Source organism: Triticum dicoccoides, chromosome 4A, assembly GCF_002162155.2.
Source record: "Triticum dicoccoides isolate Atlit2015 ecotype Zavitan chromosome 4A, WEW_v2.0, whole genome shotgun sequence".
NCBI lineage: Eukaryota > Viridiplantae > Streptophyta > Magnoliopsida > Poales > Poaceae > Triticum > Triticum dicoccoides.
The window spans coordinates 336,042,110-336,114,198 of NC_041386.1; positions in this window are offsets into that span (position 1 = coordinate 336,042,110).

Sequence of the window (72,089 nt, forward strand, 5' to 3'; positions counted from 1 at the left end):
TTGAATTTCCTGGTTCGTTCTCTTGTTCGAGTTTTACCTGTGCATTAGATGAGTACTTATTGTATGCTTGTTGTTTGTCTGTGATAGATCACCCGGATTGCGCCGCTTGTTACTTCGAAACCCTAGGTCTCGCGGATCATCACCAAGGCAAGTAACACTTTGATCATACCTTTTTCTACAACCCATGTTTTATTGCATTAGGTCAATCCTCTCACATTGCATGATTAGGACCTAATTAAACTGTGGGATGGGAAGTAGATGAGGTAGTGCCTATCACCTGTATTATTATGAAACCTTTGGGAGTTACTTCTACGTTTGCTTATTATGCCATGCTATGCTAGTAGACGTAGATTGGGTGAGTGATATCCATGACAGATGTGAGTATTATTAATTTTAATGGTTTATCTAAGGTGGCAACTTAAACACACATCTGGGTGGATTGAGGCACCTGATGTCTATCAGGACTTGCCTGTTTTTTTTGGTCCGCCACCCAGGCTCAAAGGGATCATAAGATCTTTCATGCTAGAAACTTCCGTGTGCAGCCACATGCTACTATGGGCTCTGGCATAGTTGACTAAGTTGTGCGAACTCTTACGGGGTGGACTAGCAGATGTAGGGGTTGTAGGTGGTAGGTCTACCCCACATGTAAGGTGCTAGTGCTTCTGAAAGACTATGTCTCGGTCATCCGTTTCTCAAACACCATGTAGTGCGAGAAAACAAACGGAGGCGATTGAGTCATGTGGGGAAAAGTGCGCAAACCTCTGCAGAGTGTACAAACTAATCATGATTAGCCGTGTCCCCGGTTATGGACAACTTGAGTATCTAGTACTTGAATATCATGTGAATCTCAACATGTTACTTCTAATTAATGTTGTTGGGTTTTAATTGTTCACTTAATTGGGATCGGAATGATGTCAACCATTCTCGATGTTTAACAACCACCATGATAGTTAAACAAATTTATTCCTTTGCAGTAGGGAAAAACTGGCTTTACGCAAAATTGTAACCATAGAGCTTTCCACCAGCCATATATGCATATAGTATAGTTGTTTTCATTCCATTACTCTCTATGTGTTACATTGCCAGCATATTCCATGTGCTGACCCATTTTCGGGCTGCAACTTCTCATGTTGTAGACTTTTCAGACGACGAGTAAGGTGCTTTTAGGTCGTGGCCCTATACTCAGTGATGCCGTTGGAGTTGATGGACCCATTTATCTTCCAAGTCTTCCGTTGTTATCGTCACTAGATGGCCTTAAGCCATATTTATTGTAATAAGTTCTCTTTGAGACAACGATGTAATAAGTGTGTGATTGCCACTCTACTATAAATCCTTCGATGTACTGTGTGGTGTCAGCATTACTGATCCAGGGATGACACCTGAGCACAAAGCACTTGATCCATTCGGGTCGGGTCGCTACAATACTTGAGCGTTTCATCATCGGTATGAATGATAAACTCATGAGGGCGAAGATAGTGTTCCCATTCATGCAAAACGCGGACTAAAGCATATAGCTCTTTGTCATAGATGGGGTAATTGAGTTGCGCGCCGGAGAGTTTCTCACTAAAGTAAGCTATGGGGCGCTTCTCTTGCGTTAACACACCTCCTATGCCATTACCACTAGCATCACAATGAATCTCAAAGGGTTTGTCAAAGTTGGGTAATTCAAGCACGGGAGCATGAGTAAGTAAATTCTTAAACTCATTGAAAGCGGTATCTTGGGATGGTCCCCAAGCAAAAGGCGCATTCTTCTTGCTCAAAGCAAGAAAAGGCGAAGCAATGGTGCTAAAATCTTTCGCAAAGCGACGATAGAAACCCGCAAGGCTAAGAAAGCTATGCACTTGTTGCAAATTGGTTGGTTATGGCCATGTCTTAATAGCATTGATCTTGGACTCATCAACATGAACACCCTTAGAAGAAACAACAAAACCCAAGAAAACAAGCTTGCCAATGCCAAAAAGGCATTTCACCATATTAGCATAGAGATGCTCTTTTCAAAGAGTTTGCAAAACGGTCCGGACATGGGTGACATGCTCTTTGAGAGACTTGCTAAAAACAAGGATATCATCGAAGTAGACGACAACAAACACACCAATGTAAGGGCGAAGGACATGATTCATAAGATGCATAAAAGTACTCGGTGCTTCCTATAGACCCATAGGCATGACCAACCACTCGTACAAGCCAAACTTGGTTCTGAAAGTGGTTTTCCATTCATCACCCTCTTGTATGCGAATTTGATAGTAAGCACTCTTAAGATCAATTTTGGAAAATATAGTGGCACCACTAAGTTCATCAAGCATATCGTCAAGGCGAGGAATGGGATACCTGTAACGAATGGTGATAGCATTGATAGGTCTACAATCGGAGCACATGCGAAAGCTACCGTCTCGTTTTGGCATAAGAATGACCGGGATGGCACAAGGGCTCAAACTTTCACGCACATGCCCATGGTCTATGAGATGCTTTACTTGCCTTTGTATTTCTTTGGTTTCTTTGGGGTTGACGTGGTAGGGAGCTTTGTTCGGAAGCGGTGCTCTGGGGATGAGGTCAATGCGGTGCTCAGTGCCTCGTGGGGGAGGTAGTCTCGGAGGTAGCTCGTCAGGGAAAACATCGTGAAATTCCTGCAAAAGAGAAGACAACACTAGAGGAAGGGTGTGAGAAGTGTTAGTTTGTGGTGCATTGTCCTTACACGCGAGGATGTAGTGTAGGACACTAGATGGGTTCTCACACACTCCTCTGATCTCACTTTTGGTGGAAAATAGGACTAAGTTCTTCTTTTAGCTCATCATGGAGGTGTTCGATTTGGGCTTGTAGCTCTCGCTCTCTTTTTGGTGGCTCGCTTTCTCACTATTATCTCCATGATGGGTGGCTTGCTCATCGGCGATCACTTGGCTTGCCAACATTGGACGAAGGACGTACTCCTTGCCCTTCATCTTGAAGATGTAGTGGTTCGTTCGGCCATTGTGGATGACTCCTCTATCAAATTGCCATGAGCGTCCAAGGAGAAGGTGGCAAACGGTCATTGGAACGACGATCTAAGGTGTCTTCGTAGGCACCAATTTTGAAGGATACTTGTACTCGATGCTCGACTTGGATAGTGCCAGAGACACTAAGCCATTGCACTTTGTATGGATGTGGGTGCTTCGTCTTGGGCAATTGGAGCTTGGAGAGAAGTTCTTCACTTGAGAGATTATGACAACTCCCTCCATCGATGATGACCTTGACGGATTGTCCATTGATGCCGGCCTTGGTGTGGAATATGTGGCATCTTTGGTCTTCTTCTTGGTGATGTTGGAGAGTCAAGACTTTGGAGACAACAAGAGCAGTAGTTGAATCCTCATCGCAAAAGACTTGTTCCTCTTCATCGTTCACTTACCGGTGCATGGCGACTTGCTAAAGAGCATCCATTTATCCTTCACTCATCGAGTCGTAGGTACCATCGTTGTTGAGGATCATGGTCCGCTTGTTGGTGCACTCATAGGACTTGTGGCCTCGGCCTCCGCATGTGAGACATTTGAAGGAACTCATCTTGACGGTCTCATCGGTGGGGGTTGTGGATGATGAAGCTCTTGGCTTGAAGTTGCCCGTAGTAGGAGGATGACTTGAAGTTGATGAAGCTTTCTTGAAACTTGACTTGTCGATGTTGCTTGTAGAAGGCTTGGTATACGGTGTTGGAGTCGTTGAAGCTTGTGTGTTGGAGAAGCCGTATGACTTGGATGAGAACTTGGCATACTTGTAATCATCTTGCACTTGGCGCTCCGCTTTGGTAGCTTGATGCACTAGCTCGATGAGGTTCGAGTATGGTTGGAAGTCGGTGATATTCTTGATAGGATGGTTGAGTCCATTCAAGAAACGTGCCATAGTTTGCTCATCATCTTCCGTGACATTGGCTCTTATGATGGCAATCTCCATCTCCTTATAGTACTTCTCCACGCTCTTGGTTACTTGCTTGAGTAGTTGAAGTTTCTTGAAGAGGTCGCGGTGTAGTAGGTAGGCACAAAGCCTGCTCTCATGACATCCATCATTTATGCCCAAGTAGTGATGGGTGGTTCACCTCTTGCCTCTCGGTGCTCGATGACTTGTTCCCACCAAATGAGGACATAGTTTTGGAACTCAAGGGATGCCATCGCGGTCTTCTTCTCTTCTTCATAGTTGTGCAAATGAAAGATTTTCTCGACCTTCAATGCCCATGATAGGTACTCTTCGGGATCGTTGCTTCCGCTGAACTTGGGCATGGTGAACTTGATCTTTTCCGTAGCATTGCTCTTCATTATGTTGGGGTCGAGGATGATGACGTCCATGTTGTTGATGATTGTCAAGCTTGTGTCGCTCTTGGTGAGGAGGGTTGTCAACCTCATGTTGCTCTTGTCGTGGAGGATTTCCATTGTCATCATGCTCTTGATGAACTTGATGTTCTTGGCGAGCTTGTGGAGGAGCTTGTCGATCTTGAGGAGGAACTTGAGGAACTTGACGATGCATGCGATCTTGAAATATTCGTTCATGAATTTCTTCGCAAAGTGCTTCTTCTTGTTCACGAGCTTGTCGGCCTCAGTTGGCTACGGCTCGACTTGAATCTTGGAGGGCTTGTTGCGCCTCAAGTGCTTGAGCTTCACGGAGTTGTTGTTCTTGGCGTTGTGCCTCGGCATCTTGTGCAACTTGGTGTAGACGCGCTCGCTCTTCCTCTTCATGTTGGCGTTGTCGTTGCCGTTCTCGTGCTAGCGTAAAAGCCTCTTCGGTTTGACATCGTCGGTGCTCTTGAGAGTCGGAGTCGCGTAGAGGATTGAGGCTTGCTTGACGATCATTATGCGCGGCACAGCGTATAGTGTTTGATGTCGGTGTACTTGAGCCGGAGAGGGTGAAGTCGGAGTGGCGGCTTGAACGGCTCCTTCTTGAAGTGGAAGACGAGCGGTTGAGCAACAAAGCGTGAATCTCGTCCATCCTTGCGTCATTCTCTTGCGTGTGATCGTCGAGCTTGTGGTCTAAGTAGTCCCTTGTACGTTGCTCGGAGAGTCTCAAGTCGGTGGCGAGGTTGTCGATGCGTTCACTCATTGCTTGTTGCTCTTGATGCAAAGCACGTTGTGCACCAAAGAGGTGACTCTTGGTGGCGTAGGAGTTCATGTCGTCGTCATGCTCAATGAAGAGTCGGTTGGTAGAGGTACTTGGCATATCCATCATTCCAAGATACACAATGTGAATGGTAGAAAGAGAAGAACGAATACCAAATGTACCTTGACCGAAGTTGAAAGTGGATCGATGATCACTCCAATGTAGGACAAGGAAATAGCACAATACTAGCTCTTGTCGGTTTCTCACACCTACACAAGTAAAAGCTTATGGTGGAGCTTGGTTAGGATGGTGGCACAAAATTTGATGCAATTGTTAGTGAGCCTCAATAATATTGGTAAAAATTCACAAGATTGCAATGCAACAAGTAGACCATGCAATATAAGGTACAAGGAAACACACACGCAAAAAGATAAGTGGGATCGTGCAACCAAGGATGAGCCAAAATGTGGAATCCACAAAAATGCTCTTGTTGCACAACACTAGAGAGACGCTAGCAGGATTGCACAATAGGCGGATACAAAGAACTTGTGCACAACCTACTTAGCAAAAATGCAACGGCTCCTATCCCAAGTATGCTCTATGCAAGGTGTTTCTATGCGATGATCCAAGATGATCGAGTATTACAATCTTAATGTTGTATGATGCTATGGTTCTTGCTTAAAAGCTCTTTGATTATCTTTCCCTTTTGCTTAAAAGCTTGTTTGGCTCTTTGATGTTTGAGGTCTTTTCTCATGCAATGCTTGACGAACCAAGATAGCAATTGTGTATGCGATGACAACTTTGTGACACAAGAGATGATACCAATATATGCAACAATGATGTATGTATGCTATGGGAAGTATGATCACTAATGTGCACAAGTCTCGTTGCCGGCATCAATGGCTAGTCTCGATGGGTAAGAAACGCAAAGGTGTAAGGCTATAATGGCTATCAATGTAATGGCAAGAATGATGTATCACTATACCAAGACAAGGTTACCGTTTTTGCGGACGGAATGGTGTCAAAATGGTGGCACGAATACCAAGATGTAGTCGAGGTGGTCGTTGTTGATGACGCGCCCGTGGCAAAGATGAGCGGCGGTGATGTTGATGTCGAACCGTACCTAGATATCTGAAACACAAAAGGATACGGAACCACAACTCAAATTCTCAAAGCTCGAAGTGGCAACACGTGTCGTAGTGCGAAACGAGTAAGCAATGGTGGTGGTATGCGGAAGTGGTGATGGGGTATAGGTGGTAGGAGTGCGTATGCGGCAAAGTGGGGCGGCGGTGGTGACTAAAACTGAAAAAATTCAGTTTCGTCAGTGTGGGTCGGACGTCCGGGCTGGGCCGGTCATCCGGTCGTCGGACGTCCGGTAAGGGTTGGACGTCCGGTGCCTGGGGGCCACTCGGGCACGGGAAGAACTGCTAGGGTTCGTGATGGAGATGTGGGAAATCGTCGAATCCGGAGGATTTTGTGGATGGAGAGGGTGGAGACAAGGGGGAAAAGCTAGATCCACTCAAAACAAAGCAAATCCACGGATCCAAACCAACAAAATTTCAACACACCAACAAATCACAAAAAAATTGGGGGGTATTTTTGTGGGGAATTTTTGAATTTGGGACAAATACAACAAAACTAGGCTAGCAACACAACGGACAGGCTCCGAAATCATGATCAACATGGCTCTATATACCAAGATGAAATAGGGTAGAACCCTAATCGGCCGATCTTTCACGAAAGGAGAGGATCCCGGGATGAACACGAAGAACACGAGGAGGGAAACGAGGGAAAATCACAAGGGGAACACAAGAGAACACTCAAACCAACAAGAATAAGTCACACATGTGCTAGATCCTCGAGTACATAAGAGAAGATACACGATCCACTGACAACTAAGGACGGTACAAGGGTAGCCGGTCTTCTTCGTGAGGAGGTCTTGATGTTCTTCTTCGTGAGGAGGTCTTGAATCCAAAGGGATATTCTGCGAAGAGGTCGCGGTCTCTCACGAGGAGTAGATCCGATGTGGATGAGCAATGATCTATCTCTCAAATGAGCTAAACCAATGCTAACCCTAGCTAGAAGGAATATGAGGTCTATATATAGTCTTAGTGTAAAAGGGGGCGAAAAGGGGGTACATGGGCCGCGACCCAACACATGGCAGCACACAGGTGTCGGACGTCCGGGAGTCACCGGTCGTCCGGAGGCTCGCGAGGGTCCGGACGTCCGGTGCCTATCGGACGTCCGTAGATTCGGCTCGGGTGGACTTCGGTCGGACGTCCGGTCGGGGTCGGACGTCCGGAGCCTGGAGGTCGTCGGTCGTCCGTAGCTCTTCAGAAATCCGTAGTTTTGGCTCGGGTATGGAAGTGTCGGTCGTCCGGAGAGAGCCGGACATCCGGAGCCTGGAGGTCGTCGGACGTCCGGGATTCGTTGATCGTCCGGAGCCTGGGGACTTCGAGCAGTTCTTCTTCTTGTCCCGTGAACTTGGCGTCCTCACCGTCTTGTCCGTTGAATGTAGTTGGTCTGTGGCCTTCCTCCAAGCACCTGATCACACATAGGGTTTCCGCTTGAGGTAGTAGCCAATTCTCATGCATGCTAAGTGGTAGTTCGGAGAGGAGTGAGTTCACCTTAGCTTCGAGAGCTCTTGCACGTGCTCATCTCATTGGTCCGCTAGTCACTCGGTGAGGTGATGGTAGGTCCATGGGGATGACCTTGGGATGCTCCACATCATAGTTATTGTGTATAACACGATGGGGACACAAATTGAGAATCCAAGTATATGGCACATCAGTAGCATGTTTATTCATGGGAAGCATATTGTGCACACAAGTACTAGAATCATGCAATGGATAGGATGAATCAAAATCTCCTAACATGTATGAGGAAACTATGCAGGTCTCCTCATGAGCAATAGCGGGAATATCATATGGAGAAAATGGACAACATCCAAAACAATGCATATCCGAAGCTAGGTAGTCATGGCATGTCATATGAGATAAATGATGCAAAGGGAGCATATTAATATCATCGCAAGAAAAAAAAATGCCAATAACCATGGGCTTGTCATCTATGCCATAAGTGCAAATTGGGTTTATTTTAATGGCATGTGCATAGGTACTATGAAGAGATTGCAAATATGACATATGATTGATCTCATGCATAGCATATGACAAGTCAAGAGGATTCTCAAACATGATGTGACCTAAAGAATTATCACAAGAAATCCCATGTAACATGGCATCACAACTAATAGACTCCACATGAGAATCATCATACTCATCGTAAATGGACAAGAAATCATCACATGAGGAAGTCGCACTAGCATGAATCATGGTACTAGGTGGATCAACATCATGCAAGCAATCAATGTCAAGAATGTCCACTAGTGGGACTAGAGCATCACCTTCACCTATGTTACCTTTTCCATTCCACTCAAGTGGTGTAGGTGAGGTGGGAAATTCCAAATGGTGGTCATCATCATCAACTTGACGGAACCATGTGGGGGTGCATCATATTACACCATGGCCATCGTCTTGTCCAAAGGAAGGACAAAGTCATCATGTGTCGGCGTGTCATCATATATGGGACCTAGAACCAAATGAGAAGACACACTAGAGGTAGAGGTCAAGTTGTTAGAAATGCAAATGGCCTCATGAGACCTATCGACTATCTCACTCTCTATATGTGGTGGTTCACTCACTCCCTCAAGGTAGGTCCACTCAAAGTCACATATGGTGGAGTCACTCATCTCACTCAAGTGGTGGGGGTTGTGGCTCTCCTCACATGGGAATTGTGGCAACACATCATATATGGGTCTCAATATGGTGGCAAAAGTCACTCAAGTCATCATACATCGCCGTGGTCGAAGAGAAAATCCCATGCTCAACCATCTTGTTATCGTCGCCGTGGATGAAGGCCGAAGATGGCACATCATCACTCTTGCCTCCTAAGATGGAAGCATCATACTTGCTCATCACCATGTCGCTCGCCTCCAAAGCATGTTCCTTGATTGACTCCATAGTCGTAGTCATCGCCGCACCGTCTTGAAAAAGAGTAGAAGTAGACTCAGCACCATCAATGCCACAAAGAAGGATGGCGGTGAAGTTGAACTTGGGAGCATCGTCTTGGAGCTCGTCAGGCCTGTACATCTTGGTGATACTATCCTCATGCTCGCTGTCATAGATCTTGGTCACCGTGAAGTGTGCTTGGGGTGGAGAAGCCTTGGCCTTCATGAGTTCTTGTTCCGCCTTGAGATCACCAATGTAGTTGTCGCCGAGGGACTTGTAGTTCTCGAGGAAGATAGTCTTGGAGATGTCATTGTTCAATCCCATCATGAAGTAGAACTTCATCGAAATGGGGTCGTCCATGCCGGCTCGTCGCAAGGCAATCTTCATATCCTTGAAGTCTCGTTGATGGACTTGGATCCTTGGGTGGTGTTCTCCAATTGGCATAGAAGTTGTTCCCTGTAGGTTGGAGGCACAAACTCTCGCCGCAAAGCTCTCTTCGTCTTGGGCCAACTCATGTCGTAGCTCTCCGAAGGTGTGTGAAGCCACCATGTGGACGCATAGTCATGGAAGTTCGTTGTGGCACGCTTCACTTGATCTTCGGGGGGGGGGGGGCTTGATGTAGCTTGAGGTAGTCGTCCATTAGGCGCTCCCACTCGAGATACTCCTCGAGTTCTTGAGTCCCATAGAAAGGAATCTTATGGTCGGTGTCGAGGTCGTAGTAGCTCGTGGAAGTCGCGGACTTGAGCTTGGGGAGATTCTCTTGAGCTTAGTCTTGAGGTGCTTGTTGGCGAAGATGTTGTATGTCCGTAAGCGAAGATGCATTGAATTCATGTGGCAAAGATGCCAAGGGAGATGGTGAAGTCGTTGAGTGGTTGTTGGTGTTGAGCTCTTGACCTTCACGTTCTTGTTGGTGATGGTGTCGATGCCGATGTGACCTTGTCGGAGATGGTAGCTCAGAAGCATGTGTACTTGAGCGTCTTCTCGAAGATGATGAAGATCTCTTGTAAGACTTGATGAGGGCTTTCATCTCATCCATTTGAGCTTGCATCTTGGCGTCAGTAGAGTTATTCGTGGCATCGAACTCGTCGTTGTTGTTGTAGATCGAAGGTGAAATGCCTTGCCTATCCATCACAAGTCTCGAGTACAGGTGAGTAGGAAATGAGATAAACAATACCAAGTTACCTTTTCCCAAAGTTGAGGATGTATCCCGTTTCACTCAATGTGAGATGAAAGAATAGTGGAATTGGTACCGGACTTGTTCACTCACACCTACAAACTAAAGGTTATGGAGTAGCTCGGTGAGGATAGTGGCACAAAAATTTAATGTGAAATGTTAGCAGGAGTCAATGATGTTGAAAGAGATTCACAAATTCGCAAGTGAAACAAGTAGACCAATAGCAATGAATGGCACACGGAAACACACACACGGATAGATAAATGGGCTCGTGCAACCAAGAAATGAGCTCAAACTGTGGAATCCACGGAAAATGCTCTTGTTGCACAACTCTAGAGAGACGCTAGCACGTTTGCTCAATAGGCGGATATGACACTTGTGCACAACCTATAAGGTGCAAAATGTATCAACTTTCTATCCTAAGTATGCTATGTATGATGTTCCGGTGGTATGATCCAAGATGATCGGATATGAAAATATTATATGTGACGAGGTATGATGCTATGGCTATTGCTTACAAGCTTCTTTGCTCTTTCTCTTTTTATTTGCTTAAAAGCTTATTCTTTTTTTCTATATGGCCACAATGTGAAATGCACAAACCTAGATAGCAATTGGGTATATACGGGAACAATCTTGTGACACAAGGGATGATATGATACCAATATGATATGGTATGTATGCAATGGATGGTGTAGATCACTAATGTGCACAAGTAATGTGGCCCGACAATAGTCAAATGGCTAGTCTCGATAGGTAAGTAACGCAAAATGGGCTAGGGGTTATCAATGCAATTGCAAGGGAATATACAATGGAGGGATACCACGATACCAAGATGACATGGAGGTTACCGTCCGTGGTGGTGATGAGTGGCCGTGATCTTGATGAGATACCAAGATGATGGAGACTCATCCCTAAGTAGCCGAAGCACCTTAGGAAACGAAAAACCGTGAACTCAAAATATCAAATGTCAAATGTCAAATGGTGGTAGCGGGAATGCGGTGGTGGTTGCGGAAGCTCAATGGGATTGCGGAAATACAATGATGGGTTTTGAGACGCAATGCAGAAGTGTAGGGTAAGGTGGTGGACTATACACGGTGTCGAAGTTGGAAGCACGGTCCCTAAGTATCTGAAACACCTTAGGAGACACAACTCATAACACAAACAAAATTGGGTTAAGTTGCGGTGGCAGAAGTGTATGGTTGGCAAGCCTTTGTAGAAGTTATGGTGGTGGTGGTGGTTGATGAAGAAGCAACCATCCCTAAGTAGCCTAAACACCTTAGGAGACTCAAATCACAACTCAAACAACCACTAATGCTAAGGGGAACAAAATTGGCTAGGTTGCGGAAGTCGGTGGTGGTTATGCGGATGATATGGTGGAAGCCCTAGGCAAAGATCCCAAGTTCCAAACATTTTATGGAGTCAAATGGTGATGGTAGTATTTTTGGGGGATGGTTGATGTCAAGAGCTTCAAAACGAGCTAAAGAACGTCAAAATCGGACTCCAGATGAATTAGTTATGGACAAAATGGTGAATGACCAAAGGCTGAAGTTACAGGGGCCGGACATCCAGGGCTCGGGCCGGATTTCCGGGACCTGATGTCCAGAACCGCGTGCAAAAATGCGCTCTAGGAGCTGGATGTCCGGCCCGACGATTCCAGATCTCGTTTGGGGCGGAAATTTTCGAATTGGGGCGGAAATTGATGATTCCAAGGACAAAATTGATAAGATTTCATGGATGAAAGGTGGGGAAACTTGGGGAGACGCTAGATTCACTCGAAACCGAGCAAATCCATGGATCAAAATCAACAAAACTTCATCAAACTAACAAATCACAAAAAAATTGGGGCTATTTTTGGTGGGGATTTTTGAAATTGGGGCGAAATCAACAAAATTATGCTAGAAAACAAAGAGGGGAGGCTCCAAAATCGTGATCAACCTGGCTCTGATACCAAGATGATGTAGGGTGGAACCCTACATGGCCGATATTTCACGAAAGGAGTGGATCCCAACTAAGAACACAGGGAACAACGGAGAGAAATCACAAGGGGAAACACTCAAGAACAAGTCCAATCACATATCCACTAGACAAGCAAACACACAAGATCCACAAAGTACATGAACAACAAAGGGAAAGATACAAGGTAAGATTCATCTCCATCAGGAGGTCTTGAAGGGGGCCACCCAAGAGGGGGTCTTGAATCCAAGGTGGATCTTCTCCGTAGAGGCCGCGGTCTTTCTCGTGGAGTAGATCCGTATGGATGAGCAAAGCTCTATCTCTAAATGAGCTAATCCTTTGCTAACTGATGAACCACAAGTATAGGGGGTCTATCGTAGTCCTTACGATAAGTAAGAGTGTCGAACCCAACGAGGAGCAGAAGGAAATGATAAGCGGTTTTCAGCAAGGTATTCTCTGCAAGCACTGAAATTGTAGGTGACAGATAGTTTTGTGATAAGATAATTTTTAACGAGCAATAAGTAACAAAAGTAAATAAAGTGCAGCAAGGTGGCCCAATCCTTTTTGTAGCAAAGGACAAGCCTGGACAAATTCTTATATAATGTAAAGCGCTTCCAAGGACACATGGGAATATTGTCAAGCTAGGTTTCATCACGATCATATGATTCACGTTCGGTACTTTGATAATTTGGTATGTGGGTGGACCGGTGCTTGGGTACTGCCCGTACTTGGACAAGCATCCCACTTATGATTAACCTCCATTGCAAGCATCCGCCACTACAACAAAAGTATTGAGGCAAACCTAACCATAGCATGAAACATATGGATCCAAATCAACCCCTTACGAAGCAACACATAAACTAGAGTTTAAGCTTCTGTCACTCTAGCAACCCATCATCTACTTATTACTTCCCAATGCCTTCCTCTAGGTCCAAATAATGGTGAAGTGTCATGTAGTCGACGTTCACATAACACCACTAGAGGAGAGACAACATACATCTCATCAAAATATCGAACAAATACCAAATTCACATGACTACTAATAGCAAGACTTCTCCCACGTCCTCAGGAACAAACGTAACTACTCACAAAGCATATTCATTAATATGCATATAGGATCTGAACATATGATCTTCCAGCAAATAAACCAACTAGCATCAACTACAAGGAGTAATTAACACTACTAGCAACCCACATGTACCAATCCCGGACTTGGAGGCAAGAATTGGATACAAGAGATGAACTAGGGTTTGAGAGGAGATGGTGTTGGTGAAGATGTTGATAGAGATTGAACCCCTCCCGATGAGAGGATCGTTGGTGATGACGATGGCGATGATTTCCCCCTCCCAGAGGGAAGTTTCCCCGGCAGAATAGCTCCGCCGGAGCCCTAGATTGATTCCGCCAAGGTTCCGCCTCGTGGCGGCGGAGTCTCGTCCCGAAAGCTGCCTTATGATTTTTTTTCCTCATTGAAAAACTCCATACTGCAGAAGATAGGCATCGGAAGGCCACCAGGGGCCCACGAGGTAGTGGGCACGCCCAGGGGGTAGGGCGCGCTCCCACCCTCGTGGGCAAGGTGTGGCCCCCCTGGTGAACTTCTTGCGCTCAGTATTTTTTATATATTCTGAAAATAACTTCCGTGAAGTTTCAGGACTTTTGGAGCTATGCAGAATAGGTCTCTAATATTTGCTCCTTTTCCAGCCCAGAATCCCAAATGCCGGCATTCTCCCTCTTTATGTAATCCTTGTAAAATAAGAGAGAATAGGCATACATATTGTGACATAATGTGTAATAACAGCCCATAATGCAATAAATATCGATATAAAAGCATGATGCAAAATGGACGTATCAACTCCCCCAAGCTTAGACCTCGGTTGTCCTCAAGCGAAAGCCGAAATCGAAAAATATGTCCACATGTTTAGAGATAGAGGTGTCGATAAAAATAAAATATGGGCATGAGGGCATCATGATCATTCTAAGAACAACAACTTGTATAATTCTTGTCATATGATCTCTTATGCTAGAGTAATAATTCGATCACAATTTCAAGTATGAATCATAAACTTCATTGAAAACTAACAAACTATAATCTCAGTCATTGGAGAAATTGTAATTTATCATAACATAGGAAAGAGTCAATATAAGAGCTTTTCAGCAAGTCCACATACTCAAATATCATATAGTCTTTCACAATTGCTAATACTCACGCAATACGTATGGGTATGGAGTTTTAGTCGGACACAGAGAAAGATAGGGGCTTATAGTTTTGCCTCCCAACGTTTTACCTCAAGGGTAATGTCAACAATAATAGTTCATGAAAACTCACATCCAATTAGCCATATATACCAAGATCTTTCCAACATGTTGTACTTGCCAAACGATAAATGTAAAAAGGAAGGGTGAACATCACCATGACTCTTATGTAAGGTAGGAGATAAAAGTAAAAGATAGGCCCTTCGCAGAGGGAAGCAGAGGTTGTCATGCGCTTTTATGGTTGGATGCACAAAATCTTAATGCGAAAGAACGTCACTTTATATTGCCACTTGTGATATGCTTTATTATGAAGTCCGTCGCTTTTATTTCTTCCATATCACACGTCGTATAAAGCTTATTTTCTCCCACACTAATAATTCATACATATTTAGATAGCAATTTTTATTGCTTTCACCAATGACAACTTACTTGGGGGATCTTACTCAATGCATAGGTAGGTATGGTGGACTCTCATGGCAAAACTGGTTTAAGGGTGTTTGGAAGCACAAGTAGTATCTCTACTTGGTGCGATGAATTTGGCTAGCATTAGGGGAAAGGCAAGCTCAATCGTGTTGGATGATCCAAGACAATATAATTTATCTCAGATGCAATAAAACATAACCCGTTATGTTGTCTTCCTTGTCTAGTGTCAACTCTTTAGCATGTCATATTTTAATGAGTGCTCACAATCATAAAAGATGTCCAAGATAGTATATTTATATGTGAAGACCTCTCTTTCTTTATTACTTCCTATTAATTGCAACGATGACCAAAACTATGTTTGTCAACTCTCAACAACTTTATTCATCATACTCTTTCTATGTGAGCTCATTACTCTCCATAAGATCCATATGATCTCTTTTATTCTTTTTATTCTTTCTCTTTTCTTTTATTCACTCAAGATCATGGAAAAATAATCAAGCCCTTGACTCAACACTAATCTTTATTATATAGCTCATGGACTCTATTACATGGAAGGATCATAAAGCAAAACTCACAACTAGATCATACTAAAAATATTTTATTCTACTAGATCAAGATATTATAAAAAGGATCGAACTAAGAAAATGGTAAAGATAAAAGTGATGGTGATACGATACCGGGGCACTCCCCCAAGCTTGGCAGTTGCCAAGGGGAGTTCCCATACCCATGTGGTTATGTCTCCTTTGTTGGTGAAGAATATGGTGGTCATGATGGATAGTCGCACATCGAGCATAGGAGGTCTTCTAACTTGCGGATAATGCCTTTGAGTGCGATGATATGCTCCTTCAACAAAAAAAATTCACGTGTGAGATACTTATTTTGTATACGAGCTAACTCAATCATCTTTAAACCTTCGATCCCAGTTGGGGTAAGAACATTTTGATCAAGTTGAAGGATGTCTTCTGTTGCCGGAACTTGGTCCTCCGTGGTCTTCTTGATCCCTTCATCCTTGTTGATCTCCATGGGTTCTTCTCTCTTCAGCTCTATCTTCATTAGCCAAGCATCATTGCCCTCATTGTTGGAGGAGGAGGGAGACGACATGACGCTTGGCTTTGACAACCCTGGCAGAAAATAGCTCGAAACAAGAACAAGAGATTTTTGCGTGATACAGGAGTCAAAACCTTTGGGAAGTTATATAATGAATTTTTACCGACCAAAATACGTGTCATGTAAGAAAACGGAGTCCGGAGAGCACACGAGGTGCCCACGAGGTAGGGGGCACGCCCAGGGGGGTAGGGCGAGCCCTCCACCCTCGTGGAGCCCTCGTGCCCTTCTCGGACTGCTTCTTATTTTTCTATTTTTCTGAATATTCCAAACGGAAGAAAATTGCCATTAGAACTGTTTTGGAGTCGGTTTACTTACCGTACCACATACCTATTCCTTTTCGGAGTCTGAAACATTCCGGAAAGTGTCCCTTATGTATTCCTCCAGGGTTACGGTTTCAATAACATTGGTTTCAACATTTATAGGATTACGTGAGATATAATGTTTAATTCTTTGACCGTTCACCACCTTCGTATTTGTGCCTTCGAAGTTGTTGATTTTTATGGCACCGGAACGATAGACCTCCTCGATAACGTAAGGACCTTCCCATTTAGAGAGAAGTTTTCCTGCAAAAAATCTTAAACGAGAGTTGTATAACAATACATAATCACCTACATTAAACTCACTCTTTTGTATCCTTTTGTCGTGCCATCTTTTAACTTTTTCTTTAAATAATTTGGCATTCTCATAGGCTTGGGTTATCCATTCATCAAGTGAGCTAATGTCAAATAACCTCTTCTGACCGGCAAGTTTGAAATCATAAGTGAGCTCTTTAATAGCCCAATAAGCCTTATGTTCTAGTTCGAGAGGTAAGTGACATGCTTTTCCATAAACCATTTTATACGGAGACATACCCATGGGATTTATATATGCAGTTCTATAGGCCCATAATGCATCATCAAGTTTCTTGGACCAATTCTTTCTAGATCTATTAACAGTCTTTTGCAAAATTAATTTGAGTTCTCTATTGCTCAATTCTACTTGACCATTAGACTGTGGGTGATAAGGAGATGCAATTCTATGATTAACATCATATTTAGCGAGCATTTTACGAAAAGCACCATGAATAAAATGTGAACCACCATCAGTCATTAAATATCTAGGGACTCCAAACCTTGGAAAAATAACTTCTTTAAGCATCTTAATAGAGGTGTTACGATCAGCACTACTAGTTGGAATAGCTTCTACCCACTTAGTAACGTAATCAACATCAACTAAAATATGTGTATATCCATTAGAGGCAGGGAAAGGTCCGATATAATCAAAGCCCCAAACATCGAATGGTTCAATAACAAGTGAATAATTCATAGGCATTTCTTGACGTCTACTAATATTACTAATTCTTTGACATTCATCACAAGATACAACAAACTTACGGGCATCCTTGAAGAGAGTAGGCCAATAAAAACCGGATTGCAATACCTTATGTGTAGTTCTATATCCAGCATGGTGTCCTCCATAAGCTTCAGAGTGACACTTGTGTAGGATTTGTTCCTGTTCATGCTCAGGTACACAACGTCCAATAACACCATCTACTCCTTCTTTACAAAGATGTGGGTCATCCCAAAAGTAATGTCTCAAATCATAGAAGCACTTTTTCTTTTGCTGGTATGTGAAACTAGGTGGTATGAATTTAGCAACAATATAATTAGCATAATCAGCATATCATGGAGCAGTATGAGAAGCATTTATGACATTTAATTGTTCATTAGGAAAGCTATCATCAATAGGTAGTGGGTCATCAAGAACATTCTCTAGCTTAGACAAGTTGTCTGCAACGGGGTTCTCAGCTCCCTTTCTATCAATAATATGCAAATCAAATTCTTGTAGCAAGAGAACCCATCTAATAAGTCTAGGTTTAGCATCTTTCTTTTCCACAAGATATTTAATAGCAGCATGATCCGTGTGAATAGTTACTTTAGAATCAACAATATAAGGTCTGAACTTATCACAAGCAAATACAACTGCTAATAATTCTTTTTTCAGTAGTAGCACAATTTCTCTGAGTATTATCTAGAGTTTTACTAGCATATTGAATGATGTTTAATTTCTTATCAACTCTTTGCCCTAGAACAGCACCTACAGCATAATCACTAGCATCACACATAATTTCAAAGGGTAAATTCCAATCAGGTGGCTGAACAATAGGTGCAGAGATCAATGCTTTCTTAAGTATTTCAAATGCTTCTACGCAATCATCATAAAAAACAAAAGGTGTATCTTTTTGTAATAAATTAGTCAGAGGCCGAGAAATTTTTGAGAAGTCCTTAATGAACCTCCTATAAAAACTGGCATGACCAAGGAAACTTCTTATACCTTTGATTTCCATGGGACATGACATCTTTTCAATAGCATCAACCTTAGCTTTATCAACTTCAATACCTCTTTCAGAAACTGTATGCCCCAAGATAATACCTTCATTAACCATAAAGTGGCACTTCTCCCAATTCAAGACAAGGTTAGTTTCTTCGCATCTCTGCAAAACTCGATCAAGGTTGCTTAAGCAATCATCAAAAGAGGATCCATAGACGGAGAAATCATCCATGTAAACCTCACAGATCTTTTCACAGAAGTTAGAGAATATAGCCATCATGCATCTTTGGAAGGTAGCAGGTGCATTACATAAACCAAAAGGCATACGTCTATAAGAAAAAGTACCAAACGGGCAAGTAAAAGTGGTCTTAGATTGATCATCAGCTGACACAGGTATTTGAGAGAAACCAGAATAACCATCTAGAATGCAAAAATGTGTATGTTTGGATAACCTTTCTAGCATTTGATCAATAAAAGGTAAGGGGTAATGATCTTTTTTAGTAGCCTTATTTAATTTGCGGAAATCAATTACCATCCTATAACCTGTAATAATTCTTTGAGGAATCAATTCATCTTTATCATTAGGAACGACGATAATACCTCCCTTTTTAGGGACACAATGGACATGACTTACCCACTGACTATCAGCAACGGGTTAAGTTATACCTGCCTCAAGGAGCTTTAGTATTTCCTTTCTTACCACTAGTTTCATCATAGGATTCAGCCGTCGTTGGTGATCACGAACTGGTTTGGCATCTTTCTCCAAATTTATTTTGTGTTGACATAGTGTGGGACTAATGCCCTTAAGGTCATCAAGAGTATATCCAATAGCAACACGGTGCTTCTTCGGAGTTTTCAATAACCTCTCTTCTTCATGCTCTGAAAGGTTAGCACTAATAATAGCAGGATATATCTTTTTCTCATCAAGATAAGCATATTTAAGAGTATCAGGTAACGGTCTGAGCTCAAACACGGGATAACCCTTGGGTGGACAAGGATCCCCTAGGATTTCAATAGGCAAATTGTGTTTCAGGATGGGTTCCTGTTTAAAGAATACTTCATCTATTTCCCTTCTTTCATTCATAAACATATCATTTTCATGGTCTACCAAATATTGTTCTAAAGGAGCACTAGGAGGTACGACAATAGAAGCAAAACCAATAATTTCATCTTTACTAGGCAATTCCTCTTCACGGTGTTGTCTACGAAATTTAGAGAAATTAAATTCATGAGACATATCACCTAAACCAATAGTAACAACATCCTTTTCGCAATCTATCTTAGCATTAACTGTGTTCAAGAAGGGTCTACCAAATAAAATGGGAAAAAGTTATCTTCTGGGGAACCAAGAACAAGAAAATCAGCAGGATATTTAGTTTTCCCACACAAGACTTCAACATCTCTAACAATTCCAGTTGGTGAAATAGTATCTCTATTGGCGAGTTTAATTGTGACATCAATATCTTCTATCTCAGCAGGTGCAATATCATGCATAATTTCTTTGTATAAGTCATGAGGTATAGCACTAGCACTGGCACCCATATCACATAAGCCATGATAACAATGATCTCCTATTTTAACAGAAATAACAGGCATGCCTACCAAAGATCTAGGTTTACCTTTAGCACAAAGTTTAGCAATTCTAGCAGTCTCATCACGGAAATGAATAACATGCCCATCAATATTATCAGACAAGAGATCTTTAAAAATAGCAATATTAGGTTCAACTTTAATTTGCTCAGGAGGTGTATAGGTTCTAATATTGCTTTTATGAACCACAGTTCAAGCTTTAGCATGATCTTTTATCCTAACAGGAAAAGGTGGTTTCTCAACATAAGCAGTAGGAACAATAGGATCATTATAAGTGACAGTCTTTTCTTCAACTTTAATAGGTGCAGCTACTTTTACTTCTATGGGAGGATGATATTTAAACCACTTCTCCCTAGGGAGATCAACATGAGTAGCAAAAGATTCATAGAAAGAAGCTACTATTTCAGAGTCAAGTCCATATTTAGTGCTAAATTTACGGAAAACATCGGTATCTATAAAAGATTTAAGACAGTCAAACTTAGGTGTCATACCTGACTCCTTACCTTCCTCGAGGTCCCAATCTTCAGAGTTGCGTTTAATTCTTTTCAATAAATCCCATTTTAATTCAATAGTCTTCATCATAAAAGAGCCAGCACAAGAAGTATCAAGCATGGTGCGATTGCTATCAGAAAGCCGAGCATATAAATTTTGAATAATTATTTCTCTTGGAAGCTCATGATTGGAGCATGAATATAACATTGATTTAAGCCTCCCCCAAGCTTGAGCGATGCTTTCTCCTTCGCAAGGCCAAAAATTATATATATAATTGCGATCACGATGAACAAGATGCATAGGATAAAACTTCTGATGAAATTCCAATTTCAATCATTTGTAGTTCCATGATCCCATATCATCACATATCCTATACCATGTCAATGCATCTCCCTTCAAAGATAAAGGGAACACCTTCTTCTTAATAATATCATATGGCACACCTACAAGCTTAAATAATCCACAAACTTCATCCACATATATTAGGTGCTCATCAGGATGCATTGTTCCATCTCCTGCAAAAGGATTAGCTAGCGGTTTTTCTATCATACCTGCAGGAATTTCAAAGTAGACATTTTCATTTTCATTTTTAGTAGGTTCAGTAGGTTGAGGAGAAACTCTTTGCTCTACTGGTCAAGGTGAACATACCCCGAACAAGCCCCTCGGAGGATTACTTTCCATAGTAACAAGTGACAGTAAATTTCAGCACACTATATAAATTTTTCCTTACCAAATTCCACCTACCAAAAGGCGCTTCACTCCCCGGCAACGGCGCCAGAAAAGAGTCTTGATGACCCACAAGTATAGTGGATCTATCGTAGTCCTTTCGATAAGTAAGAGTGTCGAACCCAACGAGGAGCAGAAGGAAATGATAAGCGGTTTTCAGCAAGGCATTCTCTGCAAGCACTGAAATCGTAGGTGACAGATAGTTTTGTGATAAGATAATTTGTAACGAGCAATAAGTAACAAAAGTAAATAAAGTGTAGCAAGGTGGCGCAAACCTTTTTGTAGCAAAGGACAAGCCTGGACAAATTCTTATATGATGTAAAGCGCTCCCGAGGACACATAGGAATATCGTCAAGCTTGGTTTCATCACGAACATATGATTCGCGTTTGGTACTTAGATAATTTGGTATGTGAGTGGACCGGTGCTTGGGTACTGCCCTTACTTGGACAAGCATCCCACTTATGATTAACCTCTATTGCAAGCATCCACAACTACAACAGAAGTATTAAGGCAAACCTAACCATAGCATGAAACATATGGATCCAAATCAGCTCCTTACGAAGCAACACATAAACTAGGCTTTAAGCTTGTGTCACTGTAGCAACCCATCATCTACTTATTACTTCCCAATGCCTTCCTCTAGGCCCAAATAATGGTGAAGTGTCATGTAGTCAACATTCACATAACACCACTAGAGGAGAGACAACATACATCTCATCAAAATATCGAACGAATACCAAATTCACATGACTACTAATAGCAAGACTTCTCCCACGTCCTCAGGAACAAATGTAACTACTCATAAAGCATATTCATGTTCATAATCAGAGGGGTATTAATATGCATATAGGATCTGAACATATGATCTTCCACCAAATAAACCAACTAGCATCAACTACAAGGAGTAATTAACACTACTAGCAACCCACAGGTACAAATCCCAGACTTGGAGGCAAGAATTGGATACAAGAGATGAACTAGGGTTTGAGAGGAGATGGTGCTGGTGAAGATGTTGATGGAGATTGACCCCCTCCCGATGAGAGGATCGTTGGTGATGATGATGGCGATGATTTCCCCCTCCCGGAGGGAAGTTTCCCCGACAGAACAGCTCCGCCGGAGCCCTAGATTGATTCCGCAAAGGTTCCGCCTCGTGGCGGCAGAGTCTCGTCCCGAAAGCTGGCTTATGATTTTTTTTCCTCATCGAAAGACTCCATATAGCATAAGATGGGCATCGGAGGGCCACCACGGGGCCCATGAGGTAGGGGGCGCGCGCCCAGGGGGGTAGGGCGCGCCCCCACCCTCGTGGGCAAGGTGTGGCCCCCCTCGTGAACTTCTTGTGCTCAATATTTTTTATATATTCTGAAAATGACTTCCATGAAGTTTCATGACTTTTGGAGCTGTGCAGAATAGGTCTCTAGTATTTGTTCCTTTTCCATCCTAGAATCCCAGCTGCCGGCATTCTCCCTCTTTATGTAAACCTTGTAAAATAAGAGAGAATAAGCATAAGTATTGTGACATAATGTGTACTAACAGCCCATAATGCAATAAATATCAATATAAAAGCATGATGCAAAATGGACGTATCACTAACCCTAACTAGGAGGAGGTGGAGGAGTATATATAGTCTAAGGCCACGAAGGGGTAAGTGAAGAGGGGATATATGGGCCTCTAGCCCGGTTGTGCACGCGCAGGTGCCGGATGTCCGGGGCTCGGGCCGGATGTCTGGGCTGAAGTGGCCAAACTTCTGGTGCGTTCTGTTGTCGATGTCGGATTTCCTGGGGAGAGACCAGATGTCCGGGAGTTGGGGGCGCCGGATTTCCGGGCACATGGGTCGGATGTCCGGCCACTGATGCTGTTGGCCATCTGTTGGGGCAGCTCGTGCGCGGCTGCCCAGGCGCCGAATGTCCGGCCTCTGCCCCGGATGTCCGGCTGCTGTAGCTGCCGCAGCTTCGCCTTTTTCCGTCGTCGCTTCCAGGCTTCCCTCACGGATGGTGTAGTTGTTCCTTGGCGCTTGCACTCCCCCTCGTCGTCCGTAGTGTTCCGACAATACCTATGCATGCACACGAGTGGAGTGTCAAGTAGTATACCATCCTCAAAGGGCTCAAGTGAGCACGTGTAAAGGAGATGATTCACCTTTGTGTATGTGAAGTAGATGTCGCACGTGTCACTCGCCAAACGGACTCTTGACTTGGTGATGTCCATAGGATGCTCCGCATCATCTGCACTGTATTTCGGTATGGCACATGGACCCGGTAGCATGATGTCCCACATGTCGGCGGACGGGACTAGAACATTTATGAAAGCGAGCGCTCCACTCTTACGACGGAGGAGTACACGACACAGTGGCCCCGTGAACTGTCACTTGTACTGTATAGTACTATAGTTTTGTTGTTTCGCATGATCCATCGATACAAACCCGATTAAACAAGAAAGTGTGGGATTTTTCCCGCGCGGTAGATGATATTGGCCATACATTTCAAAGGCAATTTGAATGTATGCAAACTGAATAATTAAGTAACAATATGATATCTAGTAAAACTAAAAACACATATGATTTATTGTGTTAGAGTGTAGTAGTAGTAGTGCTGTATTGCATAGTTGTTAGATGTAACATGCGAGAACGTGTAGAGATGTAGTTTTGGATGGCCTACAGAGAGAAAAGAGTAATACGGTCACCGAACTTCAGAATACGCTCATTACGGTCACTATATATGTTTTGCGGTGATTATACGGTCACTTGCTCACCATTCAGCATCGAATTGCACTCTGTTGACCGGCTAGATAGTCTACGTGGCACCATGTTGACTAGCTAAATTGACCATGTTCCTTGTGGGTCCCACATGTCAGTCCAGATAGGAAAAAGGACAGATAAACACAAATTTACCCAGGCGCGACAAGACTCCAACCCATACGCGGGAATCACCTGGTTGTGTATGTGTCTGTCGGGGCCTGATGTGTGTGCATGCACGTGTATGTTGAGCACTTGAGTGTGAGAGTGTGTGTTGTTCATGTGGTGTGTGCATGCATGTGTGCGTGTGTGCATGTGAATGTTGCGTGCGTGCGTGGCTGCGTGTGTACGTGTGAGTGTGGCGTGCGTGCGTGGCTGCATGTGTTCGTGTGAGTGTTGTGTGCATGCAGTTCGTGTGCATGCGTGCATGTGTTATAATCACCACACCAGCTCCTGTGTGTTAAAACAGACGGCTCAGCATACCAATACAAGGCCAACTTGTCCGTTGTGCCCGCGGCCATGACTTTGAACCACTGTCCAATATTTTTTTGTCGTTTGTTTTTATAACGCCCCGACACCGATGTGCCAGGTGTCTTCCAGTTATTCGCTGTTGTTGCCTTGTCTTTTCTTGCGTGTCATGCATCTCATATCATGTCATCATGTGCATTTCATTTGCATACGTGTTCGTCTCATGCATCCGAGCATTTTCCCCGTTGTCCGTTTTGTATTCCGGCGCTCCTATGTCCTCCGGTGTCCCTTTCTACTTCTTTTTGTGTGCAGGTGTTAAATGCTTTTGGATTGGACCGAGACTTGTCATGCGGCCTTGGGTTACTACCGGTAGACCGTCTGTCAAGTTTCGTATCATTTGGACTTCGTTTGATACTCCAATGGTTAACCGAGGAACCGAAAATGCCTCGTGTGTGTTGTAGACCAAAACCCCCTCCAAAGTGGCCCAAAACCCATCTAAACCCTCTCCATCATCTAGATCGTTCAATCACGATCGAAAGGCCGAAAACCGCACCTCATTTGGACTCTCCTAGCTCCCTCTACCTATATATATATGCCATCTCCCTCGAAATTTCGTGGATGAACCCTAAAATTCTTTCCCTCGTGCCGCCGGACAAAATTCCCCAACTGTCGGACATGTCCACCGCCTCAGCCACGTCACCGGACCAATCTCAGGGAGACACGTCATCAGCCGACGCGTCCGCGTCCAACCGGGGAGCGCCACCTGGCCTCCTGCGTCCTCCCCGCCGCCGCGGCCCACCGGGCCCAGGCGCGGCCCGCCGAGGCCCGCGCGCCGCCCGATTCTCCGCCGTGCGCCATTGTCCGCCCCGCCGCCAGGCGCGCCTCGCCGCCCGGTGCCCCGCCACCGCGCTGCGCCACCGCCGCCATGCACCTCCCGCCGGCGAGCTCGCCCCGCCTGCCTCGCCTTCGCCGCCAAAGCCCGTTCCGGCCGCCGCCATGTCGCCGGCAAGCATGTCGCACCGCCTGCTACCGCCTCTGCGTCGCCGCACGCCAACCGCCACCTCCGTGCCGCTGCCGCGCCGCTGCGCTTGCTCGTTGCTGGCCACCCACCCGCCAGAGTCCGCCCGGCAAACGGATTTGGGCGGGTGGATGAGATCCACCCGTCCCCCGACCCAAACACGCCCCGTCGTTCCCGGATCCCTCCGTCCCGGGTCTTCTCCGTCCAGCTTTTCGCGAGGTCTAATTTCTCCAAGTCCTAGTAACTTTAAGCATACTTCATCATGTCATAACTTCATCACTGTTGCTCCAATTCGTGAGTGTAGCATATCGAAATGTTCGCCTCGACGAGTACATCATTTCATCTCATTGCATCATTTTCATTTGAGCTCATCTTGATGCCCAAAATGCTGTTGGAAGAGGGCTATGTGATGATAGTTTCAGATCTGTTTCAGCAAATGCACTTTTGTCATTTCTGCCATGATTAATGTGTGCATGCTATGATCCTGAGTTCTACATGTGCTTTGTAGTATGCCATGTTATCTTTACAGGGGTGTATGCCATGTATTTTTGTGATCTTTGTGGTGATTAGCACAAGCATGCAAAGTAGCTTACTCAATGATGCTTATTTCAGGGACTTAGAATTTCACTAAGTCCTTGCCCTGTCATTATTTCTATGCCATATGTTCATATTGTTAACTAGTGATCCGTGCCTCTTTTGAGCATGATCAATAAGGATGTTTTGTAGATATTGTGGTGCTCTATCCATCCATGTCTGTGTTTGCAATTAGGGAGGAACCTAGCTTGAGTCAATCGAGCTCTACTTTTGCTATAAAATGTTCCTGGCAGATTGTTAACATGTTTAGCGATTTTGCCAAGCTTGTTGTAGTTGATCCATGCATGCTATGTTGTTGTTCTTGCCATGTCTAGCTTCTATGCCATGTCTACTTGCTGGGTGTATGCTTAGTTCGTCATGCAATGCCTCGTAGTGAGTGCATCGAGCTTGTAAACATGCCTACTTGATAACTGTTTTGCCATGCTCCAGTTTTTCACTAAGTCTGAATCTGTTTATGTTTTTGCTGTGTTCACATGCTTGCAATAGTATTTTCTGATCCCTTTTGGCTCATGGTCACTAAGGGACTTTTGTTGTATGATTTGAGTGGCTTCATGCCATGCCTTTCTTTGCCCTGTTATGTTCCTGTATCATGTAGTTATCGTGCTCTAAACTTTGCTTCCTGATGATAAATTCCTAACATGCTATAAATTTCACAGTCTGAAACCTGTTATCTTTTGCACTTTTGCCATGCTTGTTTGAACCTGCTATTGAGTGAATTAGCCGTAGCTCATTGTTCATCTTTTGTCAAGCATCATGAGTGGATCCCTGCCATGTATTTTGTTGTCATGTTGGAGTGTTGTAGCCTGTTGTTCTTGATGCATTTAGAAGGCTTCTTGTTGTTAATCACAGACCGGCTCCATATTTGTTTTGCTTGCCATTTCCAAACCGTGCATCCGATTCCGATGATCTTTATACCGATTTCAACCGAAATCACCTCACCTTTCCAGTGGCACTCTTGGTTTTCCAAGTTGAGGCCATGTTCAATCATTCCTTTCCAAATCTTGCATATGCTTGTTGGCACATTCGGGCGGTGTTGCTGGACTTGTTTTACCATTGTCGAGGATGTCTTGCAACCGGGATGCCGAGTCTGATCGGATTGTCTTGGGAGAAGGAATATCCTTCGTTGACCGTGAGAGCTTGTGATGGGCTAAGTTGGGACTCCCCTCAGGGATTTGAACTTTCGAAAGCCGTGCCAGCGGTTATAGGCAGATGGGAATTTGTTAATGTCCGGTTGTAGATAACCTGAAACTTAACTTATTTAAAATGCACCAACCGCGTGTGTAGCCGTGATGGTCTCTTCTCGGCGGAGTCTGGGGAGTGAACACGATGTTGGAGTAATGCTTGACGTAGGTTGTTCTAGGATCACTTCTTGATCATAGTTGTTCGACCATGCCTTTGCCTTCTCTTCTCGCTCTCTTTTGCGTATGATAGCCACCATACATGCTAGTCGCTTGCTGCAGCTCCAATTCATACCTTTCGCCTTACCTTTAAGCTTAAATAGTCTTGATCGCGAGGGTGTGAGATTGCTGAGTCCCCGTGACTCACAGATTCCTTGCAAAAACCAGATGCAGGGACCGATGATACCGCTCCAGATGATATGACCGAGCTCAAGTGGGATTTCGATGAAGACTCTCGTCGTTACTACGTGTCTTTCTCAGATGATCAGTAGTGGTGCCCGGTTGGGGCGATCGGGGACTTTATCGCATTTGGGGGTTGTTCTTCATTTTGGTTCCGTAGTCGGACCTTGAGTGTAATTGGATGAATGTAATGTTATTTATGTTATTTGTGTGACGTGGCGAGTGTAAGCCAACTATGTACCTTTCCCCTTTATTTATTTACATGGGTTGTTGTGAAGATTACCTCACTTGCAACATTGCTTTCAATGCGGTTATGCCTCTAAGTCGTACTTCGACACGTGGGAGATATAGCCGCATCGAGGGCATTACAAGTTGGTAATCAGAGCCTTCCCCGACCTTAGGAGCCCCCTGCTTGATCGAATCATTGGCGTTGTTTAGTCTAGAAAAATGTTTTGAGTCATTTAGGAGTTATATATATCGGAGAGTAGGACTTCTTTTTACTCCTCAGTCCCTTCGTCACTCTGGTGAGGCATCCTGACGTAGAGTTTTGACTCTTCTCTTCTAAAATTTCACTAATTTTTTTTAGGATCACGCGGGTATCTTGGAATCGTTCCGATGGTTTTGTGACCAGAACATTGTTCTTGGTGCCTCCCGACATTTAGGGGTTGTGGCAGTGTCCCGGGGAGTTGAGCTCCGAGGTGTTGTCGTCAGAATTTTATCGTTGCAATTCTGGAATACCTGAGTTTCTCCGACATCGAAAATCTCTTTTATGCAGTTGTTGGTGAGATAACCTCGACACCACCCAGTACTGGGGCGGGAGTTCGGGAGTATTGCCATAACTCGTATAATGGATGCTTTTCGAAGGTTGAGGTAAACGATTTACGAAGGTTTCTTGGTTATGTGTTGAAGGATGGATACAGCTGGATGTAGGATTTGCTAGTTTTGGGTGAGATATTATGCTTCCCCTGTATCCCCAACACCTGATTACGTAAACAGAAAGTTTCGGGAGATTATAAGTGGGAATTCAAGTAGCTCTTAGGACATCTTTTCCGACAGATGTATGATATGAAATTGGGGTTCGACGTCTAGTGGTCCGCCTATCCACGGTTGGTTTTACAGTGGTCTCGTTGTGTCTTAAAGAGTCCTTGGCTATGCCGACTAGGGGACGCTTCGTATGTCATGTGCACTGCCTTGTACATGATGGTGCTGTACGATCGAGCCCGTGTAGGCCCCACCACGAAAACTTTAGACGAAATCTCTATCATATGTTTGTTCCGCCTTAGTTTTCAAGCCAATCCTTTATTTTTGTTTTCAGTTGTGGTATTCGAGTTGCTTCGAAGTCAAATGTTGATTCCATACCTCTCCTAGACGGTGTTCTCATACTCCGATGTGAATACTAATCCTTCAAGATAATCGAGATTGTCATGTTAATTCCTTTTTTTTTCAACCGGTGTATTTCTTTTCAAGTGGGTCCGTTCATTTCAACATCAGCAAGATCAACTATCATTTCTTCTCAACGTTGTTTGTTTCATTCGTCCCAAGTTTCCTTTGTTTTTCCCGCCCACCCACCCCTTTTTCTTCGAGGACTCGGAATTCTTAATCAAGTATCATTTTATTCATATGAAGTTCTCTCCATTCTTTTCCTTCAATGTTCTTATCCGGTGATTCTCAGGAAGATGCTAACAGAGCTTCTATTTCATCATTTTTCGCTCTCTTTTATCCGATGAATTCAATTCAAGCTTTGCCAATTATATCCTTTCCTCGTTGCAAATACCTTCTCATGCCGGTGCACCTCATATTCAGTCATTTCTCGCTATTCAATTGTTCCGGAGTGCTCAAGATATCTCGAAGATTCGTGTTTCCACTCTACATTCGTTCAAGATCTTTCGAGGATGTTCTCTCATTCAAGCCTTTTAATTCTACTGGTGCTATCTCTCTTTTAAATCGTTCTATGATGTTTCTTTTGAGTGGGCCCTAACCCACAGGTCTTTTCCCAGGATCTTACCTGACTCTTCTATTTTCCCGGAGTTACTCCCAAATTCCTTTCGAAGTTTGATGTAAGAATGAGTTATCATCAGTCAAATGCCTTTCTCCAAGATCTGTCAAATTCTTATCATCGTTGGCTCAACCTCTTCGCTTTTGACTCTTCCGGAGTGTCTAAATAATTCATGGTGGCGTTTCTCATCATCGTTCTCGACATTTGAAGACCGAAGAAGAATTTTTCCTCCATATCTTATCCGTTCTCTCAAAGATTTGTGATTCTAGTTTGAGGCCATCCTCTCATAATTGTTTTTGATTGTGGGAATTCTTTTCATCCATCCGGAGCATTTCATGAGTTGTTTTCTCTTTTCCTTCCTCCGGAGCCCATCTTTTCAGAAGACTTATTCATTCTCAATCATCAGCTATCATTCTCCAAATCTTACCGGTGCTTTGTTCAAGTTTTCTCTAATCAATTCGGGATCTCTTCGTTCACTTGCATCTAAATTCTCTCAAGCATCTTCGCTCATTTTCCAATTCCTCCTGCGGATGTGTTCGTTTTCTTTGTTCATTTTCAATTCTTACGGTGGTTCGTTCAAGATTTCTCTTCCTTGTTTAGCATATCAATTCATTCGTTCTTTCCAATCCTACCGGTGGTTCGTGGAAGACCTTATCAAGTTATCGATATCTCCCTTAATCCTTTTCAACGAGAATAAGTATTATGCCAAATCCGTTTGCTCGTCATCAATTTAAATTGATGAAGGATAAGCATAATGTAATTCTTACTCTTGTTTCATCCAAGTGATTTAATTCCTTATTACAGAGGTTCATCAAATTCTTGTTTTTCTTTTGTTCATCTTTTCTCTCTCGGAGTTCCAACCTCTCGCAATTATTTCACCACTGAGATTCATCTAAATCGGTACAAGGATTCACCTTGTGTTTTCAACTTCTCTTTCCTTCCGTTTGATCATTCTTTTGTTTAACGGAGTTCTTCATGAAGGTTCTACATGAGGGTTCATCAAGGACTTAATCCATTCTCGAAATGTTCGTCAAGATTCTTTTCAGAGGAGTTCAAGCATTCTTCATCTTGCAATCCAGAGTGCAATTCCTTCTACCTTATCTTTTGAGGTGGTGTTATGTCATGGTTGATAATTTCCCTTCGTGTTTCATGATTCACAGGTTTTCAAGAGTGACATATTTAAATCCATCATTTTCTCTTTGCTCAAGTCATCTTTTCAACCCATCTATTTCTTCGAGCATGAGCTCTTCTCAATCCATCAATCTCTTCATTGGAGTTATCTTGGGTTATATTTCACCTAAAGCTTTCCCTATGGATTGTTGCTAGTTATGGTGCGTATAAATGACCCAAGTTTTTCATTTATCCTCCTGGTGAAATAAGTTTCTCGTCTCCTTGTTGATATAAATCCAATCTATCGTTTCCATTAGTGGCAGAATTTCACATCATAGTTTTGAGATGTTCTTCATAAGCCCACAACAAGCTTACTCTTTCGTTGTTGGTTTTCCAACAACTCCGTTCGACCCCTCTCCTAAGGATGCCTTTTCAAGCTCAATTGTTGTGTTAGAAGTGGCATTTTCTTCTCAATTCTTTTATTCCAATGATCTATCTTCTATTATTTTTCCTCCGGAGGCATTGTGATGTTGCTGTCTTCGTCCCATCAACTCATTTTTCCAAGTTCATATTCTTTTCCTTGCTTATCCCATTTAACCGGAGTGTCATGCCCTCTTTTCATGTTCTTCCCATTCTGTCAAGTTTTGGCTCCCTTCTCAACCGGAGTGCCGTCTAAAATCGTTCTTACCCTTTGTGCCATTCTTTCAATAATTCCGGAGGTAGTGTGTTGTTGATTTCATCAAGAATCCTCTCATCTTGTCAAGTTCTTGTTAATTCCTTCCATTTTCATTCGGAGTGATGTCCGAATTTGTTCTTCCTTGTTCCTCTTTTTCTAACGGAGTGTTTTCAACTTCGTTCATCTCCATTGTATTCTTTTCGCGAAATGGCTTAACCTTTTCAAGGTTCTTTGGTTTCACTCGTTTGTCCAAGAAGCAACTTAGTTTACCTTTTCTCTTCCTCTTCCGTTTTCCCTTTGGTGCCATTCTAGATCTCGGGACGAGATCCTGTCGTAGTGGTGGAGTGTTGTAACGCCCCGAGACCGATGTGCCAGGTGTCTTCTAGTTATTCACTGTTGTTGCCTTGTCTTTGCTTGCGTGTCATGCATCTCATATCATGTCATCATGTGCATTTCATTTGCATACGTGTTCGTCTCATGCATCCAAGCATTTTCCCCGTTGTCCATTTTGTATTCCGGCGCTCCTATGTCCTCCAGTGTCCCTTTCTACCTCTTTTCATGTGCGGGTGTTAAATGCTTTCGGATTGGACCGAGACTTGTCATGCGGCCTTGGGTTACTACCGGTAGACCGTCTGTCAAGTTTCGTACCATTTGGACTTCGTTTGATACTCCAACGGTTAACCGAGGAACCGAAAAGGCCTCGTCTGTGTTGCAGCCCAACACCCCCTCCAAAGTGGCCCAAAACCCACCTAAACCCTCTCCATCATCTAGATCGTTCAATCATGATTGCGTGGCCGAAAACCGCACCTCATTTGGACTCTCCTAGCTCCCTCTACCTATATATATGCCATCTCCCACGAAATTTCGCTGATGAACCCTAAAATTCTTTCCCTCGCGCCACCGGAGAAAATTCCCCGACGGTCGGACTTGTCCGCCGCCTCAGCCACGTCACCGGACCGATCCCGGGGTGACATGTCATCAGCCGCCGCGTCCGCGTCCAACCAGAGAGCGCCACCTGGCCTCCTGCCTCCTCCCCGTTGTCGCGGCCCGCCGAGGCCCGCGTGCCGCCAGATCCTCCGCCCTGCACCGTTGTCCGCCTCGCCGCCAGGCGCGCCTCACCGCCCCACCACCGCACTGCGCCACCGCCGCCATGCGCCTCCCGCCGGCGAGCTCGCCCCGCCTGCCTCGCCTTTGTTGGGGAACGTAGCATAAATTCAAAATTTTCCTACGTGTCACCAAGATCTATCTATGGAGTCATCTAGCAACGAGGTAGGAGTGGATCTACATACCCATGTAGATCGCGCGCGGAAGCGTTCAAGAGAACGGGGTTGATGGAGTCGTACTCGTCGTGATCCAAATCACCGATGATCCTAGCGCCGAATGGACGGAACCTCCGCGTTCAACACACGTACGGAGCAGCGACGTCTCCTCCTTCTTGATCCAGCAAGGGGGGAGGAGAGGTTGATGGAGATCCAGCAGCACGACGGCGTGGTGGTGGAAGTAGCGGGATTCCAACAGGGCTTCGCCAAGCGCTGCGGGAGGAGGGAGATGTGTCATGGGAGGGAGAGAGACGCGCCAGGGCTTAGGTATGGTTTCCCTCCCTTCCCCCCACTATATATAGGGCCAAGGAGAGGGGAAGGGCGCAGCCTTGCCCCTTCCTTCAAGGAAGGGTGCGGCCAAGGGGGGGAGGAGTCCATCCTCCCCAAGGCACCTCGGAGGTGCCTTCCCCCTTTAGGACTCTCCCCTCCTCTTGTCCCTTTGGCGCATGGGCCTCTAGGGGCTGGTGCCCTTGGCCCATATAGGCCAAGGCACACCCCCTACAGCCCATGTGGCCCCCGGGGGTAGGTGGCCCCACCCGGTGGACCCCCGGGACCCTTCCGGTGGTCCCGGTACAATACCGGTGACCCCGAAACTTGTCCCGATGGCCGAAATAGCACTTCCTATATATAATTCTTTACCTCCGGACCATTCCGGAACTCCTCGTGACGTCCGGGATCTCATCCGGGACTCCGAACAACTTTCGGGTTACCGCATACTAATATCTCTATAACCCTACCGTCACCGAACCTTAAGTGTGTAGACCCTACGGGTTCGGGAGACATGCAGACATGACCGAGATGACTCTCCGGTCAATAACCAACAGCGGGATCTGGATACCCATGTTGGCTCCCACATGTTCCACGATGATCTCATCGGATGAACCACGATGTCAAGGACTTAATCAATCCCGTATACAATTCCCTTTGTCTAGCGGTACGATACTTGCCCGAGATTCGATCGTCGGTATCCCGATACCTTGTTCAATCTCGTTACCGGCAAGTATGTTTACTCGTTCCGTAACACATCATCCCGTGATCAACTCCTTGATCACATTGTGCACATTATGATGATGTCCTACCGAGTGGGCCCAGAGATACCTCTCCGTTTACACGGAGTGACAAATCCCAGTCTCGATTCATGCCAACCCAACAGACACTTTCGGAGATACCTGTAGTGTACCTTTATAGCCACCCAGTTACGTTGTGACGTTTGGCACACCCAAAGCACTCCTACGATATCCGGGAGTTGCACAATCTCATGGTCTAAGGAAATGATACTTGACATTAGAAAAGCTTTAGCATACGAACTACATGATCTTGTGCTAGGCTTAGGATTGGGTCTTGTCCATCACATCATTCTCCTAATGATGTGATCACGTTATCAATGACATCCAATGTCCATGGTCAGGAAACCGTAACCATCTATTGATCAACGAGCTAGTCAACTAGAGGCTTACTAGGGACATGGTGTTGTCTATGTATCCACACATGTATCTGAGTTTCCTATCAATACAATTCTAGCATGGATAATAAACGATTATCATGAACAAGGAAATATAATAATAACTAATTTATTATTGCCTCTAGGGCATATTTCCAACAGTCTCCCACTTGCACTAGAGTCAATAATCCAGTTCACATCGATATGTGATTAACACTCAAGGTCACATCCCCATGTGACTAAAACCCAAAGAGTTTACTAGAGTCAATAATCTAGTTCACATTACCATGTGATTAACACTCGATGAGTTCTGGGTTTGATCATGTTATGCTTGTGAGAGATGTTATAGTCAACGGGTCTGAATCTTTCAGATCCGTATGTACTTCGCAAATCTCTATGTCATCTTGTAGATGCAGCTACTACGCTATATTTGGAGCCATTTCAAATAACTGTTCTACTTGGAGCTATTCTAAATTGTTGCTCCATTATACGTATCCGGCATCTCTACTCAGAGCTATCCGGATAGGTGTTAAGCTTGCATCGACGTAACTCTTTACGTCGAACTCTTTATCACCTCCATAATCGAGAAACATATCCTCATTCCTCTAAGGATAATTTAGACCGCTATCTGGTGATCTACTCCTAGATTACCTTTGTACCCTCTTGCCAGATATGTGGCAAGGCACACATCAGGTGCGGTACTTAGCATGGCATACCGTAGAGAGCATATGATAAAAGCATAGGGGACGACATTCGTCCTTTCTCTTTCTTCTGCCGTGGTCGAGCTTTAAGTCTTAACTCCATACCTTACAACTCAGGCAAGAACTCCTTCTTTGACTGATCCATCTTGAACACCTTGAAGATCATGTCAAGGTATGTGCTCATTTGAAAGTACCATTAAGCGTTTTGATCTATCCTTATAGATCTTGATGCTCAATGTTCAAGTAGCTTAATCCAGGCTTTCCATTGAAAAACACTTTTCAAATAACCCTATATGCTTTCCAGAAATCCTACGCCATTTCCGATCAACAACATGTTAACAACACATACTCATCGGAAATTCTATAGTGCTCCCACTCACTTCTTTGGAAATACAAGTTTCTCATAAACTTTGTATACACCCAAAATCTTTGATCATCTCATCAAAGCATACATTCCAACTCCGAGATGCCTACTCCAGTCCTTAGAAGGATTGCTGGAGCTTTGCATACTTATTAGCATCTTTCAGGATTGACAAAACCTTCCGGTTGTATCACATACAGCCTTTCCTCAAAAATCGTCGAGGAAACAATGGTTTTTGGCATCCTATCTGCAGGATTTCACAAATAATGCAGTAATTGCTAATATAATTCCAACAGACTCTTAGCATCGCTACGAGTGAGAAAGTCTCATCGTAGTCAACTCCTTGAACTTGTCGGAAAACATCTTAACGACAAGTCGAGCTTTCTTAATGGTGATACTTGCCATCATTGTCCGTCTTCCTTTTAAAATCCATATGTACCTAACAGCCTTACGACCATCAAGTAGCTCTTCCAAAGTCTACACTTTGTTTCCATACATGGATCCTCTCTCGGATTTTATGGCCTCGAGCCATTTATCAGAATCCGGGCCCACCATCGCTTCTCCATAGCTCGTAGGTTCATTGTTGTCTAGCAACATGACTTCCAAGACATGATTACGTACCACTCTGAAGTAGTATGCATCCTTGTCATCCCACGAGGTTTCGTAGTGACTTGATCTGAAGTTTCATGATCACTATCATAAGCTTCCACTTCAATTGGTGTAGGTGCCATGGGAACAACTCCCTGTGCTCTGCCATACACTAGTTGAAGTGATGGTTCAATAACCTCATCAAGTCTCCCCCATCCTCCCACTCAATTCTTTCGAGAGAAACTTTTCCTCGAGAAAGGACCCGATTCTAGAAACAATCCCTTATTGCTTTCGAATCTGAGATAGGAGGTATACCCAACTGTTTTGGGTGTCCTATGAAGATGCATTTATCCGCTTTGGGTTCGAGCTTATCAGCCTGAAACTTTTTCACATAAGCATCGCAGCCCCAAACTTCTAAGAAATGACAGCTTAGGTTTCTCTAAACCATAGTTCATACGGTGTCATCTCATCGGAATTACGTGGTGCCCTATTTAAAGTGAATGTGGTTGTCTCTAATGCCTAACCCATAAACTATCGTGGTAATTCGATAAGAGACATCATGGTATGCATCATATCCAATAAGGTGCAGTTATGATGTTCGGACACACCATCACACTATGGTGTTCCAGGCTATATTAGTTGTGAAACAATTTCCACAATGTCTTAATTCTGTGCCAAACTCGTAATTCAGATATTCATCTCTATGATCATATCATAGATATTTTATCCTCTTGTCACGACGATCTTTCAACTTCACCCTGAAACTACTTGAACCTTTCAATAATTCAGACTCGTGATTCATCAAGTAAATGTACTCAACATCTACTCAAATCATCTGTGAAGTAAGAACATAACGATATCCACTACATGCCTCAACACTCATTGGACTGCACACATCAAAATGTATTACTTCCAACAAGTTGCTTTCTAGTTCCATTTTACTGAAAACGAGGCTTTCAGTCATCTTGCCCATGTGGTATGATTTGCATGTCTCAAGTGATTCAAAAACAAGTGAGTCCAAACGGTCCATTTGCATGGAGTTTCTTCATGCATATACACCAATAGACATGGTTCGCATGTCTCAAACTTTTCAAAAACGAGTGAGCCCAAAGATCCATCAACATGGAGCCTCTCCATGCATTTTATACCAATATGACTCAAATTGCAGTGCCACAAGTATGTGGTACTATCATTACTATCTTATATCTTTTGGCATGAACATGTGTGTCACTACGATCGAGATTCAATAAACCATTCATTTTAGGTGCAAGACCATTGAAGGTATTATTCAAATAAACAGAGTAACCATTATTCTCCTTAAATGAATAACCGTATTGCGATAGACATAATCCAATCATGTCTATGCTCAACGCAAACACCAAATAACAATTATTTAGGTTTAACACCAATCTCGATGGTAGAGGGAGCGTGTGATGCTTGATCATATCAACATTGGAAACACTTCCAACACATATCGTTAGCTCACCTTTAGCTAGTCTCCGTTTATTCCGTAGCTTTTATTTCGAGTTACTAACACTTAGCAAACGAACCGGTATCTAATACCCTGGTGCTACTAGGAGTACTAGTAAAGTACACATCAACACAATGTATATCCAATATACTTCTATCGACCTTGCCAGCCTTCTCATCTACCAAGTATCTAGGGTAATTCTGCTCCAGTGGCTGTTCCCCTTAATACAGAAGCACTTAGTCTCGGGTTTGGGTTCAACCTTGGGTTTCTTCACTAGAGCAGCAGCTGATTTGCCATTTCATGAAGTATCCCTTTGTTCCCTTGCCCTTCTTGAAACTAGTGGTTTCACCAACCATCAACAATTGATGCTCCTTCTTGATTTCTACTTTCGCGGTGTCAAACATCACGAATATCTCAAGGATCATCATATATGTGCCTGATATATTATAGTTCATCACGAAGCTCTAGCAGCTTGGTGGTAATGACTTCGGAGAAACATCAATATCTCATTTAGAAGATCAACTCCCACTCGATTCAAGCGATTGTTGTACTCAGACAATCTGAGCACAAGTTCAACAATTGAGCTTTTCTCCTTAGTTTGTAGGCTAAGAAAATCGTCGGAGGTCTTATACCTCTTGACGTGGGCACGAGCCTGAAATCCCAATTTCAGCCCTTGGAACATCTCATATGTTCTGTGATGTTTCAAAAACGTCTTTGGTGCCTCAATTCTAAACCATTTAGCATTACGCACTGAACTATCATGTAGTCATCAAAACGTGTATGTCAGATGTTCACAACATCCACAGACGATGTTCGAGGTTCAGCACACTGAGCGGTGCATTAAGGACATAAGCCTTCTATGAAGCAATGAGGACAATCCTCAGTTTATGGACCTAGTCCGCATAATTGCTACTATCAACTTTCAACTAAATTTTCTCTAGGAACATATCTAAACAGTAGAACAGAAACGTGAGCCACGACATAATTTGCGAAGACCTTTTGACTATGTTCAGGATAATTAAGTTCATCTTATGAACTCCCACTCAGATAGACATCCCTCTAGTTATCTAAGTGATTACATGATCCGAGTCAACTAGGCCGTGTCCGATCATCACGTGAGACGGACTAGTCAACATCGGTGAACATCTTCATGTTGATCGTATCTACCATACGACTCATGCTCGACCTTTCGGTCTTTTGTGTTCCGAGGACATGTCTGTACACATGCTAGGCTCGTCAAGTCAACCTAAGTGTTTTGCGTGTGTAAATCTGTCTTACACCCGTTGTATGTGAACGTTAGAATCTATCACACCCGATCATCACGTGGTGCTTCGAAACAACGAACTGTCGCAACGGTGCACAGTTAGGGGGAACACTTTCTTGAAATTATTATGAGGGATCATCTTATTTACTACCGTCGTTCTAAGTAAACAAGATGCAAAAACATGATAAACATCACATGCAATCAAATAATAGTGACATGATATGGCCAATATCATATAGCTCCTTTGATCTCCATCTTGGGGCTCCATGATCATCTTGTCACCAGCATGACATCATGATCTCCATCATCGTGTCTTCATGAAGTTGTCTCCTCAACTATTACTTCTACTACTACAGCTAACGGTTAGAAATAAAGTAAAGTAATTACATGACGTTTATGTTGACACGCAGGTCATAAATAAATTAAGACAACTCCTATGGCTCCTGCCGGTTGTCATACTCATCGACATGCAAGTCGTGATTCCTATTACAAGAACATGATCAATCTCATACATCACATATATCATTCATCACATCCTTTTGGCCATATCACATCACATAGCATACCCTGCAAAAACAAGTTAGACGTCCTCTAATTGTTGTTTGCATGTTTTACATGGCTGCTATGGGTTTCTAGCAAGAACGTTTCTTACCTACGCAAAGACCACAACGTGATATGCCAATTGCTATTTACCCTTCATAAGGACCCTTTTCATCGAATCCGATCCGACTAAAGTGGGAGAGACAGACACCCGCTAGCCACCTTATGCAACTAGTGCATGTCAGTCGGTGGAACCAGTCTCACGTAAGAGTACGTGTAAGGTCGGTCCGGGCCGCTTCATCCCACGATGCCGCCGAATCAAGATAAGACTAGTAACGGCAAGCATATTGAACAAAATCAACGCCCACAACTACGTTGTGTTCTACTCGTGCATAGAAACTACGCATAGACCTAGCTCATGATGCCACTGTTGGGGAACGTAGCATAAATTCAAAATTTTCCTACGTGTCACCAAGATCTATCTATGGAGTCATCTAGCAACGAGGGAGGAGTGGATCTACATACCCTTGTAGATCGCGCGAGGAAGCGTTCAAGAGAACGGGGTTGATGGAGTCGTACTCGTCGTGATCCAACTCACCGATGATCCTAACGCCGAATGGACGGCACCTCCGCGTTCAACACACGTACGAAGCAGCGACGTCTCCTCCTTCTTGATCCAGCAAGGGGGGAGGAGAGGTTGATGGAGATCCAGCAGCACGACGGCGTGGTGGTGGAAGTAGCGGGATTCCAACAGGGCTTCGCCAAGCGCTGCGGGAGGAGGGAGATGTGTCATGGGAGGGAGAGGGAGGCGCCAGGGCTTAGGTATGGTTGCCCTCCCTTCCCCCCACTATATATAGGGCCAAGGGAGAGGGGAAGGGCGCGGCCTTTCCCCTTCCTCCAAGGAAGGGTGCGGCCAAGGGGGGGGGAGGAGTCCATCCTCCCCAAGGCACCTCGGAGGTGCCTTCCCCCTTTAGGACTCTCCCCTCCTCTTGTCCCTTTGGCGCATGGGCCTCTAGGGGCTGGTGCCCTTGGCCCATATAGGGCAAGGCGCACCCTCTACAGCCCATGTGCCCCCCGGGGGTAGGTGGCCCCACCCGGTGGACCCCCAGGACCCTTTCGGTGGTCCCGGTACAATACCGGTGAACCCGAAACTTGTCCCGATGGCCGAAATAGCACTTCCTATATATAATTCTTTACCTCCGGACCATTCCGGAACTCCTCGTGACGTCCGATATCTCATCCAGGATTCCGAACAACTTTCGGGTTACCGCATACTAATATCTCTATAACCCTAGCGTCACCGAACCTTAAGTGTGTAGACCCTACGGGTTCGGGAGACATGCAGACATGACCGAGATGACTCTCCGGTCAATAACCAACAGCGGGATCTGGATACCCATGTTGGCTCCCACATGTTCCACGATGATCTCATCGGATGAACCACGATGTCAAGGACTTAATCAATCCCGTATACAATTCCCTTTGTCTAGCGGTACGATACTTGCCCGAGATTCGATCGTCGGTATCCCGATACCTTGTTCAATCTCGTTACCGGCAAGTCTCTTTACTCGTTCCGTAACACATCATCCCGTGATCAACTCCTTGATCACATTGTGCACATTATGATGATGTCCTACCGAGTGGGCCCAGAGTTACCTCTCCGTTTACACAGAGTGACAAATCCCAGTCTCGATTCGTGCCAACCCAACAGACACTTTCGGAGATACCTGTAGTGTACCTTTATAGCCACCCATTTACGTTGTGACGTTTGGCACACCCAAAGCACTCCTACGGTATCCGGGAGTTGCACAATCTCATGGTCTAAGGAAATGATACTTGACATTAGAAAAGCTTTAGCATACGAACTACATGATCTTGTGCTAGGCTTAGGATTGGGTCTTGTCCATCACATCATTCTCCTAATGATGTGATCCCGTTATCAATGACATCCAATGTCCATGGTCAGGAAACCGTAACCATCTATTGATCAACGAGCTAGTCAACTAGAGGATTACTAGGGACATGGTGTTGTCTATGTATCCACACATGTATCTGAGTTTCCTATCAATACAATTCTAGCATGGATAATAAACGATTATCATGAACAAGGAAATATAATAATAACTAATTTATTATTGCCTCTAGGGCATATTTCCAACAGCCTTCGCCGCCACCCTTCGCCGCCAAAGCCCGCTCCGGCCGCCGCCATGTCACCGGCAAGCGTGCTGCGCCGCCTGCCACCTCCGTGCCGGTGTTGCGCTTGCTCGTCGCAGGCCACCCACCTCGCTGGAGTCCACCCTGCAATCGGATCTGGGCAGGTGGATGAGATCCACCCGTCCCTTGATCCAAACACGCCCCGTCGTTCCCGGATCCCTCCGTCCCGGGTCTTCTCCGTCCAGCTTTTCACGAGGTCTAATTTCTCCAAGTCCCAGTAATTTTAAGCATACTTCATCATGTCATAACTTCATCACCGTTGCTCCGATTCGACGAGTACATCATTTCATCTCATTGCATCATTTTCATTTGAGCTCATCGTGATGCCCGAAATGCTGTTGGAAGAGGGCTATGTGATGATAGTTTCAGATCTGTTTCAGCAAATGCACTTTTGTCATTTTTGCCATGATTAATGTGTGCATGCTATGATCCTGAGGTCTACATCTGTTTTGTAGTATGCCATGTTATCTTTACAGGGGTGTATGCCATGTATTTTTGTGATCTTTGTGGTGACTAGAACAAGCATGCAAAGTAGCTTACTCAATGATGCTGATTTTAGGGACTTAGAATTTCACTAAGTCCTTGCCCTGTCATTATTTTTATGCCATATGTTCATGTTGTTTCCTAGTGATCCGTGCTTATTGTGAGCATGATCAGTAAGGATGTTTTGTAGATATTGTGGTGCTCTATCCATCCATGTCTGTGTTTGCAATTATGGAGCACCCTAGCTTGAGTCAATCGAGCTCTACTTTTGCTATAAAATGTTCCTGGCAGATTATTAACATGTTTAGCGATTTTGCCGAGCTTGTTGTAGTTGATCCGTGCATGCTATGTTGTTGTTCTTGCCATGTCTAGCTTCTATGCTATGTCTACTTGCTAGGTGTATGCTTAGTTTCTCATGCAATGCCTCATAGTGAGTGCATCGAGCTCGTAAACATGCCTACTTGATAACTGTTTTGCCATGCTCCAGTTTTTCACTAAGTCTGAATCTGTTTATATTTTTGCTAGGTTCACATGCTTGCAATTGTATTTTCTGATCCCTTTTGGCTCATGGTCACTAAGGGAGTTTTGTTGTATGCTTTGAGTAGCTTCATGACATTCCTTTCTTTGCCATGTTATGTTCCTGTAACATGTAGTTATCGTGCTCTAAACTTTGCTTCCTCATGATAAATTCCTGACATGCTGTTAATTTCACCAAGTCTAAAACCTGTTATCTTTTGCACTTTTGTCATGCTTTTTTGAACATGCTAATTAGTGAATTAGCCGTAGCTCAGTGTTCATCTTTTGTCAAGCATCATGAGTGGATCCCTGCCATGTATTTTGTTGTCATGTTGGAGTGCTGTAGCATGTTGTTCTTCATGCATTTAGAAGGCTTCTTGTTGTTAATCGTAGATCGGTGCCATATTTGTTTTGCTTGCCATTTCCAAACCGTGCATCCGATTCCGGTGATCTTTATATCGATTTCAACCGAAATCACCTCACCTTTCCAGTGGCACTCTTGGTTTTCAAAGTTGACACCAGGTTCAATCATTCCTTTCCAAATCTTGCATATGCATCTCATATCACATCCCGCATATCATACCATGTCTTGCATCATGTTGCTTGAGCATTGCATGTGGTTAATTGTGTCTCCCTTTGCTTGTGTTCTTGCTTTGGATAGAGCCGGGAGATGACTTCCTGTTCGAGGAGCCCATTGAGTACGTTTACGAGGATCAAGCTTTTCGTCTTCTCGGAGAACTTTGCAGGCAAGATGACCATACCCTCGAAATCACTTCTATCTTTGCCTTCTAGTTGCTCGCTCTTTTGCTATGACTATGCTGCGATACCTACCACTTGCTTATCATGCCTCCCATATTGTTAAGCCAAGCCTCTAACCCACCTTGTCCTATCAAACCGTTGTTTGGCTATGTTACTGCTTTGCTCAGCCCCTCTTATAGCGTTTTTAGTTGCAGGTGAAGATTGGAGCTTGTTCCATGTTTGGAACATGGATATTTGTTGGGATATCACAGTATATCATATTTACTTAATGCATCTATATACTTGGTAAAGGGTGGAAGGCTCAGCCTTATGCCTGGTGTTTTGTTCCACTCTTGCTGCCCTAGTTTCCGTCATATCGGTGTTATGTTCCTGGATTTTGCGTTCCTTACACGGTTGGGTTATAATGGGAACCCCTTGACAGTTCGTCTTGAATAAAACTCCTCCAGCAATGCCCAACCTTGGTTTTACCATTCACCACCTAGCCTTTTTTCCCTTGGGTTTCCGGAGCCCAAGGGTCATCTTTATTTAACCCCCCCAGACCAGTGCTCCTTTGAGTGTTGGTCCAAACTAGAGCCCTGTGCAGCGCCCCCTCGGGGAAACTCGAGGTTTGGTTTTAGTTGTATGGAGCGCTCATGTGAGTGTGCCCTGAGAACGAGATATGTGCAGCTACTATCGGGATTTGTCGGCACATTCGGGCGGTGTTGCTAGACTTGTTTTACCATTGTCGAGGATGTCTTGTAACCGGGATGCCGAGTCTGATCGGATTGTCTTGGGAGAAGGAATATCCTTCGTTGACCGTGAGAGCTTATGATGGGCTAAGTTGGGACTCCCCTGCAGGGATTTGAACTTTCGAAAGCCGTGCCCGCGGTTATGGGTAGATGGGAATTTGTTAATGTCCGGTTGTAGATAACCTGAAACTTAACTGATTTAAAATGCACCAACCACGTGTGTAACCATGATGGTCTCTTTTCGGCGGAGTCCGAGAAGTGAACACAGTGTTGGAGTAATGCTTGACGTAGGTTGTTCTAGGATCACTTCTTGATCATAGTTGTTCGACCGTGCCTTTGCCTTCTCTTCTCGCTCTTTTTTGCGTATGTTAGCCACCATACATGCTAGTCGCTTGCTGAAGCTCCACTTCATACCTTTCGCCTTATCTTTAAGCTTAAATAGTCTTGATCGCGAGGGTGTGAGATTGCTGAGTCCCCGTGACTCGTAGATTCGTTCCAAAAACCAGATGCAGGGACCGATGATACCGCTCCCGATGATATGACCGAGCTCAAGTGGGAGTTCGATGAAGACTCTCGTCGTTACTATGTGTCTTTCCCAGATGATCAGTAGTGGTGCCCAATTGGGGCGATCAGGGACTTTGTCGCATTTGGGGGTTGTTCTTCATTTTGGTTTCGTAGTCGGACCTTGAGTGTAATTGGATGAATGTAATGTTATTTATTTTATTTGTGTGACGTGGCGAGTGTAAGCCAACTATGTACCTTTCCCCTTTATTTATTTACATGGGTTGTTGTGAAGATTACCTCACTTGCGACATTGCTTTCAATGCGGCTATGCCTCTAAGTCGTGCTTCGACACGTGAGAGATATAGCCGCATCGAGGGCCTTGTAGTTTTCACTCTTACTAGCAAGATTCCTGTGCATTGCACGTAACATCAAGATGCATTTGTATGACTAGTTTATCTTGTGAGAGAAAAGGATGAACAAGGGAAGGCCATATTTGCAAATGTGGAGATGTGTGTGGGCACCTTTTTGCAAAATTGCCATAGTTTCCTTCCTATCCGTTAGATATAAATTGGATGGCCTATGTTGCAGGATGGCAGGCACACCATCATCACCAAATCCGTTTTTATAAGAGTGTAGAAGAGTAGATACAAGCCGACAGGTGGGCCCTATGGTAGTGAGATAATGTGATGCAACACTAGAGGTGCCACGTGGAGCGTATAACTAGTCAACTGGTCCTATCTTGAGCAAATACAGAGCTGTACGGTGAGCTCGTGACTGTATAATAACCACAAAACATAAATGGTGACCGTAATGAGTGGACTCTGAAGTCCAATGTGCGTATCGTGCTTTCGCTCCAAATACAATGATCGTCACTGTATATATCGCGAGAGAAAGATGAAACATGCGTGAATGTGCTGGGGGCTTACTTTTAGAGGACCTGGAGATAGTTTGTGTGCGTACATGAAAGGGGCGTAGAGGGGGTGTATGTGATGGGGAGAGAGATGCTCTTTGTTTCTCTTTATTATGGCTAACTTTATATACAGTATAAAAATATAAAAATTCACAGTGCGGAATAAATATCATTGTGGGCACCATGCAATGCAAATTGATGTTCATACTCCTCCATATAACTTTGTAATGTTGTATATATGTAGAAATTTTAAAATAATTTTTTGGCCACACTTTATTCAAAAGGAATGTTGTATGTGAAATAAACGTGAAGAGAGGGCTTTTTAGATCAATGGGGTATGTGATGTAACATGTGTGAATGTGTAGTTGATGTATTTGGCGGGGCCTAGAGAGGAATGTGTGTGTATTACGTATTCGAGAGAGGCATGGATAGAGGGGTCGGCGGGGGGAGGGGGCATGGGAGAGATAGCACGAGAAATGAGAGAGGTCTAGAGAGAGAGAGACTAATATGATGTCACGGGGAGAGATTCCCTTGAGTGTATATATGCAATGGGGGAGGGGATAGAGGCGCGAGGAGATTTTTTTGTGTGGTTTCTGTGTTAGTATGTGTTGGTGTGAGAAGATAACGAGACCTGGGGGCAGAGGTGAGGCCCTTGGTTCGGTTCCGTCCTGCGCCACATTGGTTGGCCCGTGACGCATTTAGGGAGACCCATGGATGACTTGTCGTACAACACAGAATTGTGAAGGACTCTGTGTCCACTGACAAAGACGGCTAGGATTTGTAACCCTGGGTTGTCGGACTAAGGTAACCCCTTATCTCTGATATTACTATTCATCCAACCTAACTTTAAGGGGCATCCTACATAATGCTCTACTATAATTATACTCGTCGATTAGGAAGAGAGGTGCGAGACAATGCGTGAGAGACAGGCCTAAAGATAATGTGCGTATAGGAGACACGTAGGCAGGTCTATGTATATAGAAAGGGTCGATGGGGATTGTGCGTGTGTATGCTTGTGAGAGGAAGAGTGCTTGTGATAAAGGTTAGTGAAAACAGTTGTAAATGGTTACGAGAGGGAGGGAGGGTTATATCGAGAGCATGTCTGCGAGAAAGACACCTCAGGAGAGAGTGTGTGAGCATGCGTGAGAGACCACCGATGGAGAGTGAAACTACACGTAAAAGACTGATGTACACATTGATTAAATATATAAATTGTATCCAAATATTAGAATGGGATCATGATATTTGCAATTCACGTAAGGGATGGTCATTGATCCATCAGACATCTAGATTCTATCGGATTTGAACATAATTGATCCAAATAGCTATTATTTTGAACTCCAGACAATGCATCGCTTTAGCAATCGAATATAAACGCGAGTATAGTTCATGTTGTGTGTGTAAAGCACATTATACATATGAAATTTACACAATGAACATTATAAATAGCTAGCTATGAACTAACATATATTCAAATTCAACTTAAGGTGGTTTTTAAAAAAATCGAATTCAACATGAAGTCCATTCAATTATTTGAATTTGATATCATGGCATTTGTAAATCATACCTAAGTTATGGCGGCACCAATCTTTGCTCTGATTTTGTACATAATAGCATATATAGTCATGTACAAAATAGATTCAAATTTAGCTCCTCCATTCCAAAATAATCGTAGTTATAGGATTTCCAAGTGTCAAAATTTCAAAAAGAAGCGGATAATTTAATGAGGTTTTCAACATACAAGGTCAAATTTAACGTTGTCTATTTAGGTCAATCCTCAAAGTTCAAGAGTACTCTAAACGTGAATGCTTCTATTTCAAAATTTTGAACGAAGTGCCAAAAGAGCGTCTAATCACCCGAAACCGCGTGAGACCAATGTTTGGTAGTAGAAGGAAATTACTTTTCTAACTCCGACCCGTGAAACCTAGCGGCCTGACGTCCAAAGGTCTAAATTGGGGTAGGTTTGTAGGTTCATCTAGACGCCACGCAACCGCCTCAGAAAAAAAATCATACACAATGGCCTCCTAAGCACACATGTGCCTAGCCGAAATCGCTCCCGCCCATTATTTGGGACACCTGAGATTACCATCCTACCCCCGACCCGCAGTAGGTCCGAAATTTAAGAGGGGGTTAAAGTTTGTACTTTCCCCAAATTCAAACAAGCGCGTCCCATCTGTTCAAAAAAGCCAAAAACAAGCGCGTCCCAGACCAAAACATGGATCTCCTTTTAGCTCCCCCCGCCACCCATCTGATTCCCCATTCGTATTCCGTGGGCGCCAAAACTACCTCTCCACCAGCCGCGAAACCCCGGCGTCCTCCGTCCGCCACCCCATCCCACCCATCAACCACCGCCCTCCTCCATCACGCCAGAGCCGATACCCCGACATCGTCGTCCACCGCAACCCCAACCACAACGCCCTCCACGTTTAGTAGTTGAAGTCGAGGCCGAGCCGTCCGTTCCCCAGCCAGTTCAACCACGCCATCATGTGCCTTACTGCTACCACTCCAACTTCTCCACTGTCCACCGCACCGGAGCTGTCCCTGCTATGCTGTCCTTTGCCGCCTCGGGTATGCTTCCCCTCCGCCGACATACGGCCATGGCAACACAGTCAACAATTTGGCCATGGGTTCGTCCAAGCCTGCACCCTCCTTCGGAACATCGGTTCCCCTAGCGAAGAGAAGAAGATCGCCGCGACATGTGGAGGAGACCACACCGACAACCAAAAATTGTACTCATCTTCCCTTATTCGTGCAAATCTTACGTGTCTGCTTGCACGGTATTCATCCCACAGCAGACACTAGTTCATTGCTTTCTCTTGATACTAGATGTTCCTAGTAACTCGCGATGCACAAGGTTTCTCCTCATATACTATTTCACCTTAGCAAGAGGTTCGTCGCCCCCCTGGATTTCAATTCTTGGTCAGTTGATTCCCAATTAATGGAAGCATTCCTCGGCGTAACAGGCGCTAGTTCGCCTATTACGCCGGGGAAGCAGCGCCTCGGTGTTTATCTTAGGGGCGTGTGGGGCCTACAGCTGCTGGCGCCCGATCTGGAGGTCGGCCGGGATTAAAGGGATGGCCTGGGGGCGCTGCCAAGCACGACGGTGGTGTGAGGTCGAGGGGAGGGCGGGACGGCGGAGGCAGGGGTCTGCACCGGTGGTCGCTGGCGGTTCGAGAAAGATTGTCATAAGTGACTGGTGGGAGGTAGACGAAGGTCATCTGCATGTTCCTTATAGACTAGACGGTTCATAAAAAAATCGACTGACCTATTTATTTTCAGTTGAATGTTATCTTCATAGGACCACATGTGGTGGTGTGCTGGAGGAGTACCTGCATTTCCTGTGCTCATATATTACAAAATCATACGGAGTAGAATCTAATTTTGTTTGCCATGCAATGTTGTAGAGCTATCATATGTCTCCTGTCATTTATTTTTCAGCCTCCTGCTATCTGCTACTTTTACAGTGCACTAGTTCTGCACACACTTCACCCATACTCTCACTATTGTGTTTTTATGCAAGGGCATTTCAGACCCTGCCTTGACAGAAGTAGAAAAGAGGAGAGAAGTCGTTCCAGCATGGTACAAGGCTAGGCCATACACGTTTCAAGACTTTAAAGGGTGTAGTGTCAGCAAATGGAGACGGGGAACGTAGCTCTGGAGTTGATCATCTCGCTCGTCTTGTACCACCATCCTAGGTGCTTGCTTTAACTTCACGGTATCATATGTGGTCGCATGTTGCATATGGTGTCTAGCTTGTATTCGAAAGGCCGAAGTCAGTCTTTATCAAGATAAGGAAAGATATTTTACATTAACCACCATCCCAGGAGCACCAGAAGACAAATAGCTAGTCAGGGCACTGGCCGAGCCAGTGACAAGCCTAGCACAGACATGCATCACCTGGAAGCCAACTAAAAATCCACGATGGTGGCGAAGCGGCCCGCCTCCCACCAAGCTCTCAGGTCCTAGATGATCATGCTCACCACTCCAGCCGGATGTCTAGCTTGTATTGCTTCCAATTTGGTGAAATTGCATCTGCTTAGCTTACACACTACACCCTTGAATATGACACGCCTTCCTGTTTTGGTACATACTAGTACATCTGTCTATTAACCGTGTTCTTACGTCAAACTAATGTTCTTGTGTATCCCTCATCAATCACTTATGATGAGGCAGTCAGGCCAGTGGACTAATGTGATAAAATATCCTCATTTAAAGAATGCAGCGTCAGCCTCCCCACATGATACTCAAGAAATAGCAAGGCTAGATGAAGATAGTGAACGTAGCTCTATAGTTGATTACCGCATTTCCCATACACTAGCATCGCAGGTGCTTGCTCTAACTTGGCAGCATGATATGTGGTTGCATGTTGCATATGGTGTCTAGATTGTAATTCTTCTAATCTGGTTGCATGTGCTATTCTCCTTAGTTTATACATTATACCTGTTAATGTGACATGCCTTCCTGTTTTTAGTACATAGTACATCTGTCTATTAAGCATGTCCTTACATAAAACTATTGTTTTTTTGTATCCCGCATAAATCAATATGACGAGACACCTTCAGTATATGCAGTGTGATATTAGTTGCATCTTTCATATGATTTATAGCATGTGTTGCTTCTAATTTGTTGAAATGCCATTTATGATGGGATGCTTTTAACTTGGTAGAGTCATATTGGTTGCATCTTTCATGTGGTGTCTAGCTTGCATTGCTTCTTATTTGTTGAAATGGTTTCTGCTTAGTTTACAGAAACTATTGTGAATATGCCATGTCGTCCAGTTTTTCGTATTATTCCATCCTGGAATCATGTGTCTGCCTTACATCAAAGTGGTGATTGTTAGTATCATGCATGAATGAGTTCTGAAGAGTGAATTTTATTGCTTTTTCTTGTCGGTTTTACTTGACAATTCAAAATCAATAAAGCGGAAGGAAGTTAGCAAGGCAGCGGATGAAGGTGCTCCTTCCAAACGGAGGGCCTCTATAGATTCTACTCCTCCATCCCCCCAAGATGATTTCCAAGACAACACATGCATAGACACTCAACGTAGCTGTGTTGGTGATGAACACGTCTCTCCTAGTGCACCATCACAGGTGCTCCCTCTAACTTAGCACTGTTATATGTGGTTGCATGTTATGTATGATGTCTAGCTTGTATTGCTTCTAATTTTGTTGAATTTCATCTGCTTACTTTACACATTATACTTGTGAGTAAGACACGTGTTCCTATTTCTAGAACATACAATATCTGTCTATCACACCATGTTCTTACATCAAAGTACTACCATTGTGTAACCTGCAAAAATCACTTATCATAAGACACGTTCGACATGGGAGTGTGATATAGGTTACATCTCGCATGCTTATCTAGCTTGTACTACTTCTAATTTGTTGAAATGGCACTTATGATGAGACAGTTTTAACTTGGTAGAGTGATATTCGTTGCATCTTTCATATGGTGTCTAGCTTTCATTGCTTCTAATTTCTTGAAATGCCTTCTGCTTAGTTCACACATCATAGCTGTGAATTTGCGATGTTGTCCTTTTTTCTTACACATTCAGTCGTCCTATCATGCGGTCACCTTACATTAAAGTAGTGCTCGTCGGCATACCGCATCAATGAGTTCTGAAAAATGAATCTTTATTCATTTTTCTTGTGGGTTTAACTTGACAAGGCAATACAATTAAGAAAGAGGAAGGGAAAAAATAAGGCAGGGACTGATGGCGGTCTTCCGGCGAAACCGGCATCCGAGATGCTTTGTCTAGCTTGGTAGTGTGATGTTATTAACTTGGCAGAGCGATATTTGTAGCATCTTTCATATGGTGTCTACCTTCCATTGCATTGCTTCTAATTTAGTGAAATGTCTTCTGCTTAGTTTACACATCATAGTTCTGGTTATCTCATGCTGTCCTATTTTTTTGTACATATTACATCCTCCTATCATGTGGTTGTCTAACATCAAAGTTCAGTTCGTCTGTATCATGTATCAATTTGTTCTGAAGAACTAAATTGTTATTCGTTTTTCTTGTCGGCTTGACTTAACATGGCACAGAGAAAGAGGAAGCAACACAGAATGACAGGGAAAGGGAAGCGGAAGAATCCTGTAGATTCTGCTGGTACTGATGGTGCAATGGAAGGTCAAAGTCCAGCGGAAAATTGTACCGACAGGGTATCCCATGCTACACGAGCTGCAGAACAAGCCAAACAGAAACAAATAGCTGCCACCAAACAAGTAGAGACAGCCCTAGTTGTTGCAGCACCTTCCACGGTACCACCAGCTGCACGATTTACTCATTGGTCAACTCAGCTAGCAGCACGTTCCCAAAGCTCCCTTGCCACCTGACACTACTTCCAAAGCACTCTTGGCACAAGATGAGTTGGCAAGATCAGATGAACTTTGTGAGCTTCAACGGCAAGAAGGTAGTTGCTGGAGTCAAGTTACAGTTGCATGCTTATTTATATGTTGTCTCACAATTTGATGTACACTAACACTTCCTATGTTCGTTGTTGGACTAGCACCTAGGCGCAAGAGGAAAGAAACATCAGGGATAATGCTCGATAGGTTAACTAAATCTAGAGGAGGAAGAATGGAGATCTGTTTTGAGGCAGGTTTAAAAAGGCCACGTGATGCTACAGAGTCAGCAAACTTAGTATCAGAGGAAGCAGTTGTCGTTAGGTGTCATGTACGTATCCTCCCAACATGGATTCCATACAGGAATGACAAAGACAAAACCTAGTTCAACACCTTCCTCGACCCTTTATCTGTAAGTATGGTTATGTATGGAAACTAGTAATATCGTCTTGCTCTGTTCAATACTTTCTAGGTTGCTGATAATGAGACTCCCATAATTTTCAACGGATGAGGTTCAAGTTGGATAGCCAAGATGATGCAAGCAGACAAGCTTGCATCCATGTTTTCAAGTCTGCTTTGTGACAGTATTGGTATAACTTGAGGAAAACTCACTTTGTAGGCAAGGCTAATAGTGAACTTGCCCAAACATCTCAAGTGGAAAATATATCGGATGAAGACTGGAGAGGCCTCGTTAAACACTGGTCTGATTCGAAGTATCAGGTACATTATATATATGTTATCAGATCACATGTTGAAGTCCTATTTACGCATGTGCCACACAAATCTATCTTCTTGTAGGTGAACTGTTCAAAGAACAAGGCCAACCGTACGAAGGCTCTTGTAATTCCAACAGACGACAGGATCTCATATATATATTGCACACTATGAGGCTCTTGTAATTAGCTGTTGTTTCACTCTTTTCGCTGTACCATATTATCAGATCAATATTGACTTGTTCCAAATGCAGAGGAAAGCCCACAAGGAACAAAAGGTACATGAACCAAATGCTGTGGAGATCTTCAAGGACTGTCACACCAGCAAGACGAAGGGCATGACTACAGCAGTCAAAGCCGCTATTGTAAGTCCTTAATCCTCATGACTTTTAACTACTACTTACACTGACTTGTGCCTTGAACTGCATGGTTTGCAGCCAATGTCTATTACTCTTTTCAATTTTATACACAATTGTCTTAGCGTATCATTGCAGCTTACAAGGTTTAAAAGAGAGGAGTGATGTTCCTTTGATCTTGACTTGTAATCTAGTTCCGTGCTGGACTTGCCCACACAACATTACAATTGCTTGTTTGTCTGTTCTTAGTTGTTTTGTGATATGAATGATGTCATACTATGCTTACCGTATTATAAACTTTGTCTCTTTATCCTTGGTTGTCAATACAATGTGAAGAAATAGACAACATATTAGCCATGGTACATGGTCATATGTTTGGAACCTGGTTTTATTATGTACTTTGCAGTAAAATACAACTAATATTTTACATGGGTTCACCAGAATAAGTTCTATATACAGACCAAAGCTATTTTGTTTGGTTTTTTTGCCTCCTTAATATCTTCTGTTCTGGTACTACTAATGTAAAACTCAACTTTTCAGCAAACTATGGAAAAAATGGTGGAACCGCCACCTTCTGAAGGTGGTGAGGCAACTATAACCGCAATGTCAGCTCTTGCTGCAGTGGGTCAGTATCTGTCCACTAACAGTGCCAAAAGCACGTTCCTGGGTAATACTAGGTTGGTTGTTAAGGCAATCTCGTCCAAACTGCCTCATGATCAAGATATGCAAGCTCAAAACAATGTTATATCTGCGCTCCAGACACAAGTCCGTTCCCTAACAGAGACCCTTTGTGAAACAAGGACAGACATTGTTCGATGTCATCAAGATATGCATGGTTTTGAAACCAGACTATCAGACATTTGCTATGTTGTTCAGGAGACTAGGAGAAATGAAGGCGAAGGTTATGGTGCTCCATCGGACAATACATTATGAAAACGTAATAGTCAGGTCAAATGAACTGAGCTTCTAAACTTCTGGTGGTGCATTTATCTGCTAGACTATTAACTTTTATGCCAACCTTCCTTTTGTTTTATTGTTGTAATTTGTTTTGTTGCGATATAAAATTTGTTCTTAACGTCCAGCCACCGGCTGAAGAAAGCAGCAAGCCATTTTTGTATAGTGTAGGGTGTTCCCTATATTTGCACTCATGGCGATCTTTGACGCCTTATTAGCCTAGTGTTAGTTTCGGGCTTATTTATTTCCTAGTCTTCTTTTTCCCTGGTTTCCTAGTGGCCGCAACAATCATGGGCCATATACGGACCGTGTTAACCTTGACCCTTCTACGGGCCGTAGGATCCATGGGCCTCCTACGGACCGTCTTTAAATGGGCCTCCAACACAGCCGTAGAATTGGTGGGCCTGGGGCCGTCGGATAAATGGGTCTACATGGGCCGTAAACAGGCGTAATTGGTATCGGGCCAATACGGTAACGGGCCGTTAATAGGCCGGAGGGTAGCAAAGGCTTAATTCTGTCATAGGCATAACGTGTCGTTAAAGGGCCAGAATGTATGACGGGCTGGAAACGACGCAACGGGTTAACTGTAACATCCCAAATTTTCAATATGGAATGTTATACACTAGATCATCATTGCATACCATATATAATTGCATTCTGGTTGATCCTAGAAATTCTACGCAACTCAAGGACCCTCGGAGAGAGTTGGGGATTTCGTTATTTTCATATTTGAGTTCTCTCAAATTTTGAAAATAGTTGATTTGATTTATTTTATCTTCAATTATTTCTATTACAAAAATATGAGAGAGGGAATAAAATGACTTTCCCAAAATAAAGAAATATTGAGGATTTAATAAAAAAATGAAATAGGATTTTATTTTGGTTTTATTTGCTATTTTATTTGAATTTAGGAAAAATGCGTGTTTTTCAAAATTTGCATTTAGGCCCCAAATAAATGTTCATCCCGTGCCGCTTGATTTTAGAAGCCAGGGAAAATTTATTTCGGGATTTTTGGAGTCCGTTTAGTATTCCTTTTATTTTTTTCTGAGCGTAACTATTCAAAAAAACGTGAACCGACCTAACGGGCCGTGTCTGACCTGGACACCTGGCCCGGCCGGCCTTATAAGCCACGGGAGGAGCCCAGCCGAGCCCCAAACCCTAGCGCCCCAAACCCTAGCGCTGCAGCCGCCCGCGCCGCTGCCGCCGCCGTTCGCCGGAGCCACCGAGGTAGACGCAGTTGCCTCGGTTTTCGTGAAGAAAACCGATCGGTTTTTAAAAAAACTCAGATATGTTTTTTCATTAGATCAGTTTTTTCGGTTTAGTTAATTAGCGAGCGTTCGCTTGTTCGTTTGTTTTAGCGAATGCGTTCATCATTTAGATCCAGATAACGAACGTTCGTTCGTTAATCTGTTTGTCGTTTTTCTATTTCTCGGATTAAATCCGCGATTTTTTCTGATCGCGATTCCTGATCCGATTTTTGTTTTAGTTTAACTTTTCGCTTGTTTATCAGAATTAGGCGATTCAAGCGCGTGGAGTTTCGTCTCGAAACCCTGTTTCCGTTTAACCAACTCAAACAAGTTTTGGCCACTGTAAATATTGCCCTAGATCCAGAATAGTAAACGAAGCCTGTTTCTTTTGTCATTTGTCTTTCGTTGCTTCGTTCGATTTGATTCTTTTTGCCAACCGGAGTTCTTAAGTTGAACTTTCTGGTTAGATCTCTGATCCGAGTTTTACCTATGCATTAGTTGAGTACTTATTGTATGCTTGTTTGTTTGCGATAGAGTACCCAGAGTGCGCCGCTTGCTACTTCGAATCGCTAGATTTTGCGGATCATCAGCAAGACAAGTAACACTTTGATCATACCTCCTACTACCCAGTTTTTATTGCATTAGATCAATCCTCACACATTGCATGATTAGGATCTAATTAAATTGTGGGTTCTAGGAAGTAGTTGAGGTAGTACCTATCACCTGTTTTACTATCAAACCTTGGGAGTTACTTCTACGTTTGCTTATTATGCCATGCTATGCTAGTAGACGTGGATTGGGTGAGTGTATCCATGACAGATGTGAGATTGTTAAATTAATGATTTATCTAAGATGGCAACTTAAATACACATCTGGGTGGATTGAGGCACCTGGGTATTCCGGCGATTGCCTGTTTTCTTTTGGACCGCCACCCAGGCTCAAAGGGATCATGAGATTATTCATGCTAGAAACTTCCATGTGCAGCCACAAGCTACTATGGGCTCTAGCATAGTTGACTAAGTCGTGCGAACTCTTAAAGTGGTAGACTAGAAGATGTTGGGGAAAGTAGGTGTAACGGTCTACCCGATCGTAAGGTGCTAGCGCTTCTGAAAGACTATGTCTCGGTCATCCGTTTCTCAAACATCCTGTAGTGCGAGAATCCCAAGGGAGGAGATCGAGTCTTGTGGGGAAAAGTGCGCAAACCTCTGCATAGTGTATAAACTAATCATGATTAGCCATGTCCCCGGTTACGGACATCTTGAGTATCTAGTACCTGGATTATCATGTGAATCTCATCATGTTACTCTAATTAATTTTGTTGGGTTTGTTTAATGATGATGCTTAATTGGGATTGAGAATGCTGTCAACAATTCTCAATGTTTAACAACTACCATGATAGTTAAATAAAATTTATTCCTTTGTAGTAGGGAAAAATTGGCTTTACGCAAAACTTTAACCATAGAGCTTTCCACCAGCCAAATATGCATATAGTATAGCCTTTTACTTTCATTGCATCTCTATGTGTTACATTGCCAGCATATTCCATGTGCTGACCCGTTTCGGGCTGCAATGTTCATGTTGCAGACTTTTCAGACAACGATTAAGGTGCTTTTAGGTCGTGGTTCTATACTCAGTGATGCCGTTGGAGTTGATGGACTCACTTATCTTCTAAGCCTTCTGCTCTAATCGTTATTAGGTGGCCTGTCGGTGTACTAGAGTAGGGGTACCCTAGTACCCCGAACTTGTGCACGGGCGGTCGTAGCATCCCGCGGCAAGGCTTGCCGGGTGACCGCCAAGACCCTCTGTGGTTCCATTGAAGACCATTCAAGAACAAAGTACTCAAACCAAGGCCCCGGCAAGAGGAGCTTGCCAGGAAGGCCAACCAAGGCCCCGGCAAGAGGAGCTTGCCGGGAAGGCCAACCCAGGCCCCGGCAAGAGGATCTTGCCGGGAAGAGACAAGACCCCGGCAAGAGGAGCTTGCCGGGAAGGCCACTCAAGGCATACCAAGAAAGCTTGCCGCGACGCGCCCTGCGTCCTGGCAAGGCCCGGTGAGCAACAAGCTCCCAAACACGACAAGACGACGACCGCAGCAAGGAGCTTGCCGCGGGAAACCCCCACTTCGTGCCCGCGCTCCAGCACACCTGCTAACGTGTTGCTCTAGGACTCTCCCAAGCACACGTGGCAGGAGGCCGCGCAGCTAGGGGTGCATGGTGGCTAGCGGAGATGAAGAGAAGGCCATCGTGGCTAACGGTGGCGCTCCTAACGGTCACTTTTTGCACTGTTTAGGCAACTCAGACGGGCATTTAATGACCTTGTCCCCTGCCGTCAGAGTTAGGTAGGATGCACTGTGTCCATAGTAGCGGTAACTGCACCTACCGCATCCTTTTCCATTTTTACCCTTCTAGTCTACGTTGCCACCTGTCGGTGACCCCTTGAAAGTATAAAAGGAGGCCCAAACGCAACGTAGAAGGGGTTCGGCTCATTCGAAACATCAAGAACACTCTCACGCTCGGTCTAGCAGCGTCCATCGCTCCTGAGCAAGAATTCAATACACACAAACAAGTAGCAGTAGGGTTTTACGCATCCGTGCGGCCCGAAGCTGGGTAAAACTGCTCGCGTGTACTGCCTCGATCCGCTCTTTGTGCGGCCTCCGCCCCACTCCGAACTGAAAGGGGCCCTGTCCCCATAGGTGTTGGTGGATAAGCTTCCCCGACATCTTTGGCGCGCCAGGTAGGGGGAGGAGAAGATAATGATGTGGACCAGGCCGTTCAAGAAAGTTTCTCCTTGCCGGGAAGCAGACGACAGAAAAGCTAAGTTGCTAAAGTTTGAGCAATCAGTTTTTTTTAAGTTTTTGAGTTATTTTCCTTGAACGACCATGCTTTTTATGGAAAACCTGTGCGTGGAGGAACCAACTCGTAGCTAGTTGCGCCCTTACTTTGTTTCGAGTCCGCTCAACAACTTAAGTGAGCTGCAACTAGTTGCGACAAGGTTTCTTGTCGGTAGCGACCCCGCCAGCAGGCTGCTCAAGTTCCGCACTCGGTGCTCGCGACAAGGGTGCCTGCACCGGCAAGTTTCCCTATAAAGCGTAGGGCAGAACCATACAAAGCCAAGAGTCGAGTAAAGGAAGTAACACAGCAATTTTTTGCCTAAGATAGAGTTATATTACAAAAATAACTTGTCGCGCCTCTAATAAAGTGTTCCCATGACATGACTGGCAGCGACAAGAAAAGAAGAAAACGGATGGCCTAATCTACGCGACCGCCGTCAACCCTTTTGACCTCGTTCACCCTGTCCACAATGGGTGCGACGAGGGCCTTAAGTGCGTCAAGATCAGCGTCCGCCGGCAGCCTCTTGAGGACGTTGGTGAGGTTGAGGCCCGGATTGCGGAAGGCCACCTTCACCAGCACCTTCTCCAGAACTCCGGCACAAATCGAGCGTGACTCGTCGGCCAACTGCTTTGGGATCCGTTCCCGGAGTTGCTGGAGCGTCGCCGCCACACCTTTGAAGAACAGAGTGAGCTTGGCGCTGGGTTGGAGTTCCTCGTCGCAAGAGTACCCGAAGCCTTCCACCCCGGGCTCGGCCGCCCCACTCAGCGAATCAAGGCACGGGAAGAGCAGGGAGTCGGGGCCAACCCGCTGCCTCTGCTCGCGACGGCCCAGTTTCCCACTTCCACCGTCCGCGACCCCAAGCGCATGGGAGCCGCGTGGCGGGGATGCAGAACCAAGGCGATGGATGAGGCGGCCTCACTCCGCCTCATGATCGCGGGGAGTGGACGTCCCGAAAACCGCGCACCGGCCCCGTCCAGTAAATGCACCACGCCCCCAAGCCTACCTCCGTTTAGGGAGGAGGGCGTGAACCGTCCCCATCATCGTGGCCTGACGCATGCTCGAGGGGCTTAGCCCCGCGCACGCCGCCCGCGTCACCCACGACGCCGCGTTTGACGCGTGCCGTTCTGGGCGTGCGCGGTGGGAGCGGAGAGATATGCGGCGTGACCTAGGCCGCGCGTGCCCGTGCACTGTTTTGGGCCTGGCCCAACAGCGGCCGGCACCGTGTCTGGCCCAGGCCCGGGGGCTCCTGTCGGTGTACTAGAGTAGGGGTACCCTAGTACCCCGAACTTGTGCATGGGCGGTCGCAGCATCCCGCGGCAAGGCTTGTCGGGTGACCGCCAAGACCCTCCGTGGTTCCCTTGAAGTCCATTCAAGAACAAAGTACTCAAATCAAGGCCCCGGCAAGAGGAGCTTGCCGGGAAGGCCAACCAAGGCCCCGGCAAGAGGAGCTTGCCGGGAAGGCCAACCCAGGCCCCGGCAAGAGGATCTTGCCGGGAAGAGACAAGACCCCGGCAAGAGGAGCTTGCCGGGAAGGCCACTCAAGGCATACCAAGAAAGCTTGCCATGACGCGCCCTGCGTCCCGGCAAGGCCCGGTGAGCAACAAGCTCCCAAACACGACAAGTCGACGACCGCGGCAAGGAGCTTGCCGTGGGAAACCCCCACTTCGTGCCCGCGCTCCAGCACACCTGCTAACGTGTCGCTCTAGGACTCTCCCAAGCACACGTGGCAGGAGGCCGCGCAGCTAGGGGTGCGCGGTGGCAAGCGGAGATGAAGAGAAGGCCATCGTGGCAAACGGTGGCGCTCCTAACGGTCACTTTTTGCACTGTTTAGGCAACTCAGACGGGCATTTAATGACCTTGTCCCCTGCCGTCAGAGTTAGGTAGGATGCACTGTGTCCACAGTAGCGGTAACTGCACCTACCGCATCCTTTTCCATTTTTACCCTTCTAGTTTACGTTGCCACCTGTCGGTGACCCCTTGAAAGTATAAAAGGAGGCCCAAACGCAACGTAGAAGGGGTTCGGCTCATTCGAAACATCAAGAACACTCTCACACTCGGTCTAGCAGCGTCCATCGCTCCTGAGCAAGAATTCAATACACACAAACAAGCAGTAGTAGGGTTTTACGCATCCGTGTGGCCCGAAGCTGGGTAAAACTGCTCGCGTGTACTGCCTCGATCCGCTCTTTGTGCAGCCTCCGCCCCCCTCCGAACCGAAAGGGGCCCTGTCCCCATAGGTGTTGGTGGATCAGCTTCCCCCACATGGCCTTAAGCCATATTTAATGTAGTAAGTTCCCTTTTGAGACACTCGATGTAATAAGTGTGTGATTGCTACTCTGTTATAAATCCTTCAAGTACTATCTGGTGTCAGCATTACTGATCCAGGGATGACACCTGAGCACAGAGATTGGACCGTTTGAGGTCTGGTCGCTACAAGATGGTATCAGAGCACACGCTGACTGTAGGACACGACGACTAAGCTAAAGCCCTAGATCACTACTCACTCTTCTCATTCTGACTTCTCATCTTTTCTACTCTTTTCGGATAGCAGATGCAAGGAACAAGTTCATGCAACTAGATGAAGATACACCCTTTGGATGTCACTTGAAGGAAGTCACTAGATACCTAAACATAGGAGTACCAAGCTTCACCGGAACCTACAACGCCACTTTACCTGAAGAATAGTGCTGGATGATTCAAGTTCAAGTTCCAGGAAGGACGTTCATGCCAGTCACTGAGCCCATAGAGTTTTCTTTTGATGCACCAACCTGGAGTCTAGGAAAGAGCATGGCAGCTCACATCGCCATGGGACGCATTGGAGAAGTTTACCGCAATGATCTTAAGGATACTATCTACCAGATTTGTGGGTGCCGAGATGAGAACTGGGAGATGATCAGCACCAGGAAGGATAGATCAATTGCAGCTTTTATCCAGGAGCTAAACCAGCACATTCGATGCCAGGAGAACCAGATGTGCGCCGACATGATAGATCTGAAGAAGGCGAGGACAAGAATCAAGGAACTGGAGGAAGAACTCAAGGCTACACATGAAGATTATGAAGAGGAAATCAAAGTATTAGTGGAGAAGAATGACGATCTGATCAAGAAGGTTGGAATATTTATGGGAGGCCCTACCCCACTAGAAGAGGACGAAGAACCCAACGAGATTCACCCGGAAGACTACATCATCATCGACGACACCGACTCGGATCCAGATGATAGCGATGATGACTATGTCGATGAAGCTGGAGCAGATATCATGGAGTCTGCAACCGAAGAATATTTCTAGTAGACCACCCCAATAGTAGTAGTAGTCCACCATGTAAATATAGTAGTCCGGGCACTTTTGCGATAGTTAGATCGATTGTATGCCCTTGTTTGATTGAATGAAGTGAAGTGAATTGTTTGCTTTTGCCTCATGTGCATATGGGTAGTGTTTTCTCTCTAGACCCCTCTCTATTCTTAAATCTAATCTTTTCTAAACCCACAGATGCCTCTGAGACGTGACCCCAGATTTACCTTCCCACCGGAGCTCACCCAGTTGATCCAGCAGCAGAACACATTGATGCAGTTGCTAGTCCAGAATCAGAATCAAGGGAACAACAACAACAACCCACCACCACCTGTTGATCACTTAGCCTGTTTTCTTAGGCTGAATCCGTTGGTGTTTTCCAGTAGCACCGAGCCGATAGTAGAAGACGATTGGCTCCGCAAGACAGCAAGGGAGTTGACCACGGCAGGATGCACAGATGCGGAAAAGGTGAAGTTTGCCGCACATCAGCTTGAAGGACCCGCAGCATCATGGTGGGAGAATTTCACAGCCACTTTCCCTGTCGACACTGTCACATGGGACCAGTTTCAGCAGGCTTTCCGTACTGCCCATGTTTCAGTAGGAGCTATGGCCATGAAGAAGCGAGAGTTTCACAATTTGCGCCACGGAGGACGGACAGTTGGCCAGTATGTGGAGGACTTTAGTAAGTTAGCATGTTATGCCCCAGATGACGTAGCTACGGATGCAGCTAAGCAGGAGAAGTTTCTGGAAGGACTGAATGATGAGCTGAGCATGTAGTTGATGGTAGCAACCTTCAACAACTACCAGGAGTTGGTAGATCGTGCTCTTATGATTGACGGGAAGCAGCAGCAGATTGAGAATCGCAAGAGGAAGTACGGACAAGGGAAGTATAATTCAGGAGCTCAGTAGAAGCCAAGTTTTACCCCTAGACCGGGAGGAAATTTTCAGCATACCAATGGAGGAGGTAGCTCGCACAATCACAATCGCACCAAGAATGGTAATGGGAATGGAACAAGCAACGGCCAGAACCACACCAACCCATCAACCCCAGCCAAGAGAGACCTGAGCCAAGTCACTTGTTTCAAGTGCCAGAAGACCGGACATTATGCCAATGAATGTCCTGAATCCCAGAATGGAAATGGCAATGGAAGCTCTAGGAAGAAGCCGAACCCTTTCAACAGGGGACAGGTGAACCACGTTAACGTGGAGGAGGTTGAAGAGCAGCCAGATGTAGTAATCGGTTAGTTTTTGGTTAAGTCATTTACTACACTCGTTCTTTTTGATACCGGTGCATCACATTCATACATATCAAGGGAATTTGTGGATAAGTATAACCTGCCCACCAAAGTTCTTAGAACACCTTGCTAGTAAGCTCACCAGGAGTGGAGTATATGGCTAGTAAGGGATGTTTTCAAGTGCCATTGAGTATAGGTAGGCATGTGTTTCCCTCGGATTTGATCATTTTGGAATTAGAAGGTTTGGATGTAATTCTGGGTATGGATTGGCTATCGATGTATGGAGGAAACATCGATTGCGCCAGTAAGTAAATTTTGCTTACCACCCCAGAAGGGAGAAGGATCAAGTATGTATCTCGGCATGTGCCGAAGAGGACTCAAGTAAATTGTTTAACAGGAGTTGTGCGGGAGGAAGTACCAGTGGTGAAGGATTTCCCTGATGTATTTCCAGAAGAGTTGCCAGGCATGCTGCCGGATAGTGACATTGAGTTTTTGATTGAGCTTTTGCCAAGCACAGGGCCAATATCTAAGAGACCATATAGGATGCCCGCAAAGGATTTGGTGGAGATTAAAAAGCAAATTAAGGAGTTACTGGATAAAGGCTATATTCGCCCAAGTTCTTCACCTTGGGGATCGCCAGTACTTCTAGTGGAGAAGAAGGATGGGTCGTTAAGGATGGTTGTTGATTATCGAGGATTGAATGAAGTAACCATCAAGAACAAGTACCCACTATCGATGATCAACGATCTGTTTGATCGATTGCAAGGAGCTAAGGTATTTTCCAAGATTGACCTGCGATTAGGATACCATCAGTTGAAGATTTGAGAACAGGATATACCTAAGACGGCTTTTACCACCAGGTATGGGCTGTACGAGTATATCGTTATGTCATTTGGTCTAACTAACGCACCTGAATATTTTATGAACATGATGAACAAGGTGTTTATGGAGTTTTTGGATAAGTTCGTCATAGTGTTCATCGATGATATCCTGGTATATTTGAAGAACGAAGAGGAGCATAAGGAGCATTTGCGTTTGGTACTTGGTAAGCTCAGAGAACATCAGTTATATGCCAAGTTTAGCAAATGTGAGTTTTGGTTGAAGAAAGTTGGATTTCTCGGACATGTTATATCCGGAGAAGGTATAGCAGTAGATCCCACCAAGGTTGACACTGTGACAAATTGGGAAGCGCCAATGACAGTTGGAGAGATCCGGAGTTTTCTTGGACTTGCAGGATACTACCGGAGATTCATTCAAAATTTCTCGAAGATTGCGAAACCTATGACGGAGTTGTTGAAGAAGGATACCAAGTTCATATGGACTGAGGAATGTGAGGCCAGTTTCCAGGAGTTGAAGAAACGTTTGGTTACATCACCCATGTTGATTTTGCCAGATCAGACCAAGGATTATGAGGTGTATTGCGACGCTTCACGTCGACGAATTGGAGCAGTGCTTATGCAAGAAGGATGAGTTGTTTAATATGCCTCACGACAGCTTAAGCCTCATGAGTTGAATTATGCTACGCATGATTTGGAGTTAGCAGCCATAGTGCATGCATTGAAAACCTGGAGACACTTTCTCATTGGAAACCATTGTGAGGTATACACGGATCACAAGAGTTTGAAGTACATTTTCACGCAGAAGGAGTTGAATCTTAGGCAAAGGAGATGGTTGGAGCTCATCAAGGATTATGACATGAGATTGCATTATCACCCCGGAAAGGCTAACGTAGTAGCTGACGCGTTGAGCCGTAAAAGTCATGTCAACACCTTAATGACGGGAGATTTACCAAGGGAGTTATGTCACACCCTAGCTAGTTCATGCATTAGAGTGATTGCATCATGTTTAATTTTCCCAGAAAGATGAAATGGGGATGACAGAACCCCCAGCACCACCCCTTGGAACAACTAGGGTTTACTAAAAACTTTTTCAATGAACCTGAAATGCCCTTCTAAAAAGTCCACCCTTTTTGTTTTGGGTTAAAACCTTTGACAAAAATGGTGAACATTTTTCTAGGACATCCGAAGGTCATTGGATTAATCCATATAGTATTTTCATTTGGGCATTGAAATGCTATAAAATAATTTAAATGCCCAAATAATCCTGAAAGTAATTTTAGGCTGTTGAGAATATTTTCAAATGTGGCTCTGATTATTTCCAGGGTTTTTCTAAATGAAATAGTATTTTTACTATTCCAAAATACAAGACAGGATAAATAAAAACAAAAAAAGAGAGAAAAGGACTAACCTGGCTACCCCCCCCCCAGCCGGCCCACCTGGCAGCCCAACACTGTACTGGCCCATGGCCAATCAGTTGCTTCCTCTCGCCAGGTAGGCAGGCAGGAGGTGAGCGCCGTCGTGCCTGGGCTCGCCACGGCACCACCTGCTTGCCGCCCGCGCCCCTGGACGCCTGGACAACCTCCACGTCATCGCCTCGACCCTGCAGACCTCTCCATTCACCCCTGCGCTCTCCCTCGCCCTCTCCCACCATCGCCGACGCCTCTGCCGCCGCACCATCGCCGTAGCCGCGCCCTCCGTCATCCTCGCGTCGCGCTGTCGTGTCCACGAGCTCCGTCGCCGTCGACTACGTCGAGCAGGCCGAGCCGCGAGTGCTCGCCCGCTCTAGAACCGCCCCGACCTCGTCTTCCCCAACTCCGGCCACCGGAGATCCCCATCACCGTCCTCGCCGCATCAGCTCACCCCCGACCCCGCTGACTTCCTCGTCGAGACCCCGTGAGCTCAGCCATCTCCCCATCCTCTATGTTTCCTCTTTTGCACTCCGTAGCAACTGCACCATGCTCACCCGCCCGCACCACCGCCCGCGCTCGTCACCGGCGATGCTCTGATGACCATTTGGTCCCGGGCATGCCCCCAACGCGCTCCCCGCATCACGTAGAAGCCCCATAGCACCTCGCCGCGCGCGTTTGCGCACCACATCATCATCCCACCTACACACGAGCTTCGGCCGCCACCAAGCTCGTCGCCGGTGCCACTCCAGCCACCCCCCCAGCCGCGCCACCACCCTGGTTGGATGTGGACGAGCGTCCGCGTCCCATAGCTGTGCTCCGCGCGCCGAACGGTGCCCTGTAGGTGAATCCTGCGCTGCTCCGCCATGTCTGGCCTCGCCGGTGGCTAAACGCCGGCGAGTTTGACCCTATTTGACCCCATGTGGGCCCAGGTTGACCTCCCCTGAGTCACTGATGTGTGGGCCATGCCCCTGTCTAATTAGAATTAGTTTAGATAACACTAATTATTTTAGTTAACAGGTTGACTCACTGACATGTGGGCGCAGGGCCTAACTAACCTAGTTTAGTGCTAACGAAACACTAACTAACTCTGTTAGTTAGTTGTGACACTGACATATGGGGCCCACCAGTCCGGTTTGACCTGCGCTAGCGCCTTTGACCTGCTGACGTCACACTGACGCCAGGCTGACGTAGTAAATCCTTTTCTGGATTTATTCTTATATAGGAAATTCTAGAAAATAACTAAAACTTCTAAAAATCATAGAAAATAATCTGTAACTCAGATTGAAAAGATTTATATATGAAACTTGATCAGGAAAATTCAATCTTTCCATCTGTAATTGTTCCATGCATGAGAAAACACTTTAACCTTGCTGTTTAGGTGAAACAAGCTAATACACTTATAATGCATAAGAACTTAAGCTTCTATTTGAATCTTTGATTCAAATGGACCCATTTCAACTTGTTTCACATTGCATTAGGCAGGACACCTCATATTGCCATGTCATAGCATGCATCATATTGTTGCATATTGCCATGTGATGATTGTGTTCTATGGTGTCCTTCGTGGTAGGTTCTGCCTCCGAGGATAATTCCGAGTATCCAGCTGAAGGGCAGTACCCTACTACCACTCCATCAGGCAAGCAGCCCCATTGATCATATCGATACAATCCCATGTTCTCGCTTCTGCTCTCACTTACTGCATTAAGACAACAACGTTTCAAACTGTTGTGTGCTACGGTAGTTGAAACCTATCCTCTGCATGACCTGTCATTGCCACAGTAACTAGATGAAACCCACTAGCATGTGTAGGAGTTGATTGAGCCATGTATGTGTTTCCTACCTTGCTATGTCTGCAATGCTTAGAGTTGAGTCAGGTCTGGTTCATCTGGGTGATGGGCTAGAGTGAAGTGATTATGTCGGTAATGTGAGAGATGTGTTGAACATGATTTGGTAAAGGTATCGATGAGAGGCCTTGTAGGAGTACATGGTGGGTAGTTTCATTGAGGTCGTCCCTAAGAACTGAGATCTGTAAGTGTGATTTAAGAATTAGATACTATCATGCATTGGGATCCTTAATTGACCCTCTCGGCTTCTTAATCACCCTAGTACTCTGTCTAGGAGTTGCAACTATTTTCTGTTGTTTGTAGGTTATGTGTTGGCGGCCGTGCGTAGCGCTGACCCTAGGGGTGAGCTATGATGCGGTAGATACACCGTGGCCGGGTATGCTGGGAGCCCGTTTGGCGTCTCGGCACCCTGTTCACATCGTTTGGGGCCGTATGTGGAAACCTCGGACAGACTCCCTGCGGATGGAACCTGGATAGGCGATAAACCTGGACTAGAGAATTGAGTGTTTAGGTAGGTCGTGGACGACACCCTCGTTGGGCTTCCACTTGAAGGTTGCCGAGTACATGTCGTGTAAACGACGGTAAGTGGTGAGAGCGTGTATGAAGAAGTATACCCCTGCAGGGTTAACATCATCTATTCGAATAGCCGCGTCCGCGGTAAAGGACTGCTTCGTTGCCTATACAGTTCATAGATAACTTGAAGTGGATAATCTAAGACTCACAAGATAAGCATGAGTGCTATGGATGGCCTTCTCGTAGGGAGACGGGAGCGGATCCATAGTGGTGTATTGATATGGTGAATATGCGGACTCTTGTGCGCCACCTCAAAAGAGTTGCATGTAGTCGTAGTTCAGGTTAGCCACTGAGTTAAAGCTGGCTTGCTGCAGTTAAACTCCACTACCCCTTTGTTGATACCGATGCATATGTAGTTAGTTCTGATGTAAGTCTTGCAGACAGACTTCAGGCTCGCTAGTAGTTTCGTGTGGACTTCGATGTTTAGCTTGATAGCTCAGCTACGATCTTGTGCCCTCGGCAGGATCTGGTAGATAGTCAGGCTTCTTAGCCTTTTTCATTTGTAGATGTTTGTACTCAGACATGTTAAGCTTCCGCATGTGCTTTGATTTGTATGCTATGATTGTTGGGTCATGAGACCCATGTTTGTAATATCTCGCTCCTCGGAGCCTAATGAATAAATACTTGAGTCGTAGAGTTATGTTGTGATGCCATGTCGTATTTACACATATCGAGCATATTGTGTGTATGATTGAAATGCTTGGTATGTGTGGGACCCGACAATCTAGTTGTTTGTCCTTGGAAGCCTCTCTTATGGGGAAATGTAGTCTAGTGCTTCCATGAGCCATAGTAGTCCGCTATAGCCCAGTTCACCGGAGTCCTGCTAGCCCAGCACTACTGCTCAGGACACTTGACTGGCCGGCATGTGTTTCACTTCGTTCCTGTGTCCGTCCCTTCAGGGAAATGTCAAGCGATGACATCCAGAGTCCTGCCTAGCCTGCTACAACCCGGGTTCCCGGAGTCCTGTTACCCCGGTGCTACAGCCCGGATTCACACGCTGCTGACCGACATGCTCGATGTGATTCATGTATGCCTGTCCCCATAGGTTGGTGCCGCTTTGGGTTCACAACTAGCCATGTTGGCCCGGGTTCTCTGTCATATGGATGCTAGCGACACTATCATATACGTGAGCCAAAAGGCGCAAACGATCCCGGGCCATGGTAAGACGACACCTGTGGGAATACCGTGCGTGAGGCCGCAAAGTGATATGAGGTGTTACCGGCTAGATCGATGTGACTAGGAATCAGGGTCCTGACAGCTTTGTTATTAGAGCCTGACTTCCTGTAGGATTATCAAGCCAAGCTGGTCGAAGTTGAGTCTAGAAATGCTTTAGTTATATAAGGGAATTGATTGTGGAAGGGAACGTAAGGCTCTTTTACTCCTTTACCTTATGCCTTCTGATCTAAGCCATTCTCTTCTCATTCTACGTGGGTTAAGGACTAGGCTCTCTTCTCTCTATCAGGTTCACGTGTTACTAATCCGTAGTAGCTTATAGGATTGTTGTTACAAGCCTCAGTACAGTTTCTACTACTTTTAGTATGTTGTCAGTTAAACCAGAACCTTGATATGATGTTGTTGAGTGGTATTGCAAACTGTTGTGGATGACTCAAATCTTTTTCTGAGCATTTACAGCCGTTATGCTGTCCGATTTCCCCTAGAAAATTCTAATGCCTTTGCATTATTCTGTGCTTTCAGATGGCCACCCGTTCCCAGAACCAAGTGGTTCGTCGGACCCGGTGCCTCGATGTACCCGGTCACACGGCCATGTTGGTTCGAGTGATGGTCGAGTCAGGCTATCGGTGGTATCCGGAATATACCATCGAGGAGCAGTTCCGAGACTTCAACCAGAGCCAGTACCTTTGTACCGTCAGGATATATCCCTCTTACCCTGGAGCCACTGAACCCCTTCACTGTTCCTATGTACTTGGGTCACTATTGAGATGTCTGTGCAGGATGCATCTTACTCAATGATGACTATCATTCGAGCCAGGACTGCCTTGCATCAGAACACCGAATTCCGTTACATGCCAGCCTCACTCCCTGGAGCACAGGGGTACTATCAGGCTTTGTACTATGACTCTACACATGAGGAGTCACTACTCTGCACCACTACCGAGATGCTCGAGGATAAGGACTGCGAAAATTGAGCCTTGCGTATGGAGCTTTTCCACACTCGTTATGATCATTGGGCCACTTTGACTCGGTTTGCACCTGCGGTGCAGGCAGGATACATGGACATGAGGGACCTGTACCCTGTGCGGTCTGGATTGCCACATTGTATGGAGTGGCGCGATGTAGGAGGCATCACCCCTCCTCGTGGTCCCCGTCTGCCACCGTCTGTGGGACCAAGGCCACATCCGAGTCCCTATGGTCCGCAAGCTCCGCGGGACCGTCTGTTCCCAGATGATCATGTTCCACTTCCAGGCTTTGGTGGTGACTTTTATGAGGATTACTACGGAGCCATCTGAGCTAGTAGTAGTTTCACTAGTATTGTAATAGTTTTATTCTCCACAGTCCTGCGTGACCGTGGGATACGACTTGGTGTGTATCACGCTCCGGAGGTGTAGAAAAATAATGTATAGGAGCTTGGAATGCCTCCGATGAGATGTAATGTCTTTCACCGTAGTTGTACTCTAGCCTGGGCTTGTACTAAACTATGTACGGTGTGTATGACCAATGGTATACATATGGCAGTTTCTATATTACCATGTCGTGCAATGAACATCTTAGCATTCCATGTTATCCATTACATTCTGCACTTCCTTGCCAAGTTTGTGCCATCCTTATCTAAACCGTTGTCTTGTTTTTCCTAGGATGGTCAACACCCGCAGCAACCTTGCTACCCTGGAGCAGGGGGAAGCTAGTGCAGCTAGGGGTGAAAATCTGCCTCACCCGCCTTCTCTGGCCGAAGTTATGCTGGAGGCAGAAAGAAACAAGCGTGAGACTAACCGCTTACTGGAGAGGATTGAGCAGAAGACTGCACGCCATTAGCGAAACGACTTGGTGTCAATCAATGACTTCATCAAGTTGTACCCACCAAAGTTTAATCATTCTGTCGAGCCCCTCGACGTGGATGACTGGCTTCGCAGCATCATCCACAAGCTACGTTCTGCCAATGTAGCCGAAGCTGATAAGGTTACCTATGCTGCCTATCACCTCGAAGGCCCTGCTAGCCTTTGGTGGGGAAACTTTGAGGCTATGCGCCCGGTCGTCCAAATCACTACTTGGGCTGAATTCATTGAGGCTTTCCGTGAGCATCACATCCCGGAAGGTCTCATAGATCGTAAGAGGGAAGAGTTATGCAATTTCACCCAAGGAAGACTGACTATGGATGCATATAGTCATGAATTTGGGAATCTGGCACGATATGCTCCTGAAGAGGTATCCACCGACGCTAAGAAGCAGGCAAGGTTCCGCAAGGGACTTAGCCCCGAGCTTCGCCGCGATCTTCGTCTGCACAAGTGCACCTCCTTCCAGAAGTTGGTCAATAAAGCCATCAGTGCTGAGACAGGCCAGTCTGACTATGACGCCTCATGCAAGCACTCTCGTGATTTTGGTTCTTCATCTGGCTCTGGATCTCAGAAGCGCCGGGTGTGGATTCCAAGCACGGCACTGCCATCCAGGTTCATTCCTAGGCCATCCTTTGAGGCGCCTCGCCCCAACCAGCAGTTTGCACCGTCTAAGCCCTATGGTGGCCCCACTGCTAATGCTGCTCCATGCCCCAATGTTGTGACATGTTTCAAGTGTGGAGAGCCGGGTCACTACAGCCGAGAGTGTCTCCAGAACAACAACCCCAACCAGTCTGGGAAGTCCGTTGGCCGTGGTAAGCCAGCGGGAAAGACATTCTACACCAAGCCAGCCACCACTGCACGTGGCCATGTCAACTATGTCTCAGCTGAGGAGGCTCATGATGATCCTAACGTCGTCCTTGGTACGCTCCTTGTTAATTGCCATCCGGCATCTGTTCTTTTTGATACTGGAGCATCTCATTCATTCATATCTGAGAGCTATGCTCAATTGCATAACACGACATTCTGTGACATGCCCACTACCATGGAAATTCAAACCGCTGGCTCTAGATGGCAAACTTCTAGAGTAAGCCATGGGAATGAAATTCTTGTCGATAGACTTGTCTTCCTTGCATATTTAATATCTCTCAAGTCCTCGGACATAAACACCATCTTGGGTATGGACTGGATGTCAGCTCATTATGCTAAGATTGATTGTGCCACTAGAACCGTTCAACTTACTCACCCATCGGGCAAGACAGTCAATGTCTTAACTCGAGTGGCCAAGCGCCAACTTTACTCCCTAAATGCCAACCCCCTTCCAGACCTTGAAGATATTCCGGTAGTCCGAGACTTTCTGGATGTCTTTCCAGAAGAACTGCTAGGTGTTCCACCTGACAGGGATGTCGAGTTTGTGATAGACCTTGTTCCAGGAACCGTTCCAATTTCTAGAAGACCCTATAAGATGGAACCCTTAGAACTAGCCGAGCTTAAGAACCAACTCGATGAGTCCTTCAAAAAGGGTTTCATCCATCCTAGTTCCTCTCCTTGGGCTTGCCCCGTCCTCTTCGTCAAGAAGAAGGATGGAACGGATCGGATGGTTGTAGATTACCGACCTGTCAACTTGGTCACTATCAAGAACAAGTATCCGCTCCCCAGGATCAACGATCTGTATGACCAGATCGCTGGATCCTCAGTCTTTTCCAAGATGGATTTGAGGTTGGGCTACCATCAAATCAAAATCAGAAACGGGGACATTCCCAAAACGGCCTTTGTTACTCGCTATGGCTAATACGAGTACACAGTTATGTCCTTCGGTTTAACCAATGCCCCCGCCACCTTCTCTCGATTAATGAACTCGGTCTTCATGGAGTATTTGGATAAATTCACCGTAGTATACCTCGATGATATACTCATCTACTCCAAGAATGAAGAGGAACATGCCGAACATCTAAGGCTGGTATTGACGAAACTTCGAGAGCATCGCCTTTATGCCAAATTCTCCAAGTGTGAATTTTGGTTGCCAGAAGTGACCTATCTAGGCCATGTAATCTCTGGTAAGGATAATACTGTCAATCTCGAGCGAGTTCAAGCCGTCCTTGATTGAACTCCACCTGAAACGGTCAAGCAAGTTTGGAGCTTCCTTGGCTTAGCGAGCTATTGTCGCCGCTTCATCGAGAATTTATCCAAGGTTGCTAAACCTCTAACTGAACTCCTCAAGAAAGATAAAAAGTTCGAGTGGACCCCACAGTGCGAGTTCAGCTTTCAGGAACTGAAAAGACGCCTAACATCTTCTCCCCTACTGGTACCACCAAATTTCTCCAAGGACTTTATTATCTATTGTGACGCCTCGCGACAAGGACTAGGTTGCATACTCATGCAAGATCGTCAGGTAATTG